Source organism: Lutra lutra, chromosome 5, assembly GCF_902655055.1.
Source record: "Lutra lutra chromosome 5, mLutLut1.2, whole genome shotgun sequence".
Classification (NCBI taxonomy): Eukaryota; Metazoa; Chordata; class Mammalia; order Carnivora; family Mustelidae; genus Lutra; species Lutra lutra.
In genome coordinates this window covers 158,143,983-158,216,071 of record NC_062282.1, presented here as the reverse complement: position 1 = coordinate 158,216,071, position 72,089 = coordinate 158,143,983, and the positions used below count along the sequence as shown (strand labels likewise).

At 36.7% G+C, this 72,089-nt stretch overlaps 2 protein-coding genes across 2 annotated transcripts; both read left to right on the top strand.

The window, feature by feature from the left end:
- The first annotated feature begins 38,062 nt into the window (after positions 1 to 38,062).
- LOC125101268 (olfactory receptor 2T11-like) lies at positions 38,063 to 39,017 on the top strand. Its single transcript, XM_047731840.1, is given in 2 exon segments — positions 38,063 to 38,748; positions 38,750 to 39,017. Coding segments are annotated over 2 exon segments (954 nt in total).
- Positions 39,018 to 68,619: 29,602 nt separating this feature from the next.
- Positions 68,620 to 69,600, top strand: LOC125100081 (olfactory receptor 2T33-like). Its single transcript, XM_047729910.1, has one exon. It carries the CDS (start codon positions 68,662 to 68,664, stop codon positions 69,598 to 69,600), a length of 939 nt encoding a protein of 312 aa, XP_047585866.1. The 5' UTR covers positions 68,620 to 68,661.
- Positions 69,601 to 72,089: the final 2,489 nt, after the last annotated feature.

Sequence of the window (72,089 nt, the reverse complement as noted above, 5' to 3'; positions counted from 1 at the left end):
GGCTTTGGAAAGGAAGGAGGGCAAAAGTATTGGTGAACTGGGTGATTGACATTAAGAAGAGCACATGATGTGATTGAAGAAGAGCACATGATGTGATGAGTGCTGGATGTTATATGCAGCTAATGAATTATTGAACAGTATATCTGAAACTAATGATGTACTACATGTTGGCTAATTGAATTTAAGTTAAGAAAATCAAAGTGAAAAAAGTGGAAAACCTATGGCTATAATTAGACACAAGAAAATCATTTAAAAATGTAGTATGCAACAGCTCTTACATACAAGGTTCAGGAGGGAGTAAAAACAAACGGCAGGTAAAAAGAAAAGGGAAGAAAAAATAAAAGGGAAGTTTTTCTTTTCATTCTTTAAAGAATATGATTAAACTTAAAAGACCATGAAATTTATATTGACTGCTCTTTCCTCATATATATCATGGTAATGGTAACCACAAATCCAAAAACCTATGATAGATATACAAAAAATAAATAAATAAATAAATAAATAAATAAATAAATAAATAAATAAATAGATAGATAGGATGCCAAAACCTTACAGTATAGAAACTCATTGATCACAATGAAAGACAGCAAAAGAAGAAAGGAACAAAAATCTATGAAAACAACCAGAAAATATTTTTAATGACAATAAGTGCATACCTATCAACAATTACATTAAGTGTAAAAAGCCTAAATGTTCCTATCAAAACACTTAGGATAGATATAAAAACAAGTCCCATTCCAATGGTTCCTATGAAAGATGCACCTCAGACCAAAAAACACAGACATAATGAATTTGAAGGGCTGGAAAAATATTCACCATGCAAATAAAAGAGAGAGAAAGAGGAAAAAAAAAAAAGATGAGGTTTCAGTGCTTAAATCAGGGGGAAAAAGAAAGACTTTAAAACAAAGTCTGTGACAAGAGACAAAGAAAGATTATATAATGAAAGGAATCAATCCAACACAAAGATATAGCAATGAAATATCTAGGCATCCAACACTGGAATACCTAAAAATGTAAAGCAAGCAAAAATAGACATAATTAGATAAATTGATGGTGATGCAATAATAAAAGGGAGCATTAACACTCCACTTACATCAATGGGTAAATAATCCAGGCAGAAAATCAATAAGGAAAGGTGTCTGAATGACACATTGCACGAGAAAGATATAACAAATATGCACTGGATATGCCATTCAAAAACAACAGAATACACGTTCTTTCAAGTGTACATGGATATTCTCTGGAACAGATCATGCATTAGACAAAAAAACAAGCATCAATAAATTTGTATACACTGAAATCATACTATGTATGTCTTCTGATCATAATGGCAGGAAGCATAATGGAAGTCACAAGAAAGAATAATGGAAAACATACAAACACATGGAGAATAAACAACATGTTACTAAACAACAAGTGACTCAAAGAAGAAATCAGAAAAGAATTTTAAGATAAATGATAGATAAGTGATAAATGATGGATAGATAGATGAGAGATAATAGATGGTAGATATAGATAGATGATAGGTCAAAGAATTTTAAGATAGGTGATAGATGATAGATGATAGATAGCTAGATGATAGCTAGATGATAGATAGATGATAGATAGATAGATGATAGATAGATAGATGATACATGACAGATAGATACAGAAGAAAAGGAAAACACAATGGTCCAAAATCTATGGAACACAACAAACGCAGTTCTTAAAAGGGAACCATATAGCAATGAAGGCCTATGTCAAGAAACAAGAAAATACTCACATAACAATCTAGTCTTACACCTAAAGAAACAAGAAAAGAACAAAAATAGCCCAGGGTGAATAAAATAAAGGAAATACTAATGATCAGAATGGAAAAAAATTACATAAATTAAAAAAAAAAGAGAGAGAAATTCAAGAAACCAGAAGCTGGTTCTTTAGAAACATAAACAAAATTGACAAATCCTTAATCAGATTCATCAAGAAAAAAATAGAAAAGATCCACCTAAATAAAGTCAGAAACAAGAGCGGGAAAGTAACCATTGGCATCATAGATATAAAAGCATTAAAAATAATACTAAAATTTCACTCATATGTGTAATATAAGAAAAAGCACAGAAGATCATAGGGAAAGTGAGGGAAAACTTAATCAGAGAGGTAGAAAAAGCATGAGAGACTCAATATAGGAAAAAAAAATTGAGGGTTTTGGAAAGGGAGGATGGATTTTGGAAAGGTGGGGGATGGGTAACTGGGTATTGATAATTAAGGAGGGCATGTGAGGTGATGGGCACTGAGTGTTATACACAACTGATGAATTATTGAACTCTACATCTGAAACTAATGATCTGAAACTATATGTTGGCTAATTGAACTTAAATTTAAAAAATAAGACTATGAAAAATAACATGGAGGACATTAGGAGAAGGAAAGGAAAAGTAAATTGGGCTAAATCAGAAAGGGAGACAAACCATAAGAGACTGTGGACTCTACAATAGGGTTTTGGAGGGGAGGTGGGTGAGGGATGGGTTGGCCTGGAATTGGGTATTAAGGAGGGCACGTATTGCATGGAACACTGGGTGTGGTGCATAAACAATTAATCTTAGAGCACTGAAAAAATAAAATTAAATTAATTTAAAAAAAGATCTTCTTGTTGGACAGTTCCTTTGAGTATGATATAGTGTCCTTCCTCATCTCTTATTATAGTCTTTGGCTTAAAATCTAATTGATCTGCTATAAGGATTGCCACTCCTGCTTTCTTCTGATGTCCATTAGCATGGTAAATTCTTTTCCACCCCCTCACTTTAAACCTGGAGGTGTCTTCGGGTTTAAGATGAGTTTCTTGTAGGCAACATATAGATGGGTTTTGTTTTTTTATCCATTCTGATACCCGGTGTCTTTTGATTGGGGCATTTAGCCCATTAACATTCAGGGTAAGTATTGAGAAATATGAATTTAGTGCCATTGTATTGCCTGCAAGGTGACTGTTATTGTATATTGTCTCTGTTTCTTTCTGATCTACTACTTTTAGGGTCTCTCTTTGCTTAGAGGACCCCTTTCAATATTTCCTGTAGAGCTGGCTTGGTGTTTGCAAATTCTTTCAGTTTTTGTTTGTCCTGGAAGCTTTTAATCTCTCCGTCTATTTTCAATGATAGCCTAGCTGGATATAGTATTCTTGGCTGCATGTTTTTCTCATTTAGTACTCTGAATATATCATGCCAGCTCTTTCTGGTCTGCCAGGTCTCTGTGGATAAGTCTGCTGCCAATCTAATATTTTTACCATTGTACGTTACAGACTTCTTTTCCCGGGCTGCTTTCAGGATCTTTTCTTTGTCACTAAGACTTGCAAATAATCCAATCAAGAAATGGGCAGAGGACATGAACAGACATTTCTGCAAAGAAGACATCCAGATGGCCAACAGACACATGAAAAATTGCTCCATATGACTCGGCATCAGGGAAATACAAATCAAAACCACCATGAGATATCACCTCACACCAGTCAGAATGGCTAAAATTAACAAGTCAGGAAATGACAGAGGCTGGCGAGGATGCGGAGAAAGGGGAACCCTCCTACACTGTTGGTGGGAATGCAAGCTGGTGCAACCACTCTGGAAAACAGCATGGAGGTTCCTCAAAATGTTGAAAATAGAACTACCCTATGACCCAGCAATTGCACTGCTGGGTATTTACCCTAAAGATACAAACGTAGTGATCCGAAGGGGTACGTGCACCCGAATGTTTATAGCAGCAATGTCTACAATAGCCAAACTATGGAAAGAACCTAGATGTCCATCAACAGACGAATGGATAAAGAAGATGTGGTATATATACATAATGGAATACTATGCAGCCATCAAAAGAAATGAAATCTTGCCAGTTGCCACGACGTAGATGGAACTAGAAGGTATCATGCTTAGCGAAATAAGTCAATCGGAGAAAGACAACTATCATATGATCTCCCTGATATGAGGGAGAGGAGATGCAACATGGGGGGTTAAGGGGGTAGGAGAAGAATAAATGTAACAAGATGGGATTTGGAGGGAGACAAACCATAAGTGACTCTTAATCTCACAAAACAAACTGAGGGTTGATGGGGGGAGGGGGGTTGGGAGAGGGGGGGTGGGGTTATGGATATTGGGGAGGGTATGTGCTATGGTGAGTGCTGTGAAGTGTGTAAACCTGGCGATTCACAGACCTCTACCCCTGGGGATAAAAATATATGTTTATAAAAAATAAAATTAAAAAAAAATTCTATGTTAACAAACTGGACAACCTGCATGAAATAAATAAATTACTAGAGATTGACAATCTTCCTAAATTAAACCAGAAATAAATAAATAAATAAACTCTAAACAGACTGATTATAAGTAATAAAATTGAGCCAGTTAACAACAACAAACACAACAGCAATTACAACAAGAACAGCAACAATAATAAAGAGTGAGAAAGAGGAAGATGGTGGCAAAGTCCCAGGATCTAGGCTCATCTCATTCAAAACAAAACTAGACGACTATCAAATTATCCTAAACAACCCAGAAGTACACCAGAAGACACACTAAAGGAACTCCAAAATTAAAGGGAGAGAAGAGACCACATCAAAGAAGGTCAGAAGCACAGAGACATGATTTAGTGGAGAAAGGGATCATGGGTACAACAGAGGGGATGGTCCATGGTCACAGAGAAGGGTGATAGAGAGAGAACAGAGAACACACAAGGAAAACAGTTCCCCAAAGCCATAGGCTTGGAAAATGAGAGGGGTTGACTTTCTTGAGTTTGTACTACCAGCCTCACCTAGAGCTTGGGGTTTTAACTGTCAGCAGGCTTGAGTGGGATAGAGCCAGAGTGCACTGCATTTGTCCTGGAGAGAAGGCAGGCAAATATCCTGTAGACAGAAAGCATGGAAACAGAAATTTGAAAAGTGTCTAGGGGGAAAAGTGAGATGATTATGTATACTTCTTGAAATGTCTCCCAAAGGCAGCATTCAAGGAGGCATGTCTTTGGAAACAAAGGAGCTAGTGGGCTCCATTTCCCTCTCCTTCCCCTCAGTATAAACACAGAAGCACCTGCTGAAGCAGCACAAAACCTATTTTGGTTGTCTAACTTACTTATATCAAGTTCCATATACTTGTGTTATGGCAGGACTGCCCTTCTCAGTCAAACATGCCTCAGTTGCAGTGCAGTGGGTCCCTCCCCAAAAGAACCAGCACAGACCGCTGCCTACCACATCTCCCAGTCAGAGAGATCTGCAGTGCCTCAGTTCACAAGGAAGTAGTACCAAGTCTTATTTCAAAGAAGACCAGAGCATGACTGATTAAAATGTACCACATTCTGGTAAAGAGCAAAACTCTGCCCACAGTAGGCAAGGAGAGCCTCTGAAAACATGAGCCTACAGAGCAGCCAAAATATAACATCAGAGGGTATGCTGCACACACCAGAGAAACTCCCTGAAGCATCAGGCCCTACACATTACATAACCTCTTCTTCATAGTGCCATTACTTTCAGTGCAGGAAACACAACTACTTTTCTAACCCAAAAAAGAAGGAAGAGAATTGGACAAAATGACAAGATGGAGGAATTCATCCCAAATGAAAGAACAAGGTAAGGCAATGCCCAGAGAGCTCCGTGAAACTGATAAGATACCTGAAGGAAAGCTTAAAGCAACAATCATAAGGATACCCCCTGGGCTTGAGAAAAGAAGAATAGAAAACTTCAAGAAGACCCATACCACAGAAATAAAGGAGTTAAAAAAAAAAAAAAAAGATATCAATCAGGAATTAAGAATGCAATAAATTAAATTAAAATCAGGCTTGATGCAATGCACAGGAGGCTGGAAGTACCAGAGGAATGAATTATTGATATCAAGGACAAAATAATGGAAAATAAAGAAGCCAAGCAAAGGGAGAAAAATTATGTAAAATGAGAATAGACTTAGGGAACTTGGCGACTCAAAAGTAAAGTAATAGTATTCATATTATAGCATTTCTAGAAGAGAGATAGAAGGGAGCAGAAGGTATATTTGAGGAAATAATAACTGAAAAACTCTAATATGGGGAAAAAACAGACATCCAGATCCAAGAGACATAGAGAACTTCCATCAAAATCAACAAAAGCAGGCCAACATCAAGATTTGTTGTAATGAAATGTTCAAAACACAGTGGTAAAGAAAAAAAAAATCTTAAAAGCATGAAAGAACAACAAAATCCTTAACTTAGTTGAGAAGACCCATAATGCTATCTGGAGATTTCTCAACAGATACTTGGAAAGACATGGGGAGTGACATGATGTATTTGAAGAGCTGGGTGGGATAATCTGCACTCAAGAGTAACTGTCTTGGGGAGGAGTCAAGATGGCGGAGAAGTAGCAGGCTGAGACTACTTCGGGTAGCGGGAGATCAGCTAAATAGCTTATCTAAAGATTGCAAACACCTACAAATCCAACGGGAGATTGAAGAGAAGAAGAACAGCAATTCCAGAAACAGAAAATCAACCACTTTCTGCAAGGTAGGACTGGCGGAGAAGTGAATCCAAAGCGACGGGAAGATAGACCGCGGGGGGAGGGGCCAGCTCCCGGCGAGCGGCGGAGCAACGGAGCAAAATCAGGACTTTTAAAAGTCTGTTCCGCTGAGGGACATCGCTCCAGAGGCTTAACTGGGGTGAAGCCCAGGCGGAGTAAGCGCAGCCTCAGGTCCCGCAGGGTCGCAGAAGGATCGGGGGTGTCTCAGTGTCGCAGAGCTTACCGGTATTAGAACGGGGAAGCCAGCTGCAGAGACAGAGCCGAGGAGTGACTCTCAGCTCAGGGTTGCCTTGAACCGGTCGCAGGCTCGGTCAGCTCGGAGCGCGGCCGGAGGCCAGGGTGGCGGGAGTCATTGGGCGTGTTCTCTGAGGGCGCACTGAGGAGTGGGGCCCCGGGCTCTCGGCTCCTCCGGGCCGGAGACCGGGAGGCCGCCATCTTTATTCCCGTCCTCCGGACTCTACGGAAAGCGCTCAGGGAACAAAAGCTCCCGAAAGCAAACCCGAGCGGATTACTCAGCGCGGCCCCGGGTAAGGGCGGTGCAACTCCGCCTGGGGCAAAGACGCTTGAGAATCACTACAACGGGCCCCTCCCCCAGAAGATCTACGGGAAACCCAGCCAGGACCAAGTTCACCTACCAAGGAGAACGGCGGAATTCCAGAGGAGAAGAAAGCAAAGCACGGAACTCATGGCTTTCTCCCCATGATTTTTTAGCCTTGCAGTTAATTTAATTTTTTCTTCTTTTTCAATTTTTTTTCTTTTTCTCTTCTTCTGCTAAATTTTTTTTAACTTTTACCATTTTCTTTTTTTTAACGTTTTTTAAATAGTTTATCTAATATATATATATATTTTCCTCTTTTTATATTTTTTCTTTATCGGCTTTCTTTTTTTTAATAGTTTTTTTTTTCTTTCTTTCTGAACCCCTTTTTATCCACTTTCTCCCCCCTCACAATTCAGGATCTCTTCTGATTTGGCTAAAGCATATTTTCCTGGGGTTGTTGCCACCCTTTTAGTATTTTACTTGCTCCTTCATAAACTCTTATCTGGACAAAATGACAAGGCGGAAAAATTCACAACAAAAAAAAGAACAAGAGGCAATACCAAAGGCTAGGGACCTAATCAATACAGACATTGGTAATATGTCAGATATAGAGTTCAGAATGATGATTCTCAAGGTTCTAGCCGGACTTGAAAAAGGCATGGAAGATATTAAAGCAACCCTCTCGGGAGATATAAAAGCCCTTTCTGGAGAAATAAAAGAACTAAAATCTAACCAAGTTGAAATCAAAAAAGCTATTAATGAGGTGCAATCAAAAATGGAGGCTCTCACTGCTAGGATAAATGAGGCAGAAGAAAGAATTAGCGATATAGAAGACCAAATGACAGAGAATAAAGAAGCTGAGCAAAAGAGGGACAAACAGCTACTGGACCACGAGGGGAGAATTCGAGAGATAAGTGACACCATAAGACGAAACAACATTAGAATAATTGGGATTCCAGAAGAAGAGGAAACAGAGAGGGGAGCAGAAGGTATATTGGAGAGAATTATTGGAGAGAATTTCCCCAATATGGCAAAGGGAACAAGCATCAAAATCCAGGAGTTTCAGAGAACCCCCCTCAAAATCAATAAGAATAGGTCTACACCCCGTCACCTAATAGTAAATTGACAAGTCTTAGTGACAAAGAAAAGATCCTGAAAGCAGCCCGGGAAAAGAAGTCTGTAACGTACAATGGTAAAAATATTAGATTGGCAGCAGACTTATCCACAGAGACCTGGCAGGCCAGAAAGAGCTGGCATGATATATTCAGAGTACTAAATGAGAAAAACATGCAGCCAAGAATACTATATCCAGCTAGGCTATCATTGAAAATAGACGGAGAGATTAAAAGCTTCCAGGACAAACAAAAACTGAAAGAATTTGCAAATACCAAACCAGCTCTACAGGAAATATTGAAAGGGGTCCTCTAAGCAAAGAGAGACCCTCAAAGTAGTAGATCAGAAAGAAACAGAGACAATATACAATAACAGTCACCTTACAGGCAATACAATGGCACTAAATTCATATCTCTCAATACTTACCCTGAATGTTAATGGGCTAAATGCCCCAATCAAAAGACACAGGGTATCAGAATGGATAAAAAAACAAAAACCATCTATATGTTGCCTACAAGAAACTCATCTTACACCTGAAGACACCTCCAGGTTTAAAGTGAGGGGGTGGAAAAGAATTTACCATGCTAATGGACATCAGAAGAAAGCAGGAGTGGCAATCCTTATATCAGATCAATTAGATTTTAAGCCAAAGATTATAATAAGAGATGAGGAAGGACACTATATCATACTCAAAGGAACTGTCCAACAAGAAGATCTAACAATTTTAAATATCTATGCCCCTAACGTGGGAGCAGCCAACTATATAAACCAATTAATAACAAAATCAAAGAAACACATCGACAAGAATACAATAATAGTAGGGGATTTTAACACTCCCCTCACTGAAATGGACAGATCATCCAAGCAAAAGATCAACAAGGAAATAAAGGCCTTAAATGACACACTGGACCAGATGGACATCACAGATATATTCAGAACATTTCATCCCAAAGCAACAGAATACACATTCTTCTCTAGTGCACATGGAACGTTCTCCAGAATAGATCACATTCTTGGTCCTAAATCAAGTCTCAACCGGTATCAAAAGATTGGGATCATTCCCTGCATATTTTCAGACCACAATGCTCTAAAGCTAGAACTCAATAACAAGAGGAAATTTGGAAAGAACCCAAATACATGGAGACTAAACAGCATCCTTCTAAAGAATGAATGGGTCAACCAGGAAATCAAAGAAGAATTGAAAAAAATTATGGAAACAAATGATAATGAAAACACAACAGTTCAGAATCTGTGGGACACAACAAAGGCAGTCCTGAGAGGAAAATATATAGCGGTACAAGCCTTTCTCAAGAAACAAGAAAGGTCTCAGGTACACAACCTAACCCTACACCTCAAGGAGCTGGAGAAAGAACAAGAAAGAAACCCTAAACCCAGCAGGAGAAGAGAAATCATAAAGATCAGAGCAGAAATCAATGAAATAGAAACCAAAAAAACAATAGAACAAATCAACGAAACGAGGAGCTGGTTCTTTGAAAGAATTAATAAGATTGATAAACCCCTGGCCAGACTTATCAAAAAGAAAAGAGAGAGGACCCAAATAAATAAAATCATGAATGAAAGAGGAGAGATCACAACGAACACCAAAGAAATACAGACAATTATAAGAACATACTATGAGCAACTCTATGCCAACAAATTTGACAATCTGGAAGAAATGGATGCATTCCTAGAGACATATAAACTACCACAACTGAACCAGGAAGAAATAGAAAGCCTGAACAGACCCATAACCAGTAAGGAGATTGAAACAGTCATCAAAAATCTCCAAACAAACAAAAGCCCAGGGCCAGACGGCTTCCCGGGGGAATTCTACCAAACATTTAAAGAAGAACTAATTCCTATTTTCCTGAAACTGTTCCAAAAAATAGCAATAGAAGGAAACTTCCAAACTCATTTTATGAGGCCAGCATCACCTTGATCCCAAAACCAGACAAGGATCCCAACAAAAAAGAGAACTACAGACCAATATCCTTGATGAACACAGATGCAAAAATTCTCACCAAATACTAGCCAATAGGATTCAACAGTACGTTAAAAGGATTATTCACCACGACCAAGTGGGATTTATTCCAGGGCTGCAAGGCTGGTTCAACATCCGCAAATCAATCAATGTGATACAACACATTAATAAAAGAAAGAACAAGAACCATATGATACTCTCCATAGATGCTGAAAAAGCATTTGACAAAGTACAGCATCCCTTCCTGATCAAAACTCTTCAAAGTGTAGGGATAGACGGCACATACCTCAATATTATCAAAGCCATCTATGAAAACCCACCGCAAATATCATTCTCAATGGAGAAAAACTGAAAGCTTTTCCGCTAAGGTCAGGAACACGGCAGGGATGTCCGTTATCACCACTGCTATTCAACATAGTACTAGAAGTCCTAGCCTCAGCAATCAGACAACAAAAGGAAATTAAAGGCATCCAAATCGGCAAAGAAGAAGTCAAACTATCACTCTTTGCAGATGATATGATACTCTATGTGGAAAACCCAAAAGACTCCACTCCAAAACTGCTAGAACTTGTACAGGAATTCAGTAAAGTGTCAGGATATAAAATCAATGCACAGAAATCAGTTGCACTTCTCTACACCAACAACAAGACAGAAGAAAGAGAAATTAAGGAGTCCATCCCATTTACAATTGCACCCAAAACTATAAGATACCTAGGAATAAACCTAACCAAAGAGACTAAGAATCTATACTCAGAAAACTATAAAGTACTCATGAAAGAATTTGAGGAAGACACAAAGAAATGGAAAAATGTTCCATGCTCCTGGATTGGAAGAATAAATATTGTGAAAATGTCTATGCTACCTAAAGCAATCTACACATTTAATGCAATTCCTATCAAAGTACCATCCATTTTTTTCAAAGAAATGGAACAAATAATCCTAAAATTTATATGGAACCAGAAAAGACCTCGAATAGCCAAAGGAATATTGAAAAAGAAAGCCAAAGTTGGTGGCATCACAATTCCGGACTTCAAGCTCTATTACAAAGCTGTCATCATCAAGACAGCATGGTACTGGCACAAAAACAGACACATAGATCAATGGAACAGAATAGAGAGCCCAGAAATGGACCCTCAAGTCTATGGTCAACTCATCTTCGACAAAGCAGGAAAGAATGTCCAATGGACCAAAGACAGCCTCTTCAATAAATGGTGTTGGGAAAATTGGACAGCCACATGCAGAAAAATGAAATTGGATCATTTCCTTACACCACACACGAAAATAGACTCAAAATGGATGAAGGATCTCAACGTGAGAAAGGAATCCATCAAAATCCTCGAGGAGAACACAGGCAGCAACCTCTTCGACCTCAGCCGCAGCAACATCTTCCTAGGAACATCACCAAAGGCAAGGGAAGCAAGGGCAAAAATGAACTTTTGGGATTTTATCAAGATCAAAAGCTTTTGCACAGCAAAGGAAACAGTGAACAAAACCAAAAGACAACTGACAGAATGGGAGAAGATATTTGCAAACGACATATCAGATAAAGGGCTAGTGTCCAAAATCTATAAAGAACTTAGCAAACTCAACACCCAAAGAACAAATAATCCAATCAAGAAATGGGCAGAGGACATGAACAGACATTTCTGCAAAGAAGACATCCAGATGGCCAACAGACACATGAAAAAGTGCTCCATATCACTCGGCATCAGGGAAATACAAATCAAAACCACCATGAGATATCACCTCACACCAGTCAGAATGGCTAAAATTAACAAGTCAGGAAATGACAGATGCTGGCGAGGATGCGGAGAAAGGGGAACCCTCCTACACTGTTGGTGGGAATGCAAGCTGGTGCAACCACTCTGGAAAACAGCATGGAGGTTCCTCAAAATGTTGAAAATAGAACTACCCTATGACCCTGCAATTGCACTGCTGGGTATTTACCCTAAAGATGCAAACGTAGTGATCCGAAGGGGCACATGCACCCGAATGTTTATAGCAGCAATGTCTACAATAGCCAAACTATGGAAAGAACCTAGATGTCCATCAACAGACGAATGGATAAAGAAGATGTGGTATATATACACAATGGAATACTATGCAGCCATCAAAAGAAATGAAATCTTGCCATTTGCGACGACGTGGATGGAACTAGAGGGTATCATGCTTAGCGAAATAAGTCAATCGGAGAAAGACAACTATCATATGATCTCCTTGATATGAGGGAGAGGAGATGCAACATGGGGGGTTGAGGGGGTAGGAGAAGAGTAAATGAAACAAGATGGGATTGGGAGGGAGACAAACCATAAGTGACTCTTAATCTCACAAAACAAACTGAGGGTTGATGGGGGGAGGGTGTTGGGAGAGGGGGTGGGGTTATGGATATCGGGGAGGGTATGTGCTATGGTGAGTGTTGTGAAGTGTGTAAACCTGGCGATTCGCAGACCTGTACCCTTGGGGATAAAAATATATGTTTATAAAGCTGTAAAAAAAAAAAAAAAAGAAAGAAAGAAAGGATGAATCCCCAAGTTTTGTAGCAACATGGACGGGACTGGAAGAGATTATGCTGAGTGAAATAAGTCAAGCAGAGAGAGTCAATTATTATATGGTTTCACTTATTTGTGGAGCATAACAAATAGCATGGAGGACAAGGGGAGTTGGAGAGGAGAAGGGAGTTGAGGGAAATTGGAAGGGGAGGTGAACCATGAGAGACTATGGACTCTGAAAAACGATCTGAGAATTTTGAAGGGGTGGGGGGTGGGAGGTTGGGGGCACCAGGTGGTGGGTATTGTAGAGGGCACGGATTGCATGGAGCACTGGGTGTGGTGCAAAAATAATGAATACTGTTATGCTGAAAAAAATAAAAAAAATTAAAAAAAAAAAAAAAAAAAAAAAAAAAAAAAAAAAAAAAAAAAAAAAAAAAGAGTAACTGTCTCCATCAAAGCTCTCATTCAGAATAGAAAGAGAGATAAAGAGTTTTGCATATAAACAAAGACTAAAGGAATTTGTGAACACTTAACCAGCCCTGCAGAAAATATTAAAAGGGCTCCTTGAGATGAAAGGAGAGACCAAAAGTGACAAAGATAAGATGTTATCAGAGAAAATCTTCAGAAACAGTGACTGAGTAAGACATAAAATGACAAAAATATGTATTTACCAATAATTGCTTCGTATATAAATGGACTAAAAACTCCAAAGAAAATACATATGGTGTCAGAATTGAAAAAAAGAAAAGACAAGACCCATCTACATGCTCCCTCCAAGAGACTCCCTTCAGACTTATGGGTGCCTTCAGATTAAAAGTGAGGGGATGAGAAAAAAAAAATTACCATGCAAATAGATGTCAAAGTAAAGCCAGAATAGCAATACTTATACCATACAAACTAAACTTTAAAGCAAAGTCCAGTGGAGGCTAAGATGGTGGTGGAGTAGGAGGACCTTAGGCTTTTTTTGACGCTTGAAAACTATCAAATCATTCTGAATACCAACAAATCGACCTAAGGACTGCACCAGTGCAATACTGGGAAGAGAGGAATATGGAGATGTGGGGTTTTTTTGGAGGGGTATAAATGGGTCCTGCAGAGGGGAGGGATCCCTGGTCATAGAGAAAGGTGAGAGTGAGTGGAGTACACAAGGATATGCACAAAGAGAACACTTCCCCAAAGCCACTGGCTTGGCAAATGGGAGGGTTTGATTTCCATGAAATTTTCAACCAGCAGGGCTCAAAGACTAGAGATTTATTGCAGGAGTACTGGGTGCTCTACATAAGCAATGAATCTTAAAACACTGCATCAAAAACTAATGATGTATTTTATGATGATTAACATAACACAATAAAAATTAAGAAAAAAAAGATTAGAGGTTTAGAGGTCCCTTACTTGACTTGATTAGAGAAATAAGGGCACTGCTTATATCTGAGGATAAGGCAGACCAGCAACCCCGGGGCAGAAGGCAAGATCTGAGAATCAAGGAAGGTGCAAGGGAAAGGCTGTTCTTCTTGGAACACAGCTGTGAAAGAAAAAAAAAAATTGCCACTCAGAGGAAAGAAGAATTGGCAGGCAGGCATCTAGGTGGTTCAGTTGATTAAGCAATTGCCTTTGACTGGGGTCATGATCTCAGGTTCCTGGGATCAAGTACTGCATAGGCTCTGCCTAGCAGGGAATTTGCTTCTCACTCTCACTTTCCCTCTGTGCCATCTCTCTCTCTCAAAAATAAGTAAAATCATTAAAAAAGAAGAAGAAAACCTCGCAGGTGACATTTCCTTTCCCTCCCCCTCAGCATAAGCACAGAGAAACCTGCTGAGGTCTGCTATCCTGAATACTGGCTGTTCAACCTGCTTTACTCAAGAATCCATTGCCCTGTGCTCTGGTGAAACTGCCCCTCTGGGTCAAATCTGCATTAGTACGAGTGCAGTAAGGCCTTCCCGCAGAAGAGCTGCTCACGTCTGTGAAATAGCACACCACTAAATTTGGAGTTTCTAAAATCAGCAAGCTTAGCTGTGATAGAGCCCAAAGTTCACCATGCTGCTCTACACAGGCAAGTAACACGGGGGCTTATAATGCTAAAACAGTGCTCTGAAAAATGACTAGAGTGCATGAGGAGAAATTATTTGTGCTTCTGAGAGTACTATTGGAAACAGCAAGCGTGGATTCCCCTTTCTGGGGAAGAAAAAGGAGATGGCTGGTGCCATTTTCCTCCAATGCCCCTCAACCTCCTTAAACAGCACAGCACCAACACTGCCTGCATATCCTGCTTACAGCCCATCCCACCCCCCTGCACTCTGCTGGTACTACATTTCTTGAATAAATGTATCTAAGGACTAGAGCAGTGGAACTCTTCCCAAGAAGACCAGCACAAAGAACCTCATGCACTATATGGCAAAGAGTTCCAAAACTCTCGAGTTCTAGTAGGAGTAGCAGATCTAATTTACCAAGCAGACCAGAAGCATACCGAGTTAAAACCCACCACGTTTTGGCCAGTGTCAAAACACTCCTCGCTGCAGGCAAACATGGCAGATGATTGACCTGAGGGATAGAGCAACCAAACCATAGAGGCAGAGTGCCAGCAACACAAACCGGAGACACTCACTGAAGTGTCAGGCACTGTACATTGTAAAACATCTTCACACAGCCTTTACTTTCATAAGCAGGAAGAACAATAGGCTTTCTTAAAACACACAGAAGACAGAGAATTAGGGGAAAAAATGGCAATATGAAGCAATTCATCCCAAAAGAAAGGTCAAGAAATAGTGACAGTCAGAGATCAATGAAATAGATATAAACAATATGCCTGATGGAGAACTTAAAACAAAATGATAAGAAAACTATCTGGTTGTGAGAAGAGTATGAGAGATATCAGGAAGACAGTTACCACAGAGATAAAGGAGCCTAAAAACAGACAGAAATGAGAAATATAATAAATGAAATATGAAACCAACTGGATGTAATGACAATAGGATGGAAGAAACAGAGGAATGAATAAGTGATTCAAAAGCTAGAATTATGGAAAATAATGAAGCTGAAAAAAAGGAGAAAGAACAATGATGAATTTTGGAGTAGACTTAGAGAATTCAGTGACATCTAGTGTACTAATATATTTGCATTGTAAGAGTCCCAGAGGAAAAGAGGAAAAAGGGTGCAGAAGGTTTATTTGAGGAAATAATAGCTGAAAATTTCCTAAACTGGGGAAGGAAACAGACGTCCAAATCCAGAAGGCACAGAAAACTGTCATTAAAAAAAAAAAAAAAAAAAAAAAAAAAAAAAAACACTGAGCCATATTGTAGTTAAATTTGAAAAAATATATATATATAGTGATTAAGAAAAATCTTAAGTGTGACAAGGCAAAGGAAGTCCCTATTTTTTAAGGGAAGGTGAATAAGGTTATCTATAGATCTCTCAATAGAAATATGGCAAGCGAGAAGGGAGTTTCATGATATATTCAACACACTGAATAGGGAACAAATTGCAGCCAAGTATACTCTATTCAGCAAGGCTATCATTCACAGTAGAAGGAGAGATAAATAGTTTACAACACAAAAACTGAAGGAATCTGTGACCACTAAACTAGTCCAGCAAGAAATATGAGAGAGAACACTTTGAACATGAAGGAAAAACCAAAAGTCATAAAGACTAGAAAGGAATAGAGATAATTTCCAGAAACTATGACAAACAAGTAATAATGTGTCACTGAATAGTTATTTATCAATAATTTGAATGTAAATAAATGAAGTGCTCCAATGAAAAGACATAGTGTGAGAACAGATGAAACACACACACACACACACACACACACACACACACATACAAGATTCATCTGTATGCTTCTTCAAGACATACATTTTTAGACCTAAAGTCACCAGTAGATTGAAAGAAAGGTGATGAAGAAATATCTATCAAGCAAAAGAACACCAAAAGAAACCCCAGGAGGAATACTTGTGTCAGACAAACTAGATTTTAATACAAACACTATAAGAAATATGGAGAAGGGCAACATATCGTAATAAAGGGGTCTACCATCACACAAGAAGATCTAACAATTAAAAATATTTATGCCCCCAACTGGAAATCAACAAAATATATAAAACAATTAATAACAAATGTAAAGGGACTCATTGATAATAAAGCAATAATAAGAGGAGAATTTCATACACAACTCATCAATGGAAAGACCATCTAAACAGAAAATCAACAAGGAAACAATGGCTTTGAGTGACACACTGGACCAAATAGAGTTAATAGATATATTTAGAATATTTCATTATAAAACATTAGAATGTGTATTCTTTTCAAGGGCACATTGGGCATTAGCCAGAATAGATCATACACTGGGTCGCAAATCACAATCAGGCCTCAACAAGTACAAAATAATTTCAGCAATGCCTTGCATACATTCTGACCGCAATACTATAAAACTCGAAGTCAACCATAAGAAAAAAAAAAAAAAAAACACAGATACCTGGAGGTTAAACAACATGCCACTAAGGAATGAATGGCTCTTGACTTCAATCTATATTACAAAGCAGTGATTACCAAGACAGCATGGTATTCACACAAAAACAGACATATAGATCAAAGCAACAGAAGAATGTCTCCAGAAATGGACCTTCAACTCTATGGTCGAATAATCTTTGACAAATCAGGAATAAAAAAAATGTCCAATGGGAAAAAAATGACAGTCGCTTCAATAAACATTGCTGAGAAAATTGGACAGCTATATACAGAATAATGAAACTAGATCATTCTCTTACACCATACAAAGATAAACTCTAAACTGATGGAAGACGTCAATGTGAGACAGCAATCCATCAAAATCCTAGAGGAGAACATAGTTACAAGGCAAGGCAAACAAAAGCAAAAATTAACTTTTGGACTTCATCAAGATAAAAATATTTTGCTCAAAAAAGGAAACAGTAAAAAACTCAGAGGCCACACACCGAATGGGAGAAGACATTCACAAATGACACCACAGATAAAGGGCTGGTATCCAAGATCAGTGAAGAACTCCTCAAACTCAACTCTGAAAAACCAGATAATCATGTGAAAAATGGGCAGAAGACATGAACAATTATCCAAAGAAGACATGCAAATGGCTAACAGACACATGAAAAATGTTCATCCTCATTAGCCATCAGGGAAATTCAAATCAAAACTACAATGAGATACACCTTACACCACTTAGAATGGCAAAAATAAGAAAGAAAACAACAAATCCAGGCAAGGATGTGGATGGAGAAAGGGGAAAGCTCCTCACTGTCAGTGAGAATGTGAGCCAGTATAACCACACTGGAAAACAGTATGGAGGTTCCTCAAGACATTAAAAATAAAGTTACTCTATGACTCAGCAATTGCACTACTAGTTATTTATCCCAAAGATACAGATGTGGTGAAAAGAAGGAGCATATGCACCCCAATGTTCATAGCAGCAATGGCCACAATAGCCAAACTTTGGAAATAGCCAAGATGCCCTTCAACAGATGAATGGATAAATAAATGTTTCATATATTCAGTGGAATATTGCACAGCCATCAGAAAGGATGACTACCCAACTTTTGCATCAACATGGATGGAACTGGGGGGGATTATGCTAACTAAAATAAGTCAAGCAGATAAAGACAATTATCTTATGGTTTTACTTATTTGTGGAACATAAGGAATAGCGTGGAGAACAACAGAGGAAGGGAGGGGAAAACTGAAGTTGTGGAGGGGAATCAGAAAGGGATACAAACCATGAAAGACTATGGACCCTGGGAAACAAACTGTTTTGGGAGGTGTGGGGGGATTGAGTAGCTGGGTGATGGGTATTAAGGAGGGCATGTGTTGTGATGAGCACTGGATGTTATAATCAACTAATGAATCATTGAGCACTACATCAAAAACAAATGATGCAATGTATGGTGGCTAACTTAGCATAAAAATAAATAAACATTTGGAGAAGGAAAAAAAAGAGTGAATGAGTCATCCAGGAAACTAAAGAAATTGAAAAAAAATACATAAAAACAACTGAATTGAAAACATAATGGTCTGATACCTTTGGGATGGAATGAAAGCAGTCAGAAGACAGAAGTATGTAACAATACAGACCAACCTCAAGAAGCAAGAAAATGTCAAACTACTGAACCTTACACCTAAAAGAGCTAGTAAAAGGAAAACAAATGAAGCCTAAAGCCAGCAGTAAAGGGGGAAAATATTAGAACAGAAATAAATGAAACAGAAAATAAACAATAGAACAGATCAATGAAATCAAGAATTAGTTCTTTGAAAAATATGATAAAATTGATAAACATCCAGCCAGAGTTATCAAAAACAAAAAAGAAAGTAACCAAAAAAGTAACATAACAAAAGAGAGAGGAGAAAAAACACCACCACAGAAATACAAATGATTGCATTTCTGTGAATATAGAATATTATGAGGAATTATATGCGAAAAAATCAGACAATCTGGAATAACTGGATAAATTCCTAGAATTATATAAACGATCATAAATGAAAACAGTAAGATATAGGAAACATGAACAGACCAATGACGAGGAAATAAACTGTATGAGTAATAAAAAAAAAAAACTCCAACAAACAAAAGTCCAGGACCATATAGCTCCACAGATGAATTCTACCAAACAATTAAAGAAGAGTTAATAACCATTGTTCTCAAACTATTCCAAAAAATCAAAATGGAAGGAAATCTTTCAAACTCATTTTATGAAACCAGCATTACCCTGATTCCAAAACTAGAAAAAAAAAAATCTCAATTATAAAAAGGGAACTAAAGACTAATATTTCAATAAACATGGATGCAAAAATTCTCAACCAAATACTAGCAAACCAAATCTAACAGTATATTAAAATAGTTACTCATCACAATCACGTGGGTTTAGTCCTGGGCTCCAAGTGTGATTCAGTATTCACAAATCATTCAATGTAATACACCGCATTGATACAAGAGAGGATAAAAATTATATGATCTGTTCTATACGTGCAGAAAAATCATTTGACAAAGTGCAACATCCATTCTTGTTAAAAAAAAAACTCAACTAAGCAGAGATACAAGGAATGTATCTCTACAAATAAAGGCTATATACAAAAGATACACAGCCAATATCATCCTCAGTGGGGAAGAACTGAACTTTTCTTCTAGAATCAAAAATAAGACAGTGATGTCCACTCTCACCACTTTTATTTAATAATAGTACTAGAAGTCCTAACCTCAGGAATCAAACATAAAAGAAAAAAAATAAATTAAAAAAAATCTGAAATAGCAAGGAAGAAATCAGACTTTCACTATTTGCAGAAGACAGGATACAATATGAAGAAAACCCAAGAGACGTCACCAAAAAATTGTTGGAACCTATAAACAAATTCAGTAAATTCACAGGATATAAAATTGACATAAAGAAATCTGTTGCATTTCTGTTCGCCAACAATGAAGCACCAAAAAGAGAAATCAAGGGATCAATCTCATTTACAAGTGAACCAAAAAACCATAAGATACTTAGAAATCTAACCAAAGGTTAAAGATCTGTACTCTGAAAATTATAAGATGCTTATTCAAGTAAGTGAAGAGGAAATAGGGAGATGGATAAATATTCCATGCTTATGGATCCAAAGGACAAATATTGTTAAAGTGTCTATAATACACAAAATGATCTACACATTTAATGCAATCCCTATTAAAACACAACCAGCAATTTTCAGAGTTAGAATAAACAATACTAAAATTTGTATGAAAACACAAAAAACTGGTGGACAAGATGGCAGGGAAGTAGGAGGAAGCGCCCTTTCAACCTGTACCCTAAAGTGAGCTGATTACCTTCCAAAGAACTCCAATCACCCACGAAATCAGCCTGAGATCAGAATTATACACGTCTGGATCTCTACAGGAGCAGAAGATGCCATTGGGCAGGTAAAGCAGAGTGGGAATGTCTGACTGATATCAGAAGATAAACAAAAGGGGGAGGGAGCCACCAGAGGTGACCCATTGGAAAGTAATATCCCAATACAAGAGTGCCCTGCATCTGGGGACCAGCATTAACTTGGAGTCTGGTAGAAAGCACTCAAAAAGAGCAAAGGATCACAGCAGGGGGGAATTGTGGGAATGGGGTGGCTAGGGACAGGGGCTTAAGTCCCCAGACCCAGGACAACCACCCCTGGCGCAGAGCCAGAGAGAGTGCAGCGGAGAAACCAGGTCTTTGTCCCTGAGCCACCAGTGCCCTGAGAGCCTCTGGGGTCTGGTGCCCATGAGGGGCTGGGAGCCTCACCGGCCAGCAGAAGCACAGCCTTTTTGCAGTCCCCACGTGAGTGCCGTGCCCTGCTATCAGAGTCTGAGTCGCGCCCCCCGCCCTCCCCTGAAAGAGGTGCACACAGGCGCCAGCCTAGTGCTCTCGGACTGAAAGACCAGGCACTCCCAGCCTGGGCCAGTGGGAAAATCTCAGTGTTCAATAGCTGCTTGGAACCTCTCTGGCAGTCTGGAGTGCCCAGACAGCCGCCGCTGCCGTGGTTTTGGGTACAAGCAAAAAAATCCTGCGTCCCCAGCGACCGCGACTCCAAACCTGCTCTGCCAAAGGCCAAGGGGGAATTTATTTGGGCTCTGCAGACAGACTGAGGATTCTCTCTGAGAGGAATCAGGGTGCAGTTTGCTTTCCTCTAAACCTACAAAAACCATCAAAAGCTGTCAAGGCAAGAGAGAGGGGAAAAAAAAAAAAGTGAACAAACATAAAAATCTCCAGAGAATAAAAGCCTGAAAAAACCAGTTTCCTCAGAACCCACCCCCTTGAGGGGGGTGGGAGGACTTAACTCAGAGAACTTCATTGACTGAAAACCCATCTGGCAAGCCCCTCCCCCAGAAAACCAACCAGGAAAGAAAAAAAAAAAAAAAAAGAGAGAGAGACTACAAAAGAACAACCACCACTACTTCATAGGACAACTTTTATTTTTAATTCGTTCCCACTATTCTGGCTCATTTTATTTTATATAGATAATTTTTTAACCTATTTACCATCACAGTGAAATGTCCAGTACATCAAATTCCATAATAACCTTCTAACCTGAACTTTTTGATACATACACCTGTGTTGTTCTTTTGCATTTCTATTTTTTAAATTTCTTTTTTTTTTAATTTTAGTTTAGTTTAGCCTAGTTTATTCATTTTATTTTTATTTTCTAATATTCATACAGAGTTAAACTGCAAGGTAATCCCCTTTCCCCAATCAATGCTACCCCTATAGGTAAACCAATTTTTAATCCCCTTTTATCTTAGGAAAGTTGAGTCCTTTAACAAAGATATCAAGATACATCCAGAAAGAATCAAACAAACCTTCCTCGTCCACACTGAGAATTTATAACCACTCTCTTCATCTGTTTCTTCCACCAATGTTTCTGTGTTTTTGTGTTTGTCCTGGTAGTATATAAATCTTACACTTGGGCTTCTTTTTGACGAGGTTCTTCCTTTATTTGCATATATATATATATATACATATATATGTATATATATATATATATATAATTTTTTTTCTCTTGTCACATACTTCTTTTTTTAATTTTTTAAATTTTTTCAGCGTAACAGTATTCATTATTTTTCTGATGGATTCCTGACTCACGTTGAGATCTTTTATCCATTTTGAGTTTATCTTTGTGTACGGTGTAAGACAATGGTCGAGTTTCATTCTTCTGCATACAGCTGTCCAGTTTTCCCAGCACCATTTATTGAAGAGACTGTCTTTTTTCCACTATATTTTTTCCTGTTTTGTCGAGGATTATTTGCCCTTAGAGTTGAGGGTCCATATCTGGGCTCTCTACTCTGTTCCACTCGTCTATGTGTCTGTTTTTATGCCAGTACCATGCTGTCTTGGTGATCACGGCTTTGTAGTAAAGCTTGAAATCAGGTAACGTTATGCCCCCAGTTTTATTTTTGTTTTTCAACATTTCCTTAGAGATTCGGGGACTCTTCTGATTCCATACAAATTTTAGGATTATCTGCTCTAGCTCTTGGAATAATACCGGTGGAATTTTGCTCGGAATGGCACTAAAGGATAGATTGCTTTAGGCAGTATAAACACTTTAACAATGTTTATTCTTCCGTTCCAAGAGCATGGAATGATCTTCCATCTTTTTGTGTCTTCTTCAATTTCTTTCATGAGTGTTCTGTAGTTCCTCGCGTACAGATCCTTTACCTCTTTGGCTAGGTTTATTCTCAGGTATCTTATGGTTCTTGGTGTTAGAGTAAATGGAATCGATTCTCTAATTTCCCTTTCTGTATTTTCATTGTTAGTGTATAAGAAAGCCAGATTTCTGTACATTGACTTTGTATCCTGCCACGTTGCTGAATTGTTGTATGAGTTCTAGTAGTTTGGGGGTGGAGTGTTTTGGGTTTTCCAGATAAAGAATCATGTCATCTGTGAAGAGAGAGAGTTTGATTTCTTCATTGCCAATTTGGATACCGTTTATTTCTCTTTGTTGTCTGATAGCTGTTGCTAGGATTTCTAATACTATGTTGAACAAGAGTGGTGAGAGTGGGCATCCTTGTCGTGTTCCTGATCTCAACGGAAAGGCTGCAAGCTATTTCCCATTGAGGATGACATTTGTTGTGGGTCTTTCATAGATAGATTTTATGAAGTTCAGGAAGGTTCCCTCTATCCCTATGCTTTGAAGCATTTTAATCAGGAACAGATGCTGAATTTTGTCAAATGCTTTTTCTGCATCAATTGAGAGGACCATGTGGTTCTTCTCTCTTCTCTTATTAATTTGTTCTATCACATTGATTGATTTGCGAATGTTGAACCATCCTTGTAGCCCAGGGATGAATCCCACCTGGTCATGGTGGATAATTTTTTTAATGTGCTGTTGGATCCTGTTTGCTACGATCTTGTTGAGAATCTGAGCACCCATATTCATCAGTGATATTTGTCTGAAATTCTCCTTTTTGGTAGGGTCTTTGCCTGGTTTGGGGATCAAGGTAATGCTGGCTTCATAGAGTCTGGAAATTTTCCTTCTGCTTCAATTTTTTGAAACAGCTTCAGGAGAATAGGAGTTATTTCTTCTTTGAAAGTTTGGTAGAATTCCCCAGGGAATCCATCAGGTCTTGGGCTCTTGTTTTTTGGGAGGTTTTAGATCACTGCTTCAATCTCGCTACTAGATATCGGTCTATTCAGGTTGTCAATTTCTTCCTGGTTCAATGTTGGGAGTTTATAGTTTTCCAGGAATGCATCCATTTCATCTAGGTTGCTTAGCTTATTGGCATATAACGTTGATAATACCTTCTGATGATTCTTTCTACTTCCTTGGTGTTAGTTGTGATCTCTCCCTTTTCATTCATAATTTTATTAATTTGGGCTTTCTCTCTTTTCTTTTGGATTAGTGTGGCCAATGGTTTATTGATCTTATTGATTCTTTCAAAAAAACAGCTTCTAGTTTCATTGATACGTTCTACCGTATCTCTGGTTTCTACCTCATTGAACTCTGTTCTAATCTTGATGATTTCCCTTCTTATATGTGGAGTTGGTTTGATTTGTTGTTGATTCTCCAGTTCTTTAAGGTGTAGAGACAGCTGGTGTGTTCTGGATTTTTCAATTTTTTTGTGGGAGGCTTGGATGGCTATGTATTTCCCCCTTAGGACCACCTTTGCTGTATCCCATAGGTTTTGGACCGAAGTGTCTTCATTCTCATTGGCTTCCATGAATTGTTTCAGTTCTTCTTTGATCTCCTGGTTGATCCAAGCATTCTTAAGCAAGGTGGTCTTTAGCTTCCAGGTGTTTGAGTTCCTTCGGAACTTTCCTTGTGATTGAGCTCCAGTTTCAAAGCATTGTGATCTGAGAATGTGCAGGGAATAACCTCAGTCTTTTGGTATCCCTTGAGTCCTATTTGTGACCAGTATGTGGTCTTTTCTTGAGAAGACTCCATGTGCACTTGAGAAGAATGAGTATTCTGTTGTTTTAGGGTGGAATGTTCTGTATATATCTATGAGGTCCATCTGGTCAAATGTGTCATTCAATTCTCTTGTTTCTTTATTGATTTTCTGATTCAATAATCTGTCTATTTCTGAGAGAGGCGTGTTAAGATCCCCTACTATTAATGTATTCATATCAATACGACTCTTTATCTTGATTAATAGTTTTCTTATGTAATTGGCTGCTCCCATATTGCTGGCATAGATATTTACAATTGTTAGATCATCTTGGTGGATAGTCCATTTAGGAATGATGTAGTGTCCTTCTGTATCTCTGACTATGGTCTTTAGTTTAAAGTCTAATTTGTCTAATATGAGAATCACAACCCTGGCCTTCTTTTGAGGCCCATTGGCATGAAAGATGCTTCTTCAACCCTTCACTTTCAGTCTGGGTGTATCTTTAGGTTCAAAATGGGTCTCTTGTAGACAACATAGGGTTGGGTCCTGTCATTTTATCCAATCTGCAACCCTGAGCCTTTTTATGGGTGCATTAAAGCCATTCACATTGAGAGTGATTATTGATAGATACGTTTTTATGGACATCGTGTTACATTTGAAGTGTTTCTTTCTGTAGATTGTCTCTATATTTCTGTTCAATGCTATTTTTAGGATTTTTTCTTCTTTTATAGAACCCCCCTTAATATTTCCTTAAGTGTCAGCTTGGTGGTTGCATAGTCTTTTAAGCCTTGCCGGTTTTGGAAACTCTTTATCTCTCCATCCATTTTGAATGTCAGTCTTGCTGGATAAAGTATTCTTGGCTGCATGCTCTTCTCATTTATTGCTCTGAATATATCTTGGCAGCCCTTTCTGGCTTGCCAGGTCCCTGTGGACAGGTCTGACGTTACTCTGATGGGCTTTCCTCTGTAAGTAAGGAGCCTCTTTATCCTAGCAACTTTCAAGAGATTATATCTAAAATTATGATTCCTCAATTTGAATATCAGGTGCCTTGATGTTTTTCTGGAATCTATAATCTTGGGTGGAGACCATTCGGCCTCTAGTACATGAACGCTGGTTCCATTTGCCAGATTTGGAAAATTTTCATGAAGAACTTGTTCCACTATATCTTCTAGACTTGTTTCTTTCTCCTCCCCTTCAGGGATTCCAATAATTCTGACGTTGGAACTTTTCATGGCATCATTTATTTCCCTGATTCTGTTTTCATGGCTTCTAAGCTGTTTGTTCCAGGCTTCCTCCTGACCCTTTCTCTCTATCTGTTTGTCCTATCACTAATTCTATCTTCTGTCTCAGTTACCCTAGCTTTGAGAGAATTTAGATTAGATTGGAACCCATTGAGAGCATTGTGAACCTCATCCCTGGAAGTTTTCAGCTCTGCCCTAACATTGTGAACATCATCTCTGTTCGCTTTCAGTTCAGCCCTAATCAATTCCATTTGGTCATCCATGGCTTTCTCCAACCTAGCTATTGCCTGGATAATTGTTAGCCTGAATTCTCTTTCCGACATATTGTCTATGTTGATAGCCATTAGCACGGTGCAGAAGGCACATCCACTGTATTTTTCTTCTTTTGGCATTCCTCCTTGTCGTCATTTTGGTGAGAAATGGCTGAACAGATATAGCTGGATGTATCGGCCGTGGTGCAGTCAAAGTGAACCCTGGAATGCTTCTGAGCAATCAGGATTCCCCACCCAAAGGAGAGAAAAAAGAAAAGAAAAAGAAAAAGAGACACAGAGAGAGAGACAGGAAAGAAAGGGAAGATAAAAGAGAGGGTTCACCTCTTACACTGTTGGTGGGAATGCAAGTTGGTGCAGTCTCTTTGGAGAACAGTGTGGAGATTCCTCAAGAAATTAAAAATACAACTTCCCTATGACCCTGCAATTGCACTACTGGGTATTTACCCCAAAGATACAGATGTAATGAAAAGAAGGGCCATCTGTACCCCAATGTTTATAGCAGCAATGGCCATGGTCGCCAAACTGTGGAAAGAACCAAGATGCCCTTCAACGGACGAATGGATAAGGAAGATGTGGTCCATATACACTATGGAGTATTATGCCTCCATCTGAAAGGATGAATACCCAACTTTTGTAGCAACATGGACAGGACTGGAAGAGATTATGCTGAGTGAAATAAGTCAAGCAGAGAGAGTCAATTATCATATGGTTTCACTTATTTGTGAAGCATAACAAATAGCATGGAGGACAAGGGGAGTTAGAGAGGAGAAGGGAGTTGATGGAAATTGGAAGGGTATATGAACCATGAGAGACTATGGACTCTGAAAAACAATCTGAGGATTTTGAAGGGTCGGGAGGTGGGAGGTTGGGGGTACCAGGTGGTGGGTATTGGAGAGGTCATGGATTGCATGGAGCACTGGGTGTGGTGCAAAAACAATGAATACTGTTAATATAAAAACAAAGTAAAAAAAAATTAAAAAAAAAAGAAATCACAAAAAAACACTTAATTGCCAAAATAATCTTGAAAAATAAACCAAGGCTGGAGGCATCATAATTTTGGTCTTCACGCACTATTACAAAGCTGGAGTCATTGAAACAGTATGGTATTGACACAAAAACAGACCCATAGAACAATGGAACAGAATAGAGATCCCATAAATGGTCCCTCAACTCTATTGTCAATTAATTTTCAACAAAGCAAGAAAGAATATCCAATGATAAAAGGCAGTATCATATATATATATATATGAGAGTCTCATATATATATATATGAGTCTCATATATATATACACACACATACATATGTATGTGTATATTTAATATCACTTTTATTGTATATTGTACTGGAATATTATTCCACTGAATAATGGAATAGAAAAATAATGATAACTTTCCACTTGCAATGACCTGCATGGGCAAGAGAGTTTTATGTTAAGTGAAATAAGTCAGAGAATGACATATTCTATATTATTTCCCTCATATGTGGAATTTGAGAAAGAAAACTAATGAATAAAGGTGAAAAAAAGAAAGGGATGTGAACCAGGAAAATGGCCATCAACCATAGAGAACAAAGTGGTATCTACAATAGTGGAGTTTGAAGGGGGAAATTGGTCAAATTAGGGAGGGGGATTAAGGAGTGGTTTGTTGTGATGAGCACTGGGTGATGTATGAAAGTGGTGAATCACTATATTGTATCCCTGAAAGTTATATTACACTGTATATTAACTAGCCAGGTTTTAAATAGAAACTTGAAAAGAATAAAAATAAAACTAATTAAATTTTCTAAGAATTTACTTAATAGGCAGAGACTACAAATTATAAGTATACTTGAAAATAGACCCATTGCCCTTGGGAAGGTTCATAATAACCTGTGGAAGAAGACAGAGTAAATGGAAACATGCTTGCATTTCTTTAGAAAACTGTTTCACTAAAGAAAACTCCAGAGCTCCAGAGCCCAGTTAAGAGAATTTGAAAAACATGTTTATTCTGGAAATGTTCTAGGCCTGCCATTAGAAATAACTCTAAACCATGTCTTATAGCCTGTGCCTTCAACCTTGTAGTTATTCCCTAATGTTACTTTTGAGAATAAGACATCAAGTCACTGTCCTTTGCAGCATGTGAATATATGTATCACATTAATATCCATAAAGTATATACTTTTATAGGGATAGGGTTTCAACAATCATCACACATAATGAGCTCAAAATGTACCCATGCTTCCAAAAGGCAGTAACACATGAGCAATCATTGGTCATTGTATAGCAGACATCAGAGAAGCTGCTTTTGGATTTAATCATGCATGCATTTGCTTAAATCTTTGCAAGTGATACAACAAGTTTTGATGACCATTACTGGTGATGTCAGGCAGCTGTTGTGAATATTATGAACATTCAATGAGGAAACACATGGAAAGACCTTAGCAGAGTGTCAAGCAGTTAGAAAACACTCCATGTTGGAAGAACAAATATTGTGAAAATGTCTATGCTACCTAAAGCAATCTACACATTTAATGCAATCCCTATCAAAATCCCACCCATTTTTTCAAAGAAATGGAACAAATAATCCTAAAATTTATATGGAACCAGAAAACACCTCGAATAGCCAAAGCAATATTGAAAAAGAATGCCAAAGTTGGTGGCAACACAATTCCAGACTTCAAGCTCTATTACAAAGCTGTCATCATCAAGACAGCATGGTACTGGCACAAAAACAGACACATAGATCAATGGAACAGAATAGAGAGCCCAGAAATGGACCCTCAACTCTATGGTCAACTCATCTTCGACAAAGCAGGAAAGAATGTCCAATGGAACAAAGACAGCCTCTTCAATAAATGGTGTTGGAAAATTGGACGGCCACATGCGGAAAAATGAAATTGGACCATTTCCTTACACCACACATGAAAATAGACTCAAAACGGATGAAGGACCTCAATGTGAGAAAGGCATCCATCAAAATCCTTGAGGAGAACACAGGCAGCAACCTCTTCGGTCTCAGCTGCAGCAACGTCTTCCTAGGAACATCGCCAAAGGCAAGGGAAGCAAGGGCAAAAATGAACTATTGGGATTTCATCAAGATTAAAAGCTTTTGCACAGCAAAGGAAACAGTGAACAAAACCAAAAGACAACTGACAGAATGGGAGAAGATATTTGCAAATGACATATCAGATAAAGGGCTAGTGTCCAAAATCTATAAAGAACTTAGCAAACTCAACACCCAAAGAACAAATAATCCAATCCAGAAATGGGCAGAAGACATGAACAGACATTTCTGCAAAGAAGACATCCAGATGGCCAACAGACACATGAAAAAGTGCTCCATATCACTCGGCATCAGGGAAATACAAATCAAAACCACAATGAGATATCACCTCACACCAGTCAGAATGGCTAAAATTAACAAGTCAGGAAATGACAGATGCTGGTGAGGATGCGAAGAAAGGGGAACCCTCCTACACTGTTGGTGGGAATGCAAGCTGGTGCAACCACTCTGGAAAACAGCATGGAGGTTCCTCAAAATGTTGAAAATAGAACTACCCTATGACCCAGCAATTGCACTACTGGTATTTACTCTAAAGATACAAACTTAGTTATCTGAAGGGGCTCATGCACCCAAATGTTTATAGCAGCAATGTCTACAATAGCCAAACTAGGGAAAGAACCTAGATGTCCATCAACAGACGAATGGATAAAGAAGATGTGGTATATATACACAATGGAATACTATGCAGCCATCAAAAAATGAAATCTTGCCATTTGTGACAACGTGGATGGAACTAGAGGGTATTATGCTTAGTGAAATAAGTCAATCAGAGAAAGACAACTATCATATGATCTCTCTGATATGAGGAAGTGGCGATGCAACGTGGGGGGTTAGTGGGGTAGGAGAAGAATAAATGAAACAAGATGGGATCGGGAGGGAGACAATCCATAAGTGAGTCTTAATCTCACAAAACAAACTGAGGGTTGCTGGAGGGATGGGGGTTGGGAGAGGGGGGTGGGGTTATGGACATTGGGGAGGGTATGTGCTATGGTGAGTGCTGTGAAGTGTGTAAACCTGACAATTCACAGACCTGTACCCCTGGGAATAAAAATGCATTATATGTTTATTAAAAAATAAAAAAATAAAAAAAGATAAAAAATGAAAACATTCCATGAATTTTAGCTATTATTACTCGTGTTAGTTTACGAACAACAAATAGAACAGAGTATATCCAAGGGTAGCTGAAAGTGATAGATCAACTCAGTCAAAACTCAAGACAAACCTGTGTGATATGGTTGTTAAGGATTGGAACTAAAGCATCTCCTCCAAGTAGAAGAATATACATTCCTTAGACTCTCCATATATGTTGCATTTTTCATCATACCAGCAAAAAATTTTTATACCTGATAAAAATGACAATTCCTGGTTAACTCACTATCAGGATTTCAAGGTTATCACTAATACCTTGAGTTTACTTTATGGTCATTAGTGTTAACCTAGTACCCATATGAATGTGCTTCTCACTGATATTATTTACAAAGTCAACTATATTTACTCTGATAGTGTTTATATTTGCATGCACATGCACGTTCATTCACACACACACACACACACACACTCCAACATGAATCTGGTAATGTAAATGAACAACTTTTTGTTTGTTTGTTTGTTTTATTTTTGTGTGTGTGCTTTTTTTTTGTTCTGTAAATGAACTATCTTTTAAGAAACTAATATTTTCCCACTTACTCTATCTCCTTGGAGTTCAGGAAAGTAGGTGAAAGGCACATAAGACATTTCATTTTGCTATTGGTTATTTGGAAATGGAACATATCCATCAAGAGTTCTTAGAAAGGTAAAGACAATGCCTTCTTGAATCTGGAGAAGAGGATGTGGGTCACAGCCCTGAATCTTAATAACTGTGTGATTTTAGAATACCATTTTCAATGTCTAATTATTGAGATAAGAATGCATAAAGTCTTCTCACATTGTACTTTGAGGATTATGTGACAGAAAATAAGTGAAATCATTTTTTTTCAACTCTAAATTCCAATATAAATAAAATTTGCTGTCTGATCTTAAAACAAAACCATGTAAATCTCAATAACACACCCATTACAGTTTCTATATGCAACTAATTTAGGTCAGAGCCCAGAACAGACAGTCAGGATAAGAGAAAGATCTACAGGGACCCAATGAGGGCTTTGAATCTGTTCTCACTGAGCCCTTTGGGAAAAGGAAACATAGAAAGGGCAGGTGATAATTTTTTCCATTGCAGAAAATTGCACAGAAAGGAGTGCTTCCATAAGCTGGTTGAAATACAAAACCAGGGAGAACTTTTTAAGCATAAAAACACACTTAAAAATTTCTGGATTTTCCTGTATAGATGGCAACAAATATGGTCAGTTCTGTCCTCTTTAATAGATTAACTCAAGGAAATGAACAAAATCAAAGAAATACATAGGTTGTCAATGTGTTCATAGATTCAACTAGAAAACTAAGGTAAGAGAAAAAAAAGGAAAATGGTTTCCTTTATGACATAATATTTACCTTGATTGTATTTAACATATGCCATAAACAGTTTCATTTCAGTGATATCAGAAGCCTATTATTTTGCCTGAAACAACAACAACAACAACAACAACAAAACAACAACAACAAAACCTTCACAAACAAATCCAAAGTTTCAGATTATTTACTATGTGTTTGTATTATGTTCAGTTGCCTAATAAAATGATTTCCTTCAAACCAGAGATAAGAAGCAAACCTTGCCTTCCTTTCTTTAGTGATGAATTAACTTGATAGTGATAAAGGGCTTTCATAGAAGTGATAAAAGTTAGAATAATCAATTATAAAAAATAACCCCCCAAAGAAGTATTTGTGAATTCTGAATTTCTTTATGTAGATTATAATGTTGTGTAAAGGAAAGAAATGCTTCATCCATCATTGTTGGTCAATAATGCAGAAATAGCAAAGTTCATCTCCTTGGATGCCACTAACACATTTTCTGTACAAATATATTTTTTCTCTCCTTCTGGCAATAATCAGGAAAATTAGGTTTTGATTTTCCAGTAAAGGGGAGAGTCTGAATGCAAAAGAATTTGAGGAGTTGTCCCTTTAAGGAAGTACGGAAAAAAGATGTAACAGAGTTGATGGCTAAGAAAAAAAAAATAGAGAAGAATGATCAGTGGAAGATTAAAATTTTAAATGAAATGAAGATAGAGATACTTTTTGGATACTAAACATGTGGCTTTATTTGGTGTATAGACTTGAAGTCAATAAGTGTGTGGATAAAGAAGAACCAATCGATGAGCGAAGACAGGATAAAGAGATGCTGATTTTGCTATGTGTGTGGATGGTTACCAAGAATGTTTCCACATTCTGCTTCTCACAGGTCAACAGTGACTTCTTCAGAGATAGTGTTTTCAGCTCTTGACTTTATTTTCTGTGGAGCTAAGCACCTCCTTATAGAGGACAGCCTGTTAGATCACAGGGCATGCATTTACCATATCCATTGCTGGAAGTGTTTTAATAAGGGATAGGATATCAGAGCAAGAGAACACCAAGTCCTTTCAGAATAAAAAGTAATTTATCAACAAGACAATGTTGGAAATGGGACGGATCTCAGAATGAATGCCCCTTGTCACAACATCATTCAAAAAAGATTCACCATCATACGCACTCACCAGAGACCCTAAAGGTTATCACATTATTCTCTGAGTAATAAACCTACTTACTACTTTGTTTTGGGCTGAGATCTTTGGGAAGTGAAGGTCTGAGTCTACACATGTGGCAATACAAGGGTTAAGACCTAGAAAAGAAAAAGTTGCAGAATAGTCCACTAACTCAGCTTTAAATCAAGTAGCAGAATCAAACATAAAATGCACACACTATGACCAAATCTCCTAGTCTGACTGTGCTGGTCATATCATATTGGAGCCTAAAAGAAATTATTCATTTGCCTGACAATTATAAACAGGAGAGTTATAAAAATATATCAAGGCACGGGAAGAAAAGGGAAATAATGACACATATATTTACAAATCTTTATTCAAGACTTAAGGGCTGCCTGAGGATATCATTTAAATTTGTAGATATCTTAAAGTTTTATGCACATATAAAATATATAAATGTATACAATTGAAGTATATCATTATTTAAGGTATTGTCTACATGATAAATATCCGCATATAAACTATAACAAACTATTAATTTAAAGGGTAAAATTGGTTATAATAGATGATTTTCTAAACATTCCTTCATAGTCCTTATGCATGAGAGTGAATTTTATACTGAATTAGAGCATGTTTAGTTGTTCCTGAAGGGTTCTATAAGTAAAATAATTATTGTGAACAAGTCAAAAATAACTCAAGAAATAATTTACTTAGTAAATTATATAGTAAATTTCTGCATTTAGTCAAGAAAATCAAAATAATAGTGGACCTGGGTATTGTTTCTTCATTGCTAAATACCTGAGTGATCTGGGGCTAACCATTTAATTTTTCTAAGCTGTAATTTCTTCATCCCTGAAATAAGAAGGAGGTAAAAATTACTGGGGATAAGAGTAAAGTAGATTTTTCTAACGTACCTCTTAAATCTAAAATTCAGTCTTGAAAAAAAATACAATGAACTTGGAAAATTTTTGTGATAGGCTAGCTTATGGCCCCAATGATCCCTGCTTGCCAGTATTCATGACCTTGTGTGTTCTCCCCTTAAGCAAGAGCTGAATCTTATCACTTATTACTTCTGATATTAGATTACAGAAAGACTGACTTCCATCTTGTTCTGACTCTTCACCTCTCTCCCTCTTTTTTCTTCCTCCCCTCTTTCTTGAAGGAAGCTAGCCACTTGCTATGAGATACCCCATGGAAAATCACAGAAGTAAAAAAAATAAAACTCCCAATCACCAGCCAGCCAGAAGTCTTCAGTAGAGCAACCCAGGAGGACTGAACTGAGCTCTGCTGACAACACCTGACTGGACTTGGAAATACATCCTCTCCCATTGGAGAATTGATGAAACTGTAGCACTGCTAGCACTTTTATCACAGCTTTGCTGGAAATCTTTGGGCAGAAGACCCAGTCAAGCTTCAAACAGATTGCTGATGGGAAGAGCTCTGAGGTAATGTTTCCTGTTCTATCTTGAGAGAATTGTTACACAGCAGTAGATAACTAATGTGGTTTCCGAAGAAAGATCACTTATATTTTGGAAGGGCCAAGAATGGAAGGGGAATGAGGAAATGCCATCCTGAGCAGAAGGTATGTTCAATTCAACAGGTACTTCAAATACCTCCATATGTTCAAGTAAAGTGGTAAAGGAACACAAAAGAGTATCCCCACTGGGAACTAAATTATAGGCTTTATGCAAAGTAATTTAAATGTTATAGGATAATTTACCAAATCTACTTCCTCTTTTCCCCTTTTCACTGAGATAAACATACTTCCCAGCCTCTCCTGCAGTGATCTATTGCTATGTGACTGGACTCAAATTTATTAATGTAAGGTCAATGAAACACTTACAGGATTGGCCCACTAACATTTCCACATCCTTCCTACTTTCTTCTTGATGCAGATGAAAAGAATGAACTTAGAAGGACTAATTATGTACTATACAGTGGTTAACTGAACATAAAAAATAAAGAAAAAAAAATAAGAGAACTTTGTTCTTTTGGCAGAGACAATCAAATACTAATACTAATACTACTACTAATAAAGTTAGTGTTGAAGATTATGAGAAACAAAATGTCAAGAGCTTGGGGATTTGTCATGTCACTCAAAAGAGAGCCATCTGCCTATCCGCAGTCTATTTTTTACTTCAAATAAGACATACAATTTTTGACTATAGCCATTTAGCCACTGAGATATTGAAGATTATCTATTAATGAAACTAACATTATCCTAATAAAGCAGAGAACAACACAAGGCTTTATTTGTTCATTTATTTATTTATTTAAGAAGTGAACATTATTAATAGAATGTTGTATTAAATAACAAATTTCCATCGAAATGTGATAATATTCTTAAATTTAATATTCCAAATATTTGGTCTGTTTCTTCTAAATATCAATTAATTTTTTATCACAATGTGAACATTTTATGACTCTTTCACTCTTGGTGGAATGCAAGTTGGTGCAGCCACTTTGAAAAACCGTGTGGGGATTCCTTAAGAAATTAAAAATAGAGCTACACTATGACCCTGCAATTGCACTACTGGGTATTTACACCAAAGATACAGATGTAGTGAAAAGAAGGGCCATCTGTACCCCAAGGTTGATAGCAGCAATGGCCACAGTCGCCAAACTATGGTAAGAGTCAAGAAGCCCTTCAACAGACAAATGGATAAAGGAGATACGGTCCATATACCCTATGGAGTATGATGCCTCCATCAGAAAGGATGAATACCCAACCTTTGTATCAACATGGATGGGACTGGAGGAGATTATGCTGAGTGAAGTGAGCAAGCAGAAAGTGTCAATTATCATATGGTTTCACTTACTTGTGGAACACAAGGAATAACATTGGAGAATTTTGGGAGAAGGAGAGGAGAAGGGTGTTGGGGTAAATCAGACAGGGGGGATGAACCCTGAGAGACTGTGAACTCTGAGAGACAATCTGAGGGTTTTGGAGGGGAGAGGGATGGGGGGTTGGGTGAGCCTGGTGGTGGGTATTAAGGGGGGCATGTATTTCATGCACCACTGGGTGTGATACATAAATAATGAATCTTGGAACATTGAAAAAATAAAGTTAAACAAAAAGTAAACCTTTCAATAAAAGGACTTAGAAAAGTCATAAAATGTCCACACAAGGCTTTATTTAATGATAATTCTAATATTAATATATTTAATACGGATCTGAAGGTGAACTATAATTGGAAAAAATGCTGAGAAGTGACTTTTAACCATTTCTCTTCAACGTTTAATAATAATATGAACCTAGACAAGCCACATTATTCTTCTGAGCTAGCCAATCTCTGAGACACTTTTCCTTTCTAAATGCCTAGAGAGTTAATGCCTCAGTTTGAGAGTTAGTTTTTGCCTTTGTTTCTTAAAGTCTACATGAGGTTAGACTTTCTTCCTGCATCTCCTCTAGATTTTAAAATTGAGGAATATTTTCCATCTCCATTGTACAGTGTATTCTCTATATTTTCCACTAATTTTGTGCAAAATATGAATTTCTTTTTCTTTTTTTACCATGAACTTTTGTTTCAATTATGTTCAGTTAGTTAGCTTTAGTTTTCGATGTAGTGTTCAATGATTCATTGGTTGTGTATAACACCAAGTGCTCATCAAACAGCTGTCCTCCTTAATAGCCATCACCTGGGTACCCCATCTCCACACCCCACTCCCCTCTGAAACCCTCAGTTTGTTTCCCAGAGTCTAGAGTCTCTCATGATTTGTATTCCTTTCTGATTTCTTCCCTTCAGTTTTCCCTCCATTCCCCTATGGTCCTCCATGTTATTGTTTATGTTCCACCTATGAGTGAAACCATATAATTGTCATTCTCTGCTTGTCTTACTTCAGTTAGCATAATACCCTCCAGTTCCATCCATGTTGATGCAAATTGTATGTATTCATCCTTTCTGATGGCTGAGTGATATTCCATTGTGTATATATACCACATCTTTATCTGTCTACCTTTCAAAGACCACTTTGGCTCCTTCCACAGTTTGACAATTGAGGACATTGCTGTTACAAACATTGGGATGCATGTGCCCCTTCTTTTTATGACATCTGTATCTTTGAGGTTTACACCTAGTAGTGCAATTGTTGAGTGCCAAGATAGTTCTATGTTTAACATCTTCAGGAACCTTCATATTGTTTTCCAGAGTTGTTGTTCCAGCTTGAATTCCCACCAACAGTGTAGGAGGGTTCTCCTTTCTCCACATCCCTACCAGGATTTGTTGTTTCCTACCTTGTTAAATTTTGCCATTCTAACTGGTGTAAGGTGGAATCTCATTGTGGTTTTGATTTGCATTTTCCTGATGACTAATGACAATGAACATTTTTTGCACGTATCTGTTAGCCATTTGTATGTCTTCTTTGGAGACATCTCTGTTCCTGTCTTCTGCCAATTTCTTGACTGCATTATTTGTGTTTTGGGTGCTGAGTTTGAGAAGTTCTTCATAGATCTTGCATACCAGCCCTTTATCTGAAATGTCATTTGCAACTATCTTCTCTGATTCCATGGTTGACTCTTACTTTTGTTGACTATTTCCTTTGTTGTGCAGAAGTTTTTATCTTGATGAGGTCCCAAAAGTTCATTTTTGCTTTTCTTTCCCTTGCCTGTAGAGATGTGTCTTGCAAGCAGTTGCTGTGGCCAATGTTAAAGAGGTTACTGTCCATGTTCTTCTCTAGCATTTTGATGGATTCCTGTCTTGCTTTGAGGTTTTCCATCCATTTTGAGTTTATCTTTGTGTATGGTATAAGAGAATGATCGAATTTCATTCTTCTGCATGTGGTTTTCCAGTTTTCCCAGAACCACTTATTGAAAAGACTGTCTTTTTCCCCCCATTGCATATTCTTTCCTTATTTGCCATAGATGAACATATTTTTCCATTATAAAACCTTTCTTACTTTTTCATATGTACCTGTCCACGGTCATGTTTTTTTATAAGGCTAAAGGTCGTTAGCATCAGAGATTATATTTTATTCATCTTTGTCTTGGTAAGACTTAGCACCACGTATAGGACATAGTGGAATGGAAAAATGTATGGTTGAGTGAGTATGGAACATATAACATATACTTAAGCAAAGTTCATGTAGGGCAGTGAGAGAGCCTATGGGGGGAGAGGGGAAAAGAGTCTCCTAGCAATGACATAAAAAAGAGGGTGGAGTTGTATTATCTCTGAGATAACATTAATAGATGCAACCTAGACATTAACTGTCCCAATTTGTTCTGTGAGTAAAGAGGATAGGTAGGAACGTGAGATACCCTACTCAGCCATGAAATTGGCTAAAATGTTGTCATTTGCAGAAATACCACAGCCTGCTGCTGCTGATAATGTTAATAAATGAAAGAAATGAAAGAGCTTGGAGAACAGAATCTAACATATTTTTGTGATTTCTCTAAATCTGGCTTGTTCTCAGGGTTGATTACTCCTAACAAGACAGAAACATGGATAAAAGAAATGAGTCTTCAAATATGGACTTAATCCTCTTGGGCCTCTTCCCTGGTATAAAACATATCAACATCCTTGTCTCTGCAATTCTTCTGATCTACACTGTGGCTGTAACCACAAATTCCATCCTTATATTCCTGATTTGGGTGGATTCTCACCTCCACACACCCATGTGCTTTCTCCTCAGCCAACTGGCCCTTATGGACCTGACATTAATCTCTAGCACTGTACCAAAGATGGCAACTGACTTCTTCTCAGGGAAGAGAAGTATATCACAGGTGGCCTGTGGAACTCAGATCTTTTTCTTCCTGACTCTAGGAATTGCTGAGTGTATCCTCATCACCCTCATGGCTTTTGACCATTATGTGGCCATTTGCAACCCTTTGAGATACACCCTGATCATGAGTCAGAAAGTATGTCTGCAGATGACTTTCATTTCCTGGCCTGGAGGTGCACTTATATCACTCATGCACACAGCGTATGCTATGCATTTCCCCATCTGTGGTTCTAGAGAGATTTCCCATTTCCTCTGTGAGGTCATGGCCATCCTAAAATTGGCCTGTGAGGACATCTCTGCTTATGAGAAGGCTATAGTGATGACAAGTATTGTGGTGCTCCTCATTCCTTTGTCCTTTATTCTGACCTCTTATGCTCTCATCTTCCTTGCTGTCTTCCGCATGAACTCTGGAGGGCAGGAATAAAGCTTTGGCCACCTGTTCCTCCCACTTGACTGTGGTGAGCCTATACTTCAGTCCAGCCATGCTGGTCTACATGAGGCCTACTTCTTATCACAGTCCAAAACTGGACCAGGTTCTCTTTATGCTTGGTGCCATCCTCACCCCCATGATGAACCCCCTCATATATAGTTTGAGGAACAAGGAGGTGGTGGGAGCTCTGAAAAACGTGTTGGGATGCTGCCTAACCTCAAATTACACCACAAATGTAAGATGAATGCCAATTACTACCTACCTCTCTTTCAGTCAAAATCAGCCCTACTTAGATATTCAGGTCTCAGTTTTGGTATTTACATGCTTAAAATTGCAATGGGACTACTGTCTTTATGGATTCAGTCCATATACACAAAACATGGTGAAACATGCTTATCTTCTTCATTTTTTCCTTGAAAGTGTTAGACTTCACTCTCATATTGTGAACCTTCAAGAGTTAGGCACCCAGGTTTGGTAATGATTGATCATGATAGTGGTGACGATAGTGGTAGTAAATATGTTGATGGTGTAGTTGGATTGCTGGTACTTAAGGTGGTGAAAGTAGTGATCATAATGATGAAGAAGTTTCACCAAGAAGAAGAAGAAGAAGAAGAAGAAGAAGAAGAAGAAGGAGGAGGAGGAGGAGGAGGAGGAGGAGGAGGAGGAGGAGAACCGAATTAATTATATATCTTTTTCAACTACAAAGGGAAAATATATCAATTTCAGTCCTCGAAAGAGGCCAATCACCACAGAAAGTCCATGGATGCTCCATCTTCTAAAGATCTGTAAATGAAGATAAGAATTAAATTGAGTTCTTGGTTTTTAATCTTTTAAAAGAAGAGGCTAGATTATAGGCCTAAACAAAAAGCCAATTAAATTATTCTATTTTACATATTTTATTCTACTTAAAATTTCAAATACTTATGAAATTGTCCCAATCATCAAAAAGAATCTATAAGAAGACAAGAATTTTTTGTTGTTATTTAGTTTCAACTCTTATTATTAATAATTCATAATTATATTAGATGATGGAAATAGTTATTTTCAGCCTTATGTTACTGCAATTAATTTGATTTTTTTAAAGATTTTATTTATTTATTTGTCAGAGAGAGAGAGAGAGCGAGTGAGCACAGGCAGACAGAGTGGCAGGCAGAGGCAGAGGGAGAAGCAGGCTCCCCACAGAACAAGGAGCCCGATGCGGGACTTGATCCCAGGACACTGGGATCATGACCTGAGCCGAAGGCAGCGGCTTAACCAACTGAGCCACCCAGGCATCCCCTAATTTGATTTTTTGAAAACATTCTAGTGACTTTCTGCCATTTAACTTCAAAGGAATAAATATTAAAATTTTAGCAGAAGGGGAAACAGAGTGAATGTAGCTGATTCTGTAATTTGGAAGTATTCTTGTCCCAACATCTGATAATATAAACAAAAATGCACTGCTATTGAACCTAAAGGATTTAATAATTTACCAGTATAGTCATCATATTTTAATTGTCTTGGTTTGGTGACTGAAGTAGAACAATGTAAAATTATTTAGACACAGTTATTTAACATCCATAAAGTAAAGTGAAGATAAGAAATATACCTGAGAAAAAAAATGAAAATTAGAAGATGTATCCATAAGTCATTCCTAAATCTCTAGGGGGGAAATAAGGATTATTTATTTTTAAATCTGAGAAATGTTGAGGATTTTATGAAAGAAATGTTTTGATATACAAAATGAATAAGTAACAAAGTTTTAGGATATTCAAATAAGTGATTACTATAAATTACTTGTGCAAGGGAGAAATATACATACCAATTGAATCATAGACCAGGGTGGGTTGAGAGAGAAGTATAAACCAGAAACACTTATTTCTAAGTTTCTTTTTAAGTTGTCTCTACACCCAATGTGTGGTGAGAGCTTACAAACCTGAGATCAGGAGTCACATGCTCTACCTACTGAGCCAGAGAGTCACCCCTAAATTAGAAATGTTTTTGTAATGATTAAGCTGGTATATGCAATAGTCCATAAGCATCTACTCAAGTATTAGCTGTCAGGTTTGAACAATTCTATTATTTTTAATATTTCTAACAATAAAGCAGAATTCCTTGCACTTTAGTTTTCTTTCCAATATAAGCATTCTGTTACACTGAATAAAACAATAGAGGTAGTGGTTTGTAAATATCCTACCCAGAAGGTTAAAAATGTACTCAAAAGCCATTTTGCTTTCAATGTGTTCCAGTGAAGTGGGATCACATTTTGGGAAAAGTCTTATGTTTTATTGGAAAAAACCTATTATGTCTCATTAACTACCTAAAGTATTTTGTCCCATCCCAACAACCACTGTGGGAGAGGTCACTTCCACAACTGGGATGAAGCAGTAGGAGTCCACTTGGATGGGACTTGAGCTAAAAAAGGAAATGAGATACATAGTTCTTATTTGCCTTAAGGGTCTGGTGGCTTCACACAAAGTTGCATAAGCACCCTCTTCTTCCATGCAGGGATAAAATGGGGCCTTTTTCATTGCCTTTTTTTTTTTAAGATACTAAATGAGAAAGGCTGAAAAGAGAAAAATCTTCAGGCAACGTTCTCATTCATTCGCTGTCTGTTGCAGTTGTCAGTCTACTTGTCAACAGAGTTCTAATAAGTGAAATAAGTAATCAACTGAACTCAGCAGTTAGGAAAAAGACAAAGCAACTCAGCACCAATAAAGAGTTCATTGTCTTGTCAAAATCTCTCCTCATGGAGAACAAAACCATGTGGGAGAAACCACTTCTTTCCTATATAATTGGAAACATTTCCCTAGAAATGCCCAAGAAGAAAAGATAGTTATCTAGTACAACCACATTCCCTAAAGTTTTGAAAAGAAGTGAAGTGAAACACTTCAAAATACAAAATATAAGACTAACTAAAGACTTGTGACAGAGTGGGGGTAAGGCAGAATGGGAAAACAAAGGTTCTCTCTTCTTAAACTGGAATCTCTCTGGTGGGGAAAATTATCACACTCTTATTATAAACTTAAGCCTCACTAAACCAAAAATTACTTTTTGTAGATGACTGAAATTGCCACTGGTCCTTTATTGGCCTCTTCATTTGAAATGAGCAATTAGATAAACTGCATCTTCACTATCAACCAGCATCTATCTCATCACTAAATACAGTAAATCATTCCTAAATTCTAACTAATTATTCTAACCCCATAATTTCAGTTCCTTTATTTGAATATTTATTTTTTTTCTCCTGAATGAGTTAGATCTTACTTCTTTGGCCACTTTATTATACTTTAGCCACCTCCCCATCCCACAGATAGCCTTGCCATATTTATAACGGTCTGATTACAACAACATGATTGCTTTGGTTGGGTTTCCCATTAGTATTCCTATAGGGTGTGAAGACTGTATAAATAATTTCATCCTGATTATTCCCTTTTGGCCTGTGAGAAACTTGTGCCTCTCTTCTCCCATGTGGGATCACCAACTCATTGGCAAAAATCAAAAGTCACACTATAACAATCCCACCTCAGTCTTCAAAATTAAAAAAAAAAAATGCTGTGCAACTACTTGGTCTAGAGCTGAGAAAATCCTGGTCTCCATATAATTTTGACACTATTGCAATGAAGATTCTTTACTATTTACATCTAAAAGAATTTGAATAGTTAGAATCAAGGGCTATATGTCTTCTTCAATTTCAAAGAAAGAACACCTACTTGAAGCCCCAAGTCAAAGAGAGCAGGAATATGCATTATACATTCTTCGTATAATCCCTTATCCTCATCTATGTCCTCTCTTCTTATGTCCCTCCCTCATATTTCTTCCTCTTTCTCTTTTGACTTATCTCTCAATATCTCTGCATTATCTGTGATTACTCATCCATCTCAAGTCTTCATGCCTTTCAATATACCTTTCTTAATGACCTTTCTGAATTCATTGCTATTTTTAGCCTTCTTTGTTATCTTTTTTTATTTTCCTCCAAATCTTTTTGTCATTTTCCCTTTTCCACTCCCGAATCTCACCTGTTTTAAAGTGTTGCAAACAGAATATTTCTATTTTTATTTATTTATTTATAAAGTTTTTTTAAATTTATTTGAAACAGGAAAAAAAAGAGGGAGAACACAGAAGGAGAATCAAACTCCTCACTAAGCAGAAACCCCAATTCAGAGCTCAATTCCAGGACCCTAGATCATGACCTGAGCTGAACGCAGATGCTTAACTGAATAAGCCATCCAGGGGCCCTACAAGCAGAATATTTTTAAATCGTTGTTCATCGAATAAAATTTTATATTCTAATACATTTTATGAAACAATATAATTGAGTATTTTATATTTCTCACTCTAAGGAAAATAACCAAGTGTTTACATTTGGGAGCTATTTTTTTAAATTTATTATCAGTTATTTAGTGATCAGAAAATGATTTTTTTCATGCCTAATATTAATCCATTCCCATATTAATAGTTAAGGATGTAGACAAATAATCCAAGCAATTTATTTTCCCCCAGAATCTCAGAACTGAAATGATACACCTTACCTCCAGAAAGCTTTTATGTCCTACCATACCTTCATACTCACTAAGCAATATAATGCTAAGAGCTAACTTTCTAATGTTGCATATGTATGACACTACAAGATGAATGATTCAATAATGTGGATATTTGGCATTATGCAAACAATATATCCAGTCAATTGAGTGAATCTTTCTAAATTCAGTATTACCTTCCATCATTGTACAACCAGAGCCACCCAGATATGTTTCCTCTTATTTAATGTAACACTAGATTACTTTCTTTAGAAGATCTGACACTGAATCTTCTCAGAAATTTTATTGAGATAGAGATAGAGATGAGAGAGAGAATTCACACAGTGGTAGAGGGACAGAGAGAGGGAGAGAGGGAATCTTAAGCAGCCTCCACTCCCAGTGCAGAGCCCAATGTGGGGCTCAATCTAACAACCCTGAGAATCATGAGCTGAAATAAAGTGTCAGACACTTAACTAATTGAGCAGGTGCCCCTGGAATTTCTCTGAATTAATCCATATGACACCAGCAATAAGATGCAAATAAAAACTATTTGTGTTACACTGACAGAGTCACCAATTTGCTGTCATAACTGATGCTTCTGCAGACTGAGTCACGCACCAAGTATGAACCCAAGTGTACATTGGTATATCCAGTCTTCTGCAGTCTCTGTCAATAGAGTCCATTCCCAAGTTGGAATTAAGAATAGTAGACATTCTTGTGTCATTTCTGGATCATTCTCACCAAGATCAAAACTATGTTATCATGTTCTTAGGGTGATCCAGATCACCTAGATCAGTCCTAGATTCCTACGTTCACCGAACCAAGCATCCACTTAATAACAATTAAAAAATGGAATTTTCCACACATTCAAAATGTTGCACATATTTGAATATTGCTAATAGAGTCAGAAGTTAAAAGTTTATATTAATAAAATAAAAATTTTTGCAAAAATTTACAAAAACGCACAGTGATTTTCCTTCCCATGAACATAGACTATCTTTTCTTTTATAAATTTTCATTCCATAAGTTTTCAGGTAAAATCATTTAAGGTTAAAACATAAAACTAGGAAATAAACTAGTCAATGCAGACTTCATTTTCCGGAAATATTCTCTAAGGACTTCTTTGTTTCCCCACTTCCACTCATCTTCTATCCAAGTTGTTTCTGCTACTGGAAAAAACACTGCTAATTCACCTTCATGCAAATTGGACCTCCTTCCCTGTTATAGTTTCATCTACCACCATCTCCAAGGTAGCCTCCAACTTCTCAAAGTAGAGGAACCAATCATAAATAGGCTGTAGAACTCATACTTTCTTTTATTCGACATCTTACTAAATGTTCCCTCTTAACTCCTATGTTGTCTGAATGATTTCTGGCTGTCAGGTCTTGGTGAAATTCTCACTGAGTTACAGGTTATAGCTGGCTTGTTTTCCCCAAAGTTAATGACATATGCCACTATGTCATATGTGGACATAGTGGAATATGACATATTCCACTACCAGTATTCTAGAGCTGGTTCACACTGAATCAAGAGACCCAAGTGTTAAATTTCAATAATTTTGAAAGTTGGTTGTTAAACCATTAGTAGTTTAAAATTGTCCATGGTAAAAATATTTAAACCATGAGGACTGACAAACATTCCCAGTCAGGTCTTTTGTTTGTTTCACTTTAGGATATTTTTCTTTTTTTTCTTGAGAGCTACTTGACCAGCATATCACTGTCTGTATCCCTGGCTTGAAAGAGACACACTATTTCTTCTATGAAATTCACTTCTGAAGATACCCCTAATGAAAAATTTTGAAGTTTAAGATTTCATGTTTCTTTTATATTTCATCTTCCTCCCAACCCCACAAGTATACCTCCCCCGACACACACAAGCACAGGAACATAACGCTGCCTAAATGTTTCTGACTAATGACCAATAGTGTTCTGAGACCCTCCTTTTGTCTAGTTACTGTTAAATCTCTATCCACAGTGACAACCTGTCTCCAGAGGGAAAAACTGAATAGTTTTGCCTGTAATAATATAATCACCCTGTTGCCAATACCACATTTTTTTATACAAAAACAAAACAAGACTAAACAAAACAGGAAGCTGCTGATAGTTCTGAAAAGAGTATTAAATAATACATTTATTTTTTAAAGATTTCATTTATTTATTTGAGATAGAGAGAGAAAGAGGGAGCATAAGCATGAGCTGGGGGCAGAGGGAGAGGGAGAAGCCGACCCCCCACTGAGAAAGAAGCCTGATGTCAGGCTCAACCCCCACACCCTGAGTTCATGACCTGAGCTACAGGCAGACACTTAAATGACTGAACCACCCAAGTGCCCCTAAATGATACAGTTAGACAAAACATTTGGTAAAAACTGTACCCACATACACAAGAGGCTCAAATAGACCCAAACATCAGGGGGAAAGATAAAGAAAATTGTAAAGACATCATAAAAAAGTCACTTAATATCAGTGGTAAAAAGACAATATTAAAGCACTGAGGGAGCAGAAAAGCATATTATGTATAGAACAAAAGGAGTGAGAATTGCAGGACACATCAAAAGCAAAGCAAACCAGCAGTAATAGACAGATAACTTCAAATTACATAAAGAAAAATTTGTCAACCAAGATTATCAGTGGATATCTCAGTAGAAATCTTGCAGGTCTGGAGAGAATGGGGTGATATATAAAAATTATTGCAAGAATTATATATGCAGCAGAAATATCTCAAAAATGAAGGTTACATATGTCAAAAAAATGGCAGAGTGAGAACTCCTGAAAATAAATGTTACTTACATAAAAGCAATACAAACATGGACAAATTTTTCTGAATCAACTTTTTCAGAATTTCAGAAATTAAAGAAGGGCTTTCAGCAATCTGGAGACCATCTATTCAATAAAAAAAAAACCTGAATCTCAGTAAAACTAGTGAACGCTGTGGACTTTTAATTTGTCTGTCCATATCCCCTCTTCTTCTTGAAGACCAATACTGTCGATGATGGTACAAAGCAGGGACTGAGCAGCCACTGGAGGGGCAAGATAATGTTGGATTTCCTTCAATGTCTCATCCCCAGATCCAGATAATTCACGTTAGTGAATTGGTTTCTTGATTTCCTGGAAGACCTTGTTAGCCTGATTGTCTTGATTTTGCTTTTGTTTTTGTTTTTGTATCTGACACAGCACTTATCCAGTACAAATAATCCTCAGGGAATTTGAGGGAAAAAAACTAAAGGCAATTGTTGAACATCATGGCTTTTTAAAACAATATATAATAGTTGGGGGGGAAGGGGATTGGCTATTCAAAATAGCTAAAAAGGAAACGTGGGGAATGAGATATCAATAGTATATTTTGAAAAACTCTAACGTATTCCTGGAAACCACGAAGATCATGTGCATTCACAAGGCTATGTGCATTCCCAGAGCTGCATTATTGCTGAGGAATGGCATGATAAGGGCTCTAAGCTAATACTGAGACACAACAGAAGCAGGAAGTGAAGGCTGCCTGACTGAATACTAAAAACATGTCCCAACATGCAAACTGAGGCCCCAGGCAAAGATTGGGAGACTTACTAGTTGCAGACACTTAAAGGAAACCCTATAAAACCTAAACTGACCAATGATCTCACTGAGTAGAGATGTCATTGGCTGCATATGATGAAGAAAACAGACTTTACAAAATTAATTGAAGAAAGTCACCAAAACAAATGGCAATAACAACAGCAACAGTAAACCCTAGGGATACCTTATGATGTCCAACTATAAGACACTGTATTATTTAAAATTCTTGCTTTCAACAAAAAGTATTATTTATGAAAATAAATAAGGAGTCATGAACCAGTCATGGGGGGGGGATGTTTACAGAACGATCACTGAGGAAGTCCTCCTTTTGGAATTACCAGATAAATAATTTAAATAAGCTATCATTAATATGTTCAAAAACTAAAGGGAATCATGTATCAAAAACTATATAACAGTATGAGGATAATATCTGACCAAAGAGAAAATATCATCAAGGAGGTGTTAATAAATAAATAAATAAATAAATACAGAATCAAATAAAAATTCTAGAGATTAAAGTAGAATAATTAAAAAATAATACTAGAGGGGAACAATTATTGTTGACTAAGAAGAAGAGTGAGCAAACTTGAATATTTGGTCCATTGAATGAACAAAAAAGAAAAAAAAAAAAGAAAAATGAACAGAAGCCTGTAGGATGCTATCAAATGTACCGATAAAATAAATGTCCTAGGAAAGGGGAGAGAAAGAGGCAGAAATAATATTATAATATTTGGAAAAATAATAGCCAAACTCTTCTCAAATTTGATGAAAATCATTAATCAATACAGACATATTCAGTAAACTCCAATTTGGATATCCTCAATAAGATATACATGTACACATACTATAACTAAATTATCAAAAGCCAAAGAGAGAATTTTAAAATCAGAAAGATAAAAGAAATTTGTCACATACTAGGGGACACGCCCCAAGATTATCAGTGGATATCTCAGCAGAAACTTTGCAGGTGTGGAGAGAATGGGGTGATATATTCAAATTATTGCAAGAAAAAATTGCCATCCAAGAATAGTCCTTGAAGAATGAAGAAGAGATAGGTTTTCCCAGACAAACAAAAACTGAAGAAATTGCTCACTGCTAGACTTGTCTTAGAAGGAGTGCTAAAGGTAGTTCTTAAAAGTTGAAACAAATAGATACTAATTATATGAAAGCATATGAAAGTATAAATGTTATTGCTAAAAAGAAACAAAGAATATTCAAATATTATAATAGCAGTACATGAATAACTTTTAAAACTAGTATATAAATTAGAAGACAAGAATAATTATAATAAGATAAATGTGTTAGTGTAAATATAGTATAAAAGAAGTAAAACTTGACATCAATTATAAAAAGTGTAGAGGCAATTGAATTATATAGTATCACGTATGTGATTGACGTGAAGTTGTTACATGCTTATAAAAGATTGCTAGAACTATAAAATAGTGCAAAACCCATGGTAACCAATCATGCAAAAAAAAATCAGTAGATACATTAAAAAAGAAAAAAAACAGTGAAAATTCATACGCACACACACACAAAACCATCAAAGCACAAAGTCAACAAGAAGGGGGAAAATGAACAAAATATAGATAGGAAACAATTTATAAGATGTCAAGAGTAAGTACTTACATTATTTTAAATATGAGTGGGGCCAAACTCAATCAAAAGACAGAGTGCCTGAATGGATAAAAACAAAAACAAACAATTGAAAAATAAATCATAAGTTTACTTCAATTGAATCCCTTCCATACTTTTGAAGGAAAAGTAAAATGGTGACAGCTCTTATGGAAAATAGTATGAGGGATCCTCAAAAACAAATTACTGGCTGCTAACAAGGAGTGGGCTTGAGGATGGGTGAAATAGGTGAAGGAGATTAAAAGGTACAAACTTCCAGTTATAAAATAAATAAGTTACAGAGGTGGAAAATACGGCAGAGAAAATAATATGGCCTAATATAGTCAATAATATTTATTGCCATGAGCATTTTATATGTAATTATTGAAACAGTATACTGCATAACCAAAACTAATTTTATATGTCAACTATATTTCAATTTAAAAAATATTTAAGGAGCGCCTGGGTGGCTCAGTGGGTTAAGCCTCTGCCTTTGGCTCAGGTCATGATCTCAGGGTGCTGGGATTGAGCCCTGTCTTGGTCTCTCTGCTGAGCAAGGATCCTGCTTCCCCCTCTGCCTGCTGCTCCCCTGCTTGTGCTCTCTGTCAAATGAATAAATAAAATATTTTTTTTGTTTGTTTGTGTTCTTTTTTTTTTTTAGTTTTAGTTTTTCTTATTTTTTCAGCATAACAATATTCATTATTTTTGCACCACACCCAGTGCTCCATGCAATCCGTGCCCTCTACAATACCCACCACCTGGTGCCCCCAACCTCCCACCCCCCACCCCTTCAAAATTCTCAGATCGTTTTTCAGAGTCCATAGTCTCTCATGGTTCACCTCCCCTTCCAGTTTCCCTCAACTCCCTTCTCCTCTCCATCTCCCCTTGTCTTCCATGTTATTTGTTATGCTCCACAAATAAGTGAAACCATATGATAATTGACTCTCTCTGCTTGACTTATTTCACTCAGCATAATCTCTTCCAGTCCCGTCCATGTTGCTACAAAACTTGGGTATTCATCCTACCCTATGACCCTGCAATTGCACTGCTGGGTATTTACCCTAAAGATACAAACGTAGTGATCCGAAGGGGCACGTGCACCCGAATGTTTATAGCAGCAAGGTCTACAATAGCCAAACTATGGAAAGAACCTAGATGTCCATCTACAGACGAATGGATAAAGAAGATGTGGTATATATACACAATGGAATACTATGCAGCCATCAAAAGAAATGAAATCTTGCCATTTGCGACGACGTGGATGGAACTAGAGGGTATCATGCTTAGCGAAATAAGTCAATCGGAGAAAGACAACTATCATATGATCTCCCTGATATGAGGGAGAGGAGATGCAACATGGGGGGTTGAGGGGGTAGGAGAAGAGTAAATGAAACAAGATGGGATTGGGAGGGAGACAAACCATAAGTGACTCTTAATCTCACAAAACAAACTGAGGGTTGATGGGGGGAGGGGGTTGGGAGAGGGGGGTGGGGTTATGGATATTGGGGAGGGTATGTGCTATGGTGAGTGCTGTGAAGTGTGTAAACCTGGCGATTCGCAGACCTGTACCCCTGGGGATAAAAATATATGTTTATAAAGCTGTAAAAAAAAATCTTTTAAAAATATTTAAAATATATATAAAATCTGACATATGATCCCCAAATCCCACTTCTGCATATATATTCAGAAAAAGGAAATCAGGATTTGGAAGAGATATTTACACACCCATGTTCATTGCAGGAATATTCACAATACCCAGGAAATAGAAACAATCCAAGTGTTTGTCTAAAGATGAATGGATAAAGAAAATGTGTTATATACATAAAATGATATGTAATTCAGCCTTAACAAGGAAATCAAATCACATGCTACATGGATAAAACTTGAGGACCTCATGGGAAATGAAATATACCTATCACAAAAAGAAAAGTTCAACTTATGTGAGGTATGTAAAAGACATTCATATAACATGAAGTAGAATGTTGATTTTATGAAAGTTATTTTTTTGCCTTATCCCCAGTTTTTCCTATTATTAATGTTTTGCACTAGTGTGGTAAAAATTACACCAATGAATTAGTAATAATGAATTATTAGTAGCTAAAGTCCATAGTTTTCAGGATTCACTCCTTCTATTGTATATTCTTATGGGTTTCAACAAATGTGACATATAGTTATCATTTCAGTAACATATGGGAGAGTTTAAGGGCCTTAAAAATCTCCTGTGCTCCACCTATCTACCCTTATCCTCCTAACTCAAATTCTTAGCAACTGCTGAATTTTTACTGCCTTCATAGTTATGCCTTTTCTGGAATGTCTTAAAGTTGGATTCATACAACATGTACTCTTTTCAGCTTGGCTTCTTTCACTTAGCAATACACGTTGTTTCCTCAAATGTATTTTAGTGACTTGAGAGTTCTTTTTTTCTTTTCTTTCTTTTTTTTTTTTTTTGGAGAGTTTATTTTTTTAAACTTGCATTTAAATTCAATTTAATTCACATATGTGGTATTATTAGTTTCAGAAATAGAATTCAATGATCCATCAGTTGCATACAACACTCCATGCTCATTACTTCAAGTGACCTCCTTAAATCCCATCACCCAGTCACCTAATTGCCCACCCACCTCCTCTCCAGCAACCCTCAGGTTTTTCCCCTATAGTTGCATGTTTCTTATGGTTTGCTTCCCTCTCTGTTTTTATTTTATTTTTCCTTCACTTCTTCTATGTTCCTCTGCTTTGTTTCTTAAATTCCACATATGAGAGAAATCATGTGGTATTTGTCTTTCACTGAATGACTTAATTCACTTAACATGATACCCTCTAGTTCTATCCATGCCCTTGCAAATGGCAAAATTTTATTCTTTTTGTATTCTTCTTGCTGGCTAATATTCCAATTATATACACACATACACACATGTATACACAAATATATACAGGTATATATATACACACACACACACATACACACATATCTATATCTATATATTGATATATATATATATCAATATATAGATATAGATATATATATATCAAGAGGATATAAATATCTATATCTATATCAAGAGGATAAGATGGGTATTATATAACAATAAAAGTAATAGTCAACCTTACAGCTATATTATCATCCTGTTACAGCTGATAAGACATTTGAAAATATTTTCTCCCATTCTGTAGGTTGCCTTTTAATTTTGTTGACTGTTTCCTTTGCAGTGCAAAAACATTTTATTCTGATGAACCCCCAATAGTTCATTTGTCCTTTTGTCTCCCTTACCTTTAGGAATGTTTCTAGCACAAGTTGCTATGCTTTTATCCCCTTTACTATTTATATGAACTTCTTTTCCTTTTGTTACATTCTTTCTTTTAAAATACATTTTGTCAGGTAAAAGTACCTCTATGCTGACTTTCTTGCTTTCCTTTGACGCCCATTTGCTTGATAGTTATTTCTCTATCCTTCACTTTCAATCTTCTGGTCCCTTTAAGTCTTATTATCTTTTTAAGATTTTATGTATTTATTTGACAGAGAGATCACAAGTAGGCAGAGAGGCAGGCGGAGAGAGAGGGGAAGCAGGCTCCCTGCCAAGCAGGGCGCCTGATGTGGAGCTTGATCCCAGGACCTTCATATCATGACCCCAGCTGAATGCAGAGGCTTAGCCCACTAAGCCACCCAGGTGCCACTCTCCTTAGATCTTAAATGAGCTTCTTCTAGGCAACATATAATGGAGTTGATTCCCCCCCCCCTTTATATCTGTTCTTTCGCTTTTGCCTTTTGACTGGAGTGTTTTGTCCATTTACATTCAAACCAGTTATGATAGATATGTACTTATTTTTTTTTATTATTTTTTCCAAGATATTCTCTGATCCTTTCACCTCTCTCTCTTTCATGGTTTTCTGATTTTCTTTAGCAACAGATTTGGATTTCTTTGTCTTTGCTGTTTGAATATTTATTATTGGTTGTGATATATGGCAATCATTACATTATATGTAAGTATATATAATATACAGAATATATAACATATATTAATGTGTATTTATATTTAAATACCAATATAAATATATTTACAGATAGAAGTGTTAAGTTTAAGTATTTTAGGTGTCTGGTAGTTTATGAATACATTCTTTACTCCTCTCTTTCTCACCTTTTTGTATAAGTTATTATATTGTATATCCTTTTATCTTCTGAGTTCCATGACTCCCAATAAATTGATTTTATAAAGAAATATTCACTTTTACTGCTTTTGTGTTTTCTACCTTTATATTCTCACTTTTTATCTCGCCTTTCCATACAAAGCATCTGCTTTAATATTTTCTGCAAGATTGGTTTAGGGGTCATGAACTCCTTTAGTCTTTGTTTGTCTGGGAAACTACCTCTTCCTCTGTTCTGCATGGTACCTTTCTGTATAGAGTAGTCTTGGCTGAAGATTTTTCCCAATCAGAAGTTTGATTATATTGTACCATTCCTTTCTGGTGAAAATCTCCCTTCTGGTGAAAAATCTCCTGATAGTGTTTTTTATTGTATGTTATTTTCCTTGTATGTTATTTTCTTATTTTTTTCTTAGTGCTTTTAAGATTTTTATCACTATATTCTGCCAATTTTAGAATATGCCTTGCTGTGCATCTGCTTTAGTTGATGTTTTAGGGGGTTCTTTGTGTTGCATTGGTCTTGATATCTGTTTCCTTACCCATGTTTAGGAAGTTGTCTGCCAACATTTCTTCAAATATTTCCCCCATTTTCTCTCTCTCTCTTTTTTTTTTCTTCTGGGAATCCAATAATATGAATGTTATTTCACTCAATTGAGTCACTGAGTTCTCTAAGTCTTATCTTGTTTTGTATAATACTTTTTTCCTCTCCTTTTTCTTCACCTTGATTAAGTACCAATATTCTGTCTTCTATGTCTTTAGTTCATTCCTACACTTGTTCCAGCATGTTGTTCATTCCATCAAGCATGTTTCTCATTTCACTTATTGAATCTTTTATCTCTGCTTTGTTATTCCTTATCTCTGTTTAAGGTCTCACTCTTGTATTCCTCTCTTTTCTCAATCCAGGGAGTGTAATTACAAACATTGCTTTAATACTCCATCATATGTGTCACTTATATCTATTTTGCTTAGCTCTCTAGCCATGGCTTTGTGTTCTTTCATTTGGTTTTAATTTCTCTGTTTTTTTTTTTCCTTTTGTTTATGTCTCTGTGCTCTTTCTATGACTAAGAAAGTCAGCTGTATCTCCTGTTTTTGAAGGTAATGACCTTATGGAGAAGAGTTCCAGTAGTGTGCTACCATGTAGTGTACTCTCTTTCCCAGGGCCTGACACTTCTAAGAATGTCTCTGACATGTATTATCTATATTTTATTTCTTCTGGTTACCATTTCCTTCAGGACAGTCATTTTCAGAGTCTCTCTTTACCTGTTGTAAGCAGTGTTTGGTCCCTGGTCTGAAGATGATGAATTTTATTTAGGTGAGCTCTGGTCTGCTTGTGAATTGAGACCTGTCACCACTACTGCTGGAATTGATACACTGCAAAACTCTGGGGCTGAGAGATATGGTGTATGCAGGGGCTTGGGCAGGTTTTATTTTTTGGGGGGGGGGTTGGTGTATTTTGTGCTGGGACTGAGGCAAGTGTGATGGGGAAAGTTTGTTCCACCAGAGATGGGGGTGCAGGGCTTGGAGGAAGCAAGATTGGTAGCTAGTGTTGGCACTGCATTGGTTCCCACACGTGGTCCTGCACTTGTGCTGAGTGTTGGGGGAGAAAATTGGTGCCTACCAGTTGCTTTGTTCCCAGAGGGGTCTTTCCATGAATGCTGCCTTTCTGGGACAGGCTTTCCTAGATGAGTGAATAACTTCACTCCTGTGTGTCCTAGGCACTCTACAGATTATTACCATGCTGTATGTCAGCAGGCTCTTTTCCTGCCTTTTCTCCAAGAGTAACCTCATTGCCATTCAGACTCCATTTGTTTTCCCCGTATGTTCCCCTTTCTGTTGGTTTGTGTCCGGCCCTTCTCCAGATCTGTTTCTCTCCCAAACCACATCTCCACACTTCCTACTTTCTTCAATGTAGACTCTTCTTTAACTTTAGTTGTGGAGTTTGTTTTACTATGCTTCAGTTTGATTTCTGAGGCATTTAGGGTGATTTGAAAGCTATCTAGTTGTATTTGTGGGATGAGATGATCCTAGGGTCCCCCTCTCTACAGCAATCTTCCAACCTTCTCATATGGCACAACTATGAGTGAAATGTCAGAGAAAGACAAATATTGTATAATTTCATTTATAGGGTGAATTTAAAACAAACAAAACAAAATATGCTTATAGATAGATCAGTTTGCTGGAATAAGGAGAATGGAGGGAACAGGTTTCATGGGTGGGAAAAATTGGTGAATGTGGTTAATTGTATGGTGAAAGATGATAACCACCATGATTGTGGTGAACATTTTATAGTGTATAAAAATATTGACTTATTGTATTGTGCATCTGAAACTACTATAATGTTATACTCCACTTTTACCTCACATATTAAAAAAAAAGATGTCAACAAGGACAAAGTGATGTGTTGACAGAATTAATTTATTATTAATTAATTAATTACAAAGTTTGCTCTATTGCTTGTCACAGATACTATTGTTAAACAACTTCAGCAGCCCTGAAATTTAACTGCTAGAATCATATTTTCTATATCTAATCTGTAGCATAGTGACTATAGCAATCACATAGAATCAGTATAGTGTATACTTGAAAGGTATAACAAAAAACAATGACTACTGTTAAGCTGAAAAGAAATTTAAAAATGCAAAAAAAAGTAAAAATTAATGTTATCACTATAATAAAAACAAAATGGCAATTATGTGAAGAGGTAGGATGTGTTAACTAATTTTCTTGTGGTAACCATTTGGGAATCTATACATGTATCACATTATCACATCATACACCTTAATCTTACAAAGTGTAAATGCCAATTATATATTGATAAAATGCTTTTTAAATTTTTTTGAAAAAAAATTATTATTTAAAAAAACAATTTTATTTTTGGATAAAAATTAACTGGGCACTATATTTGAGGCATAAAGCTACCCATTAAAGTAACAAACCAAGTACCTGTAATAGGTAATATGATGATGTCTGATGGACCATGGCTGAGTAAGAGATTAAAAAATAAAAGGCAGAGGATATGTTGAAACTTATTATGCATTGGCAGCTGACCATGATCCACAGAAAAGCCCAGAGTGTTTTGGAATTCACTCTAGAAATACCAAAAGCATTGTGAATTTCATTGGAAGCTGCACATTTTGGCCAAAATTAATAATCAAATATACTGTTGTGGATCTAGAGCTACATATATAAGTGGGAATGAAAGAACCCAGGAATAACATGGACCATGTGATGCCACAAACACTTCAAAGGCATGGTGAACAAAATGGACATGAATGCTCACTCTTTTAAGTGCAGCTACCAGTAGTTTTGCTTAACATAAAAATAAGATAAAGACTTGAGGAGTAAAAATCTGATCACAGCTGTCATCAGGGAAAAATACATTATTGCATCCTGTTTTGAGTCAATTTTTAGTCCTAGAATGGATCCAATGTAAAAGCCATGAGGTCACTGTGAAGAAAGTCCCAACAATGCCACAAAAATTGCATGAAGTCACTATGTATCAATCCTCTAAAGAAACTTGTTATCTATATTCCAGAATGGATTTGCCAGCTCGGTCTTGGATGAAAAAATACCATAGAGTAGGTAGATTAAACATCAGCTACTTATTTTCTGAAGTTCTCTAGGCTAGGAATTCCAAGATTAAGCTATAGGCCAAGTTGGCTCCCAGTGAAATCTCTCTTCCTAGTTTGCAGAAGGCTGCCTCACATGGCCTTTCATCATGAAGAAGAAAAATAGCATGAACTCTGATCTCTCTCAAAGGCACACTAATCCTTAAATCAAGACATATGAAGCAATTTAGTCTAACTTCCTCGGTAACATTCTTCTTTCCAAATCCCTCTACATTTGCAGAGTGTCCAACAAAGAAATTTGGGAGGATGCATTTAAGTCCAGAGTACAAAGCAAGAACATTTGAGAGAAAGAAAAATCCTGAGATATTTTGAGAGCTGTCGGTTACAGAGTGTCTGAGCTAACACTAGAAGACACTTGTATAATGGAATGCCCTTCTCACTACAGTTAACACATATGGGAAATATATGCTATCCATTGTATTTACTTTTGCTCTTTTGTGTAGAATTCCAGGTTCCTATTTCAGCACTGAGGCTTTTATCATGAAAATATTAACAGTTATTTATTTTTTAGGGCACCATTTTTTAAAATTTAATATTACTTTTTCAGAGTTTCAAGATTCATTGTTTATGAACCACACCCAGCGCTCCATGCATTCCATGCCCTCCTTAATACCCACCATCAGGTTCACCCAACCCCCACCTCCCTCCCTTCCCAAACCCTAAGTTTGTTTCTCAGAGTCCACAGTCTCTCATGGTTCATCTCTCCCTCCGATTTCCCTGAACTCACTTTTCCTTCCCTTCTCCCAATGTCCTCTGTATTATTCCTTATGCTCCATAAGTAACTGAAACCATATGATAATTGAATCTCTCCGTTTGACTTATTTAACTCAGTTCTTCTAAAAACAAGAATTAGGCATGCCAGAAAGATGTTTTGAGCTCCTAAAACCAGCATACTCCTTGTGGGCAAATTCCAAACTGCCTTGTATCTTATACTGGAAGAAAATATATTTTACTGAACTGGTCATTCTTGCTAGATGTTATTGGCACACACAAATTACATGATCTACCTGCTCTGTGCCACAGTAACCAAACTGTGAATGACATACTAAGAACTCCCTTCATTTTGACTTCTGATTGAGTGTAACTCATGCAGATACCTTTAATTATTCTGTGCTCCCATAATTCCCTTTTCCTTTCAGGAATACATTGTTTGGACCCCAGTTGTTCAGAGTGCTATTTTAAGACACACTGGTATATCCTTCTCAAGGAATTGTTTTTGGTCAAGGAACAGTACCTAGTCCAAGGCCATGTTCCCTTCCTGGGGGCAGGCCACAACCTATTAATGCTCCTGTTGGGGCACAAATGGGACCATTTTCCTCACAGCAGGACAGCATGGAAGGAATATGTTAGAGCTCCTCCTGGGGCAGCTGATAACTTTGTTGTAATTGCAACACCGTTCAACATCTCCCTGCATTAAGTTTTGCCTCCTTCATTCTTTGAAACTTTTCCCTAAGTGCATTGTACAATAAGCCTCCCGCATACCTCTCTCTGTATCAAAGTCTGTGTTCCAAGAATCATGAAGTGTCTCCTATGGATGGGTATCATAACAACAGAATTATATTTATTTCATTTGTTTTTCTCCTTCTGGTCTGTGGCTTCTTGGCTCTGTATGCTGGCCAGGTCTGCACACTTGTTAGATGGACTTTTCCACACAGTCTATCTTTGTGATATCTAGAAAGTATTGCATCCTTACATTTCTTCAGGAAGATGGATGGGCAAAATATCCCATTCTTGTTAAAATGAGGGCCTGGTGAAAATTTTCTTTTGTTTTCTTTACATAATTATTATTATTTTATTTTTATAACTTAATTATTTTATTTGAGTACAGGTGACATACAATGTTGCATTAGTTTCAGTTTTACAACATGGTTATTCAACTTCTCTATATGTTATGGGCTCACAGGTGCAGCTACCATCTGTCACCAGACAATGCTATCTCAATATCTGTATCTATATCTATTTAAAATATATTATGTGTAATATATATAAAATGTTTATATTTATATATTTATATTTATATAAAACTTATGATGTACTTTATGCAGGCTAACTGAACATAATGTTAAAAAATTACAAATAGGAGGGACACCTGGGTGGCTCAGTTGGTTGGACGACTGCCTTCGGCTCAGGTCATGATCCCGGAGTCCCAGGATCGAGTCCCGCATTGGGCTCCCAGCTCCATGGGGAGTCTGCTTCTCCCTCTGACCTTCTCCTCGCTCATGCTCTCTCTCACTGTCTCTCTCTCAAATAAATAAATAAAATCTTTAAAAAAAATTACAAATAGGAATACCTTTTGATCCAATAATTTCTCCAGTAGGTATTGACCACAAGAAAATGAGAACACTAACATAACATAGTTTAAAAAAGGAGAGAGAGAGAGAGAGAGAGAGAACACTAATTTTTTATCATTATTATTTTTATTATGTTATGTTAGTCACCATAAAATATATCATTAGATTTGATATAGTGTTCCAAGATTCATTGTTTACATATATCATCCAGTGCTCCATGCAATAAGTACCCTCCTTAATACCCATCACTGGAAAACCCATCCCCTCCCCCTTTCCCTCTAAAACCCTCCAGTTTATTACTCAGAGTTTACAGTCTCTCGTGGTTCATATCCCCCTCCAATCTCCTCTCTTCATTTTCCCCTTTTTCTCCTAATGCCCTCCATATTATTCCTTATTTTCCACAAGTAAGTGAAATCATATGATAACTGCTTTCTCTGCTTGACTTATTTCACTCAGCATAATGATCTCCAGCCCCATTCATGTTGATACAAAAGTTGGGTATTCATCCTTTCTGGTGGCTGAGTAATATTCCATTGAATATATGGGCCACATGTTCCTTATCCATTTGTCTGTTGAAAGGCATCTCAGCTTTTTCCACAGTTTGGTTACTGCGGACATTGGTGCTGTGAATATTGGGGTGTATATGGCCCTTCTTTCACTACATCTGTGTCTTTGGGGTAAATACGCAGTAGTGCAATTTCCAGGTCATAAGTGAGCTCTATTTTTAATTTTTTGAGAAACCACAATATTGCACTTTTGAAAAAGTGGCTGCACCAACTTGCATTCCCACCAACAGTCTTAAGAAAGTTCTCTTTTCTCCACATTCTCTCCAACATTTGTTGTTTCTTGCCTTGTTAATTTTTGCCATTCTAACTGGTATAAGGTAGTATTTTAATTTCCCCCATGGTTAATGATGAAGAACGTTTTTTCTTGTGTCTGTTAGCCATATGTATGTTTTCTTTGGAGAAGTATCTGTTCATGTCTTCTGCCCATTTTTTGACTTGATTATTTGTTTTCTGGTGTTGAGTTAGAGAAGGTCCTTATAGATCTTGAAGAACATAAATTTGAAAAGGTAAAGCCCCAAAAGTTCATTTTCTCTTTTGTTTCCTCTGTCTTTGGATACATATCTTGAAAGAAGTTGTTGTGGCTGATGTCAAAGAGGTTACTTCTTATGTTCTCCTCTAGGATTCGATGGATTCTTGCCTCACGTTGAGGTCTTTTATCCATTTTGAGTTTATCTTTGTGTATGGTGTAAGAAAATTGTCGAGTTTCATTCTTCTACACACAGCTGTCCAGTTTTCCCAGCACCATTTATTGAAGAGACTCTTTATCCACTGTATATTTTTCCTCATTTGTCAAAGATTAGTTGACCATAAAGTGAAGAGATACATACACCCATATGTTTATTTCAGCATTATTTACAGTAACCAAGATATGGAAGCAACCTAAGTGTCTATCAATGGACAAATGAATAATGAGGTTGTGGTTTCTTTATATTATGCCCATAAATTGATCTCAATTCAGATACCCAGGTCCACTGTAACTTCAGTTTCCTGGTGGAGTTTGGAGTGTCCATCTTCTTTTTACATGGAGTTTCTCTGATTTTTATTCTCATGGACCCTGAGAAACCACACAGTATTTGACCTCTGTTGCACAAAGTGTATTCAACATCCAAAAACAGAAGCAAATCTAAAATCTATCATGTCCTCTCTTTTTAAACAAATAAAGTAACAATTATTACAGTCCTGGATTAAGAAATTAAAACATCTTACAATTTTACAGAGGTAGATTTTCCCATCAAATATGCCATGTTGTATATGTTTTATATGTATATAGAATTTAATGGATTTGTAATGTGATAATGTATACTTCAGTTAGAAAAGTTAAGTTTGCAGAAGTGGTGAAAATGAATCCAAAAGCCAAGCTTTGTCTGGAAACTGAAAATCACTACAAGCAATAGAATAATGAAAAAGCAGGCCACATGGAATCAAATTACAAAGTGATTGGCACAACAAATACAATTTTCAGTAGCCATTGTTTTTATTGTCATAGATGTATATGTGTATATATATTATATTTATAAGAATATATTATATATTTATATTATGTAATATATATTAAATATATAGAATCATTAAATAATTTATAAATATAACTACTTTATAAATATATATTATTTAGCTATAAAGAAACATAAGTTATATAATAAAATAACATAAAATAGATATAAAAAATTAAAACTTTTGACCACAATAATTCTGCCAAATTAAATTCAAAAAGGAAAAAGAAAAGTAGCTGGATTTTCCATGCATTTCACCACTTTATTTCTTTTTCATGTTTTTATTTAAATTCAGTGTCTTAAAATACAGTGCAATATTCAGGAATAGAATTTAGTGATTCATCATTTATATATAACATCCAGTGCTCATCACAAGTGCCCTCCTTAATACCCACCATGTATTTAACCCATCACAGCACCAACTTCCCCTCCAGCTACCCTTAGTTTGTTCTCTACAGTTAAAAGTCTTTTTTATGGCTTGCTTCTCTTTTTTCCCTGCTCTATATTCATCTATTATAATTCTTAAATTCCATGTATGTATCTAATCATTTTTTAATTTAAATAACTTTTTCAATTTTATTATTATTATTATTTTTAATGATTGTGAAGTTGGTTACACAATGGGATCACTTGGCATTCTCTTAGAACTCTTTTTTTTTTTTTTAAAGATTTTATCCATTTATTTGACAGAGAGAGATCATAAGCAGGCAGAGAGGCAGGCAGAGAGAGAGGAGGAAGCAGGCTCCCCGCTGAGCGGAGAGCCCGACGCGGGGCTCGATCCCAGGACCCCGAGATCATGACCCGAGCCGAAGGCAGCGGCCCAACCCACTGAGCCACCCTCAATTTTATTATTATTATTATTATTATGATTATTATTATTATTATTTCAACTTAGCAAACATAGTACATCTTTAGCATTCCACCATTTTAATTACTCTCTATGACAAAAGCTTGTCTCTTGGCAAAAGCTCTTTAATTTTTCCTCACCAAAATCTAATGAAGTAATGACCAAATCAGCTCTTTATTGTATTTTTAAATCATCCTCCCTTTCCAAGATCACTTATGTACATTTTACTTTTCCTTTTAATTGATTCTTTTTCATTTTAAGGAATCACAGCTTTCTGAAAGTGGAAATGATATTTAAGGTTTCAAAATATCTAAAATCTTTTAAAATAAATCCCTGTTGGCATCCAAAAAGTCAGGCTTATGCAACACTAGCATATTAGTAAGAAAGCTTTTTTAGCAAAAGATGTCAAGAGGCTCCGCCCCTTAATAGGTCATTATAGACACTGATATGAGCAAGTCTGATGTGGCCAGAATAGAAGTAGTCTTTTAGGATGATGCTGCTCAAAGGGGATGCAGATTCAGCCTGTTGAGAGCCATTATTTTTATGTGGGTAGGTCACACTAATCTCTTAATAATAATTTGTTTATGAATTTTGAGCTCCAGAAAATCTGTAGTAATCCTACACACTCTGTACAGTTTTACAGGGAAAATTTACTCTGTTATCCATCCTACAATATGAAGAACTAAAATAAATGTTAGCCAAAATAGATTAACACTCTTATATTAGCCTGTGAATTTTATCAAATAAATGATTTAGTTGTTACTATTTTATCTTGTACATAAGGAGCTGATTAATCTTTTCAGTATTCTGGGGAAGATTTAGCATTTTAATACTGAGAGTGACAGGAGTCTGTAAAATATAGAAAGGAAAATTATAGACACTCTCCTAAATATTCTATGATAATAAGAAAAAGGAGAGGATATATTTGTGTCTTCTAATAGTATTGCAGAAGAGACAACTTTGTAATTTAAAGATATTGCAATTTCAGCATTCTACATGGAATATAAATATTCCCACTCATTTTATTTGACAAATTTAGTTGATTTTTCCATCAAATAATCTAACTCCTATGAGCACTCTAACTACTCAGTAAGAATATGGTGACTGTTTTCACCTAAAAAGAAATGCATAGTTATCTCTTATATCCCTTGAAAAGTTAACAGTTAATTATTTCATATTTAAGAATACACTTAACCACAAGTTAAAACATCAAAATAATAAAAATGCATTTTAACTTGGAAATTCATGAAAGTTGTAATTACTCTCCAAAAGCACATGCACTTATGTTGTATCATGTAAGCTAAAATTTAGTGCAAATTATTATATTTTATGGTATATGTATGCTTACCTACTCAAAAATAAAAAATAATGAGCAAGTTACCAAAAAATCCCATTAAATAGTTATTTAAGTGTACACTTAGAGTGAAAGTAACAGAAATGTCCATAGATGGAATGAGTTAATAAGTAAAATGTAGTATATGTATATAAAGGCATATTATTCAACCTTAAAATGGAAGAATATTCTGATATATGTTGCAGTATGGATGAACATTGAAGATATTATTTTGTATGACATAAGTTGATATATAATGGTCTTGTTTCACTTTTCTGTATGTAGCTGACCAAGTTTCCCTGTACCATTTATTGAAGAGATGGTCTTTTTTGCATTGGGTATTTTTCCCTGATTTGTCACAGATTAGCGGATGATAGAGTTGAGTATTTGCTTGTGGCATTTCCATTCTCTTCTATTGATCTGTCTGTTTTTGTACCAATAACATGTTACCTTGGTGATCACAACTTTGTAATACAGCTTGAAGTCAGGCATTGTGATGCCACCAGCTTTGGTTTTCTTTTTTAACATTCCCCTGGCTATTCAGGGTCTTTTCTCATTCCACACAAATTTTAGGATTTTTTTTTCCAACTCTGAAAAAGAGTTGATGGAATTTTGATAGGGATTGCATTGAATGTGTAGATGCTCTGGGAAGATCATTTTCCCAATGTTTACTCCACCAAAACATGATTATGGAAACTTTTGTCATCCCTTTGTGTTTTCCTCAAATTTTTTTCATAAATGTTCTTTAGCTTCTGGAGTGCAGGTCCTTCACCTCTTTGGTTAGATTTATTCCCAGGTATCTTATGATTGTTGGTGCAATTGTAAATGAGATAAATACCTTATTTTCTCTTTCTTCAGTTACATTTTTAGTGTATAGAAGTGCTACTGATTTCTGTGCATTGATTTTGTATCCTGCAATGTTGCTGAATTATTTTATGAGTTCTGACAACTTTTTGTGGAGACTTCTGGGTTTTCCACAGAATAGTATCATGCCATCTCTGAAGATAGAGTTTGACTCATTCCCTGTCAATTTGAATGCCTTTTGTTTTTTTCTGTTGAGACATCAAGCACTATTCTGAACAATAATGGTGAAAGTAGACATCCCTGTAATATTCCTGAGCTTAAGGAAAATCTTTCAACTTTTCCCCATTGACAATGATATTTACTCTAGGCTTTTCATATTTGGTTTTTATGATATTGGGAATGTTCCCTCTATCCTTACACTCTGAAGAGTTTTAATAAGAAAAGCATGCTGGGGCGCCTGGGTGTCTCAGTGGGTTAAAGCCTCTGCCTTCGACTCAGGTCATGATCCTGGGGTCCTGGGATCGAGCCCTGCATTGGGCTCTCTGCTCCGTGGAGAGCCTGCTTCCTCCTGTCTCTCTGCCTGCCTCTCTGCCTACTTGTGATCTCTGTCTGTCAAATAAATAAATAAACAATCTTAAAAAAAAAGAAAGAAAAGCATGCTGTATTTTGCCAAATGCTTTTTCTGCACCAGTTGAGAGGATCATATGGTTCTTGTTTTATGTTTTATTAATGTTTTCTATCACATTGATTTGTGAATGTTGAACCACCCTTGCATCCCAGAAATAAATCCCACTTGGCCGTGATGGATAATCCTTTTAATGTACTACTGGATCTTATTGTACTGTAGGATATTTTGAGTATTTTGCCATCCATGTTCTCCAGGGATATGGCTCTGTAATTTCACTTTTTGTTGGGGTCTTTGCCTGGTTTTGGGATCCGGGTAATGTTTGCCTCCTAAAATGAGTTTTGAAATTTTCCTTCTGTTGCTATTTTTTTTAGAAACAGCTACAGTAGAATGGGTATTATTTCTTCTTTAAATTCTTTAAATTCTTGGTAGAATTCCCCTAGAAAGCCATCTGTCCCGGGACTCTCGTTTTTTGGGAGGTTTTGAATTAATGATTCAATTTCATTACTGGTTATTGGTCTATTCAGATTGTCTATTTCTTCCTCTTTCAGACTAGGTAGTTTTTAAGTTTCCAGGAAGGCATCCATTTCTTCCAGGTTGCTTAATTTATTGGCATACAGTTGGTGGAAATTTTTTTGTGGTAATTATTTCTAATAATTGTTTCTCTTTCCTTGGTGTTAGTCATGATCTCTCCCATTTCATTTATGATTTTATTAATTTGGGTCCTTTATCTTTTCTTTTGGATAAGTTTAGCCAGTGGCTTATCCATCTTATTAATTCTTCCAAAGAACCAGCTTCTAGTTTTGTTGATCTGTTCTACTATTTTTCTGGTTTCTATTTCATTGATCTCTGTTCTAATCTTTTATTTCATTTCTCCTGCTTGGTTTAGGTTTTCTTTGCTGTTCTTTCTGTAGATCCTTTAGGTGTAAGTTTAGCTTGTTCATTTAGGATTTTTTTTTTCGATTTTTTCAGAGAGGTTTGGATGGCTATGTATTTCCCTCCTACCACCTTTGAGTATCCCATATGTTTTGGACCAATGTGTTTTCATTCTCATTAGTTTCCATGAATTGTTTAAATTCTTCTTTAATTTCCTGGTTGACCTAATCTTTCCTTAGCAGGATGCTCTTTAAAGTCCAAGTGTTTGAATTCCTCCCAATTTTTTTCTTGTGATTAGGCCAGTTTCAAAGTATTGTGATCTGATAACATGCAAGAGATAATCTCAGTCTTTTGGTATTGGCTGAGACCTGACTTGTGACCCAGTATGTTGTGTATTCTTGGGGAAGTTCCGTGTGCGAGTGAGAAGAATAGGTATTCTGCTGTTTTAGGGTGGAATGTTCTCTATATATCTACAAAGTCCATCTGGTCCAATGTGTCATTTAAAGCTCTTGTTTTCTTCATTGATCTTCTGCTTAGATGATCTGTCCATTGCTGAGAGAGGAGTGTTGAGATCTCCTTCTATCAGTGTATTATTATGAATATGATTCTTTATTTTCATTAACAGTCAGTTTATGTAGTTGACTACTCCCAAGTGGGGACATAGATATTTACAATTATTAGATTTTCTTTTTGGGCAGACACCTTAAGTATGATAGTGTGTCCCTCTACATCTGTTACTACAGCATTTGGTTTAAAATCTAACTTGTCTGATATGAGAATTGTTACTCCAACTTTCATTAGAGGGCCACTACCATGATACATCATTCTCCAGCCCCTCACTTTCAATCTGGAGGTGGCCTTAGGTTCAAAATGAGTTTTTTGTAGACAGCATATATATATGGGCACTGTCTTTTTATCCAATCTGAAACCCAGTGCCATTTCACAAGAGCATTTAGGCCATTCATGTTGAGAATAAATATTGGAAGATATGGATTTATTGCCATAATATTGCTTGTAATGTCCCTGTTCCTATAGATTGCCTCTGTAAAGTTCTGATCTATATTACTCTTGGGGGTCTTTCTTCTTTTATAAAATCTCCCTTAATATTTTTGGCAAGGCTGGCTTGGGGACAGATATTCTTTCAGTTTCTGCTGGTTCTGGAAGCTCCTTGTTTCTCCATCTGTTCTGAATGATAGCCTTGCTAGATAAAGTATACTTGCCTACATGTTCTCATTTAGTGCCAGATCTCTGTGGACAGGTCTGATGTTATTCTGATTTTCCTTTCTCTGCATGTAATAAACCGCTTCACCCTTGGTGCTTTCAGGATAGCTACCTTGGCCCTAAGGTTTGCAAGTTTTACTATTATATCTTATTTGTTGGTCTATTTTTATTGATCTTAGGAGGGGTCCTCTCTGATTCTTGGACATGAATGCTTGTTTCCTTCCCCATATTAGGCAAGTTCTCAGCTATGATTTGTTCAAATATACCTTCTAGTCCTCTCTCTCTTTACCCTTTCAAGGCTCAGTAATTCAGACATTGGAATGTTTCAAGGTATCATTGATCTCTCTAAGCCTGTCTTATGGGCATCTAGTCCATAGGGCATTTCAGTTTTTCCTGTGTATTTTGGTCTGTTTGTTAGAGAATACTTCTTCCCAAAATTACAGGGAAAGTAAAACTTGTATATATAAAGATAATATTGAATGGGGGGAAAAGGCTACCATAAAACATATATCTGAAAAAAGACAGAGGTGTGTAAAAGTACACGTTAAGAAGCTACTGTGAAATATAAGTTGATATATTAAACATCTAGTTGAAATGACAAAAAGAAAGAAAAAACCTAGAAGAAGCATAAGAGAAAGAATTAAAAATAAAAGAGAACTGTATCTGAAAAATAAACAGTCCATGAGGCAATGCCTAGAGCTCAATATACAATTTTCCACTGGTGTTGGTATTTTACAGTATTATGGGGTCTATAGGCTTTTCAGCCTCTTGTTCTTTCAGCCTGTGTTCTGGGGGAGAAACCTGTGGTACTATTTCTCAGGCAATCCTGCTTGGGCAGAATTGCCCTGCCCCCTGTTCGGGGTATGAGCTCCATCAAAACTTGTCTTTTGAGCTTTTGTTCTCTACCAGCTTTCCCTGCCACTTCTGAGGGTCAAAGCAAAAATGGCCACACCCAAACCTCTGTCCCAGGACAGAGAAATCGCAGTCTGCTCTCTTCACTAAATTCTCCAGGGCAAAAAGGCTCTGTTTCTGTATGAACCACTGAAAACTGCAGCCTCCTGCAATGCATGCCCAGAGTGACTTTCTCAGAGATTGTCCTATGGACCCTGGCATATCCCTACCCTTTGTAATTCTAAAACCATGAGCAGCCATGGGCTCCCAAGCATACAGGCAGCTCCTGAATTCTGTCTGAGCACTGCTCTAGGGCACTTTCCCAGGCACTATGGCTCTGCAAGATTTTGCCTGATATCCGACATAGGAGACTTTTGTCCTCTGGTGTTATATCACTTTCCAGGAACCACCTTATCTGAAGCACTCCCTCCTTTTCTGTCTATCTTCCAATATATCCCCACAGATTCATAACTCTGTGCATCTTACCTGGAAAAAAGTAGCCACAATTCTGTTGTTAGAGATCTAGATTATATGTTCTTTCGTCTTGGGCTGGTTTTATGACTGTTCAGAATGGTTTGCTAGATATCCAGCTAAATTCAGGGGACCAGTTCAAACAGGTCCTACTTCTCTGCCATCATCCCTGTCCATCCAGACTCAGTATTGTAGCTCCTAGACTTGAAAATATAAGTCTTCTTTAGAAAATCAATGCCTTCCTGACTTAAATGATATCAAGAAAGATGATCTGATTTTAACATTTTTTTTAAATTTTTTTTTTATAATTTTTATTTTATTTTTTATAAACATATATTTTTATCCCCAGGGGTACAGGTCTGTGAATCGCCAGGTTTACACACTTCACAGCACTCACCATAGCACATACCCTCCCCAATATCCATAACCCCACCCCCTCTCCCAACCCCCTCCCCCCATCAACCCTCAGTTTGTTTTGTGAGATTAAGAGTCACTTATGGTTTGTCTCATTTTTTTTAATTCAAATTCAATAAGTCAAAATATAGTACATCAGTTTACAATAAATTTTGCTTTGTTTTATATGTATATATATCAAGGACCTACTTTTTACATAGTTTGACACATTGATGTAACTCAGCTTCTAAGAACTTTAACTATGCATTATACAATACAAGACAAGAGACTAACAGAAATTACAAATTATTTGAATAGTGTCCTCTTGTTCACTTATATTGGTGTCATGTGGCATAAAGACACACTTATCATACCCTTGCAATGGATCAAAATATTTATTATCCTAATGAATCAATAATAAATGTGGGGTACTTATTTTGAAAACTTTGAAAGTGAGAATAATTTGGAAAAAGTTGAAACTAATTTTATGTCCAAGTCAATTGTTTTAAATGGCAGATGAAAAATTTGAAAAATATTTTATCATTATCAAGTATGTTCTTATCAATAAAAATATAATTTATATATACCACTGCAAGTGATAAAAACTGTCATCTATTTATTCATTTACAGTGTCACTCCACTTTGAAATCATGAACATCTGGAATACCACCTCAGATTTCATTCTTCTAGGACTCTTCAACTACACAAAAACCCATCTATTTCTCTTTGTGATGGTTCTGACAATTGTCTTCACCTCCCTCATGGGCAATGCACTCATGATTTTCCTGATTCAACAGGATATTCGGCTCCACACACCCATGTACTTCCTACTGAGCCAACTCTCCCTCATGGACATGATGCTAGTCTTTACCATTGTGCCCAAAATGGCAGCTAACTACTTGACTGGCAAGAAGTCCATCTCCCCTGCTGGCTGTGGGTTACAGATCTTCTTCTTCCTCACTTTGGGAGGGGGTGAGTGCTTCCTCTTAGCAGTCATGTCCTATGACCGCTATGTGGCTGTTTGCCACCCACTGAGATACCCCATTCTCATGAACTGGAAATTATGCCTGCGAATGACTATGGGGTCTTGGTTCCTTGGGGCAGCTGATGGGCTCATGCAGGCTGTGGCTACCCTGAGCTTCCCATTTTGTGATGCACATGAGATCAATCATTTCTTCTGTGAGGCCCCTACTCTGATACATTTGGCTTGTGCTGACACATTTGCTTTTGAGTATGTGATGTACAGCTGCTGTGTATTAATGCTCCTGGTCCCATTTTCTCTCATCCTGATTTCCTATAGTTTCATCTTAGCTGCAGTTCTCCAGATGCATTCTAAAGAAGCTCGCAAGAAGACATTTGCCACCTGCTCTTCGCATCTCTCTGTAGTGGGACTCTTTTATGGAGCTGCCATTTTTACCTATATGCAACCCAAATCTTACAAGCCAGCTAACAGTGATAAAGTGGTGTCTGCCTTCTATACGATCTTCACTCCTTTGTTGAATCCCCTCATCTACAGTATGAGGAACACTGAAGTCAAGGGAGTCCTGAGAAAGTGCATGGGTCAGTGTGCTGCCTTAAGTCATGACTAAGATTACATTGATTTGCCTCTGATTTAAAGGCTGTATAAAGTGACTGTGTGGGATTTCCTAGATAAAAGTTATATATGTGTTATATCTATATCTGCTACTATTTTACATTGAAATGAAAAACCTCCATAGTTTGGATATTTTCCTAGGTTGTCCTCAATACATCTGATTGGGGACTGTTAAAAATTTGTTGATAGCAAATAATTAAAATGTTTTTTACAACACACCATACAATAAGTATTTGTTCAAACAATGAACTAAGTTGTCAAACAATTTTCAACATCAATTGTAGTTTCTTTTTAATTGTGGTATATCTTATAAACACTAGAATGCTAAAACCTGATTGGTCAACCAATTTCAATAATGTGGGCCTGTAATTTACCCACTAACTAGTAAGAGACAATTCTCACCAGACCAGAAGTGTTTTTCATGACCTTTTCAGTGAAATCACTCAACCAAGATAGAATTGCTGGTCAGATTTGTATCTCTATTCTGTAATTTGGCTTACTGAGGAATTTTGCTTCAGTGAAAACAAAATGGGAAATTTTTATATTATGAGTCTTTTTCCCAACTTAATATGTTCTTAAAGATTCTGCCATGATTATGCATTTATCATCAGTTTGCTCTTTTTTGTTCATAAATAATATTCCCATCTCTGAATCTAACACTTTTTGTTTACTTACTACTTTGAGGATGAACATGTGGGCTATTTTCAGCCTGGAACTATTATGACAAAAATAGCTTTAACTTCCCTCTTGTAATCACATGTTTTTATTCATTTGATAGATGCACGACTAATTTTTAGTAAACAGTGCAACAATATGTTTGTTCAATTTTACATGCCTACCAGCAAGTCACAGGAGTACCACTTGCTCCAACTGTCAGCAATTGTGGGTAACATCAGCCTTTTTCATTTAGCTATGCTAGTATGGATATACTAAACTGATTTTGTTTTTATTTTGCATTTCCATGATGATTAGTGTTTCCAAGGATTTTTTTTATTACCACATTGTCTGTGTGCATATATTCCTTTGTGAAACATCAATTTTCACTTTTTTAAAGATATTATTTATTTACCTGACAGACAGAAATCTCAAGTAGGCAGAGAGGAGGGCAGAGAGAGAAAGGGGGAACAAGCTCCCGCCAAGCAAAGAGTCTAATACAGGGCTCGATCCCAGGACCCCGAGACCATGACCTGAACCAAAGGCAGAGTCCCCAAACCACTGAGCCATCCAGGCGCTCCCTAATTTTCATTTTTAGGGAAAAAACAAACATGTAGATGTTTCTGATGCAAAAACAACTTGGTGGTTTTTTAGGAAACAGTATATGGCATTCATAGGATTATTTGGAATTTTTTAATTTAATTTAATTTAATTTAATTTAAATTTTTTTTATTTGGATTTTTTTTAAAACAAAGTTTTATTTGGGTTACTAGTTAGTAAATTTTTCTGACAAATCTGCTTTTATTCAATTTTAAAAGTTTACTTAGTTTCATTAAAATTAATATTTATGCAATTTGCCTCATCTCCAATGTCCATTGAGCTAGAATTATAAGTTTATTTTTTTGTTTTAATTATGCATCATCACAAATTTCAATTCCACTGCTGGTATCATGCCTTGAAAATTTGATATATTTTACTCTAGTAGTTCATTTTTGCCTACTGAAGGATAAAAAATAGTTGACAGAATTTAAGGATCTGGTGTTCCTTTCAGAATATATATATATATATATATATATATATATATATTTAAACTTTAATTGGTAAATGATTATATATCTACAATGGTATCTGGCCAAGAAACTCGGCACCTTTATGGAGGCTGTTTTTACAAGGAAAATAACTATAAATGTAGATATTAATACATCTTTATATTTACAAATTTATATTTGTGTGTCATTCAAAGTCTTTGACAGTAAAATGCAAAATCTACTTTAAGAAAATAGTTTAATAAGAGGTTTGGAAATTAATTTTGTCCTTTTTTTAAACTTTTGCCAATTTAGCTTAATCTGAATAATCTGAATCCTATCTTTTGAAACATTTTTTTACAGCACTTTAGTCAGAAATTTATTCTCTGTATCACATAAATAAGAAAAAGTAATAATCAAAATAAAATAATATCAGGAAATTTGGAAAGTTCCAGTTTTGCAAGTTCCTGCAATATTTTGGAAATGAAACCTACAGACTTGAGAAGCCTGGTGGTGGGTATTAAAGAGGGCATGTACTACATGGAGCACTGGGTGTGGTGCATAAACAATGAATCCTGGACTGGAACAGTGAAAAAATAAAATTAAATTACAACAAGCAAACAAACAAACAAGGAGATCTACTTCTTGTTGAACTTTGATTCTAATTCTGTTGAATTTGTCTCAACCCTGAATGCCACACTATAGAATTTCTAATTGAGCTCCATAATTAATTGCATTTTAAACCTTGTCTGTTCCTCTAAACATGGTCATGCTTTGATCCGAGGTTAATTTCATTAAATACTGT

What these genes read in the sequence shown, in the direction of transcription:
- LOC125100081 (XM_047729910.1), top strand. Translation starts at nt 68,662, where the DNA reads ATGAACATCTGGAATACCACCTCAGATTTCATTCTTCTAGGACTCTTC.